The sequence below is a fragment of the Danio rerio genome, chromosome 15, assembly GCF_049306965.1.
Source record: "Danio rerio strain Tuebingen ecotype United States chromosome 15, GRCz12tu, whole genome shotgun sequence".
Taxonomy (NCBI): Eukaryota; Metazoa; Chordata; class Actinopteri; order Cypriniformes; family Danionidae; genus Danio; species Danio rerio.
In genome coordinates this window covers 13,902,667-13,974,755 of record NC_133190.1, presented here as the reverse complement: position 1 = coordinate 13,974,755, position 72,089 = coordinate 13,902,667, and the positions used below count along the sequence as shown (strand labels likewise).

General features: G+C 37.1%; 1 protein-coding gene and 1 long non-coding RNA gene across 4 annotated transcripts; both read right to left on the bottom strand.

The window, feature by feature from the left end:
* Positions 1-14,309: 14,309 nt before the first annotated feature.
* LOC141377784 (uncharacterized) lies at positions 14,310-19,320 on the bottom strand. 2 transcript variants are annotated; one of them, XR_012390653.1, is made up of 6 exons: positions 17,382-19,320; positions 16,993-17,136; positions 16,156-16,272; positions 16,023-16,064; positions 15,616-15,702; positions 14,310-15,230 (listed from the first exon to the last, which is right to left on the bottom strand). It is a non-coding gene; the product is annotated as an uncharacterized lncRNA (long non-coding RNA). The 2 variants fall into 2 exon arrangements; XR_012390654.1 differs by lacking the exon at positions 17,382-19,320 and having other exon boundaries at positions 15,572-15,702; positions 16,993-17,041.
* Positions 19,321-32,291: 12,971 nt separating this feature from the next.
* gpr184 (G protein-coupled receptor 184) lies at positions 32,292-60,782 on the bottom strand. 2 transcript variants are annotated; one of them, NM_001309853.1, is given in 3 exon segments: positions 34,940-35,110; positions 35,146-36,404; positions 60,099-60,351. In NM_001309853.1, a coding segment is annotated over 1 exon segment (1,005 nt). In that variant the 5' UTR covers positions 60,099-60,351; the 3' UTR covers positions 34,940-35,110; positions 35,146-35,399.
* Positions 60,783-72,089: the final 11,307 nt, after the last annotated feature.

Genomic DNA, 72,089 nt, shown 5'->3' with positions numbered 1-72,089 from the left:
AAGGTACAAAGGTGTATCTTTTGAAAAGGTACCACACCAGTGACAGGTAAGGATGGATACCAAAACTCGGTGCTTTATTGGGATAGGTGCTAAAATATAAAAGACAGAAACATTGATAAACTCTGACGTTAATGGTTCTGCTATTAGTATTGGGTAATTCATTCATTAATTTTCGGCTTAGTCCCTTAATTAATTTGGGGTCACCACAGCGGAATGAACCGACAAATTATCCAGCACATTTTTACGCAGGGGGTGCCCTTTCAGCCGTACCCCATCTCTGGGAAACATCCACACACACTCATTCACACTCATACACTATGGACAATTTAGCCTACCCAATTCACCTGTACCTGCACCTGTTGGGGAATTATTGTGGAATAAACATTTCTTACAGTAGCATAATTTAACTGACCAACCTTTTATAATTTGCAATATTTGATATTCGTCTGTACAGTTGGCAATCTCACATGAGAAACTCTTGTGTTTTCCGCCAAAGAGTTTAACGGTAAGTGCGTCAAGTATAAAAGCTTTCACAGTTCTCGGCTATGCAGAGGCTCGCAATACACTACACGCATAGTTCGCGCCACAGACTCACATACACACAGTACATCATCCACATCCTTATGCTAGGGATCAATCACAAGGTCTCTCTAAATTACACATTTGGTTACTTTGAAAACAGTATTTTTTCTGCAGTAGTCTAAATACATCTTAAACATTACAAATGCTTTTACATTAAAGTATTTACAAGTATAACGTAGTATATATAGACTATTAATAAACTGTGCTTAAGAATATATATATATATATATATATATATATATATATATATATATATATATATATATATATTTTTTTTTTTTTTTTTTTTTTTTTTATTATCGCTGTCAAAATTAACGCGTAAAAAAAAATTAACGCAATTAACGCAGTTCAGGTTTTTTTTACTTCCTGTTGTGGTAGACGTGTGTTCAACATGCAATAAATATGGATAAGACCAAGGAAGCACTTTTTGAAGGCAAGTTCCAGTATAAAACAATTAGTTGCATCACAAGTTATCCAGAGTTTCATGCAATTTCGGGTGTTTCATTTTTAACTTTCGACATCTGTTGTAAGTTGATACCGCATGGCGAACAGAAAGATAATCCTCCGCATTTCGTAACTCGGTGTTCCTTTAAGGTAAGGTTGCTTTTAAGGCTACACGGTAGAATTTTAATAAGAGTATTATCTTAATCATATTAAAATCGGAGTATTGGTGTCTTATGTAAATGTACTCAGAACGTCTGGTGAAGTCGCAAGCTGTCAAAGAAAGGGCATTACTCTGCCTTTCAGCATGAGCCCTAGCTCCAAGTTTAGCATGTTTCCTCATTAAACGCAACGAAAGCGTATGCTTCGCGTTGTTGTGTCAGAATCCTTGTGAAATACAGTAATACTTTAGGACGCTTAGTTTAGGACACTTAGCAAATTTGATGAACGTGATCATGCGTGTTGAATCTGAGGGGAGTCGCTCCAGTATGGAAGGCCGTTGGGGCCAAAATGTCTGCAGTGCGTTGAGTGTGTGTCTGTCTGTGTGTGTGTCTGTGTCAGGTCCATTGAGGGGTGTCAGGGGTGGAGTGAGCGACGTATCTGAGTAGGGGCGAGAGTGGTGTGCAATGTATTTAACGACCGGTTTGCAAGAAATTATCATTCATTTGCAGGCATTTGGGAGTCTCTGTGCACTTGCGGGATACTCCTAGTCTTAGCAACTGGATAAATGTAAAGGAGGATTAAGCAAAATTGTTTCTACTCTACAACTAATGTTCACAACTCACAGCAATAAAACTACAATGAGTGCAACAGTTTGTATTCTATAGTTTATTATTATAATTTTTCATTTTCCATATCTGCAATTCCTGTATTTTGGCATTTTTTTTTGCAGTCCACTTAGAATCCGACATGGAAATCAGTGTTCCCCTTCGGTTGGGGAACTTCAGTGCCATAGAGTGGATTGATTAAAATCCACGAATGGGAGGATTCGGATTAGAAGCCGCTTGTCTGGAGAGTATTGAACGGGCCAATGAATAAATGAATTGGCAGCGTAAGCTTGCGCAGGTGTGCTGCATCGCCAATTATCCCAGCATATAAGCACACCTGAAGTGAGCAAACGCCATCCTTTTTGCTTCAAATCCTTTCTGAATGAGTCGATGAGGGTTCCTCTTGCTGTTTAGCACTTCAGAGCGAACGAGTGTCTCCCGGTCCAGAGTGGGTTTTCGTGGCGGCAGACGGTCGAGCTGGGTTTCCGACAAACTGTACTTTGCGTTTCTGGATGCGGGGGTTTCCTGGCTCCGGATTATGGACACGATCACTGCATTGCATGTTTGGGGGTCCAGCATGTTAATGCGGTGCCCGCGGGCGGTTCATGTCGTCATTGCGATGCCATGACCGTTGCACCGCTAAGATCACGGCTAACTTTCGTGAGAGAGCGAGCCACCCCAGTTGCCTCCTGTTCTAAAAAGCAGCGGGCGCTCGGGCAGATCTGAGGGTTCCAGTGGGAGATAATCTGCCGCCCACGGGTAGTGGGAGTAATCTGTCTAACCAGATGGTAGCTCTCACGCTCGCTGTCACCGGAGATCAGATGTCCTCTGCGGCATCGGAGGGTGGGCTTTCACTGTCCGACGAAGATCCGGACCCGCTCGCCCCCTCCGGGCAGGTGAGCGCCGTCAAATCGGATCCTGAAGCGGACATGTTAGCTGTGCTTTCCCGGGCACCCATCTAGTCGGTCCGGCTGCGGAGCTGGGGGATAAACCAGCTCCAACCCCACGGCCAAACCGACTAGATGGGTGCTACGTAGAGGACCAGAAGGCGAAGCCTTCGAAGCCTCTTGTCCTCTTCTTCCCGGAAGTGCACAGTAGGCTCACGCAGTCTTGGAGGGCACCTTTCTCTGCCCATGCTGCGTGTCGCTCTGCCCTCACCGCCCTTGAAGGCAGAGCTGCCAGGGGGTATGAGGCAATCCCGTCAGTGGATCAATCTTTGGTCAATCTTTGTCCGCGCGGCGCCTCTACGTGGCGGGGTTTGCCTCGCCTCCCGTCCAAAGCCTGTAGGTTGTCTGCCTCCCTCGGAGCCAGAGCTTATAAGGCTGTGGGACCAGGCTGCTTCTGCTTTGCATGCGATGGCCACCTACCAGCGCTACCAAGCGCAGGCGCTGGCCGAGCTGCATGAGGGCGGGGCTAACCCAAGCTTATTACATGAGCTGCGCACCATGACCGACTATGCTCTTAGGACTACTAAGTCCGCCGCATGTGCGCTGGGGAGGACGATGTCCACACTTGTGGTTCAGGAATGCCACCTCTGGCTAAACCTGGCCGATATGCGCGATGTTGACAAAGTTCGCTTTCTTGACTCGCCCATATCCCAGGCTGGCCTGTTCGGCGACACCGTCGGTGAATTCACCCAGGAATTCAAGGCGGTAAAAGAGCTGACGGATGTGATGGGCAATGCCGCTTCGCCCGCCGAGCCATCCACCTCCGCTGCTCCTCGCCGAAGGCGCCCGCCAACGAGTGCTGCCCCGCCTGCGCCTCCGGCCAAGCGGGCGCGGCATACACCTCGAAAGCAGGCTGCCCCCCCTGCCCAGGGCGCCGTTAAGTCTGGCAAACAGACCGCGAAGCGTCCCTGAGACAGGCCATCCGGAGAAGAGGAAACTTGCTCTTTCCCCGCTGGAGGGCGGGGCCCCGATTACAACGGTACTTTTCAGTGCCACCAAATTATCAATCAAAGAGCACTTTTCCCCTTCCCCGGATGTGACAGCACGAATTCTGCCAGTCCGGGACGCGCTGCCTTCCGGCTCGCAGATTCTACGTGCTTCGCCAGTGGCTCACGGACAGTCTCCCTTCCCTCAGCCCTCCAGCCCCCTCTCCGAAGTCAGGGTGCGGAGCCAGAGCGAATCGCTCTCCTCCAGCTCTTCCGCGGGACCCTCGTGCTTCCCGGATCAGCACACCCACTCCGCGCTAACCCACCGCTGGTATGTCAGCGATTGTAGCGATGACTCCATTAGCGAGGGCTCTGCCTGCCTGCCACAATCAGACTCGGTTATGCGATTCAGTTCGCGAAACGGCCCCCCAAGTTCACGGGCGTGTATTTCTCCAGGGTTAACACCCTGTCCGCCCCTGTCTTGCAAGAGGAGATTGCTGCCCTCCTGACGAAGGGTGCAATCGAGCCAGTTCCTCCAGCCGAGATGGAGAGTGGGTTTTACAGCCCATACTTCATCGTACCCAAAAAGAGCGGTGGGTCACGACCAATCCTAGATCTTCGTCCTCGGGATTGGTTTGCAGCCATAGACCTGAAGGACGCGTATTTCCATGTCTCCATTCTTCCACGCCACCGCCAATTTCTGCGGTTTGCGTTCGAGGGTCGAGTGTGGCAGTACAAGGTCCTCCCCTTCGGGCTCTCTCTGTCTCCGCGGGTCTTCACCAAACTCATGGAGGGTGCCTTAGCGCCCCTTCGGCTTGCGGGCATCCGCATACTCGATTATCTCGATGACTGGCTGATTTTAGCCCACTCGCGGGAGCAATTGATTGTGTACAGGGACAAGGTGCTTCGGCATCTCCGCCTACTGGGGCTTCAGGTCAATCGAGAAAAGAGCAAACTCGCCACCGTGCAGAGGATCTCTTTTCTCGGGATGGAGCTGGACTCGATCACCAAGGTAGCGCACCTCTCCGAGGAACGTGCTCGCCTGTTGCTGAACTGTCTGAGGGAGCTCGACAGCAGTCTAGTGGTCCCACTGAAGTTCTTTCAGAGGCTCCTGGGGCATATGGCATCCGCAGCCGCCGTCACGCCGCTTGGATTGCTCCTTATGAGACCACTTCAGCACTGGCTTCACGATCGGATCCCAAGATGGGCATGGCACGCGGGCAAACACCGGGTCTCTGTTACTGCGCTGTGTCGCCGCGCCATCAGCCCTTGGAACGACCCCTCGTTCCTACAGGCCGGTGTGCCTCTAGGACAGGCGTCCAGCCATGTTGTTGTTTCAACAGATGCTTCCAACACGGGTTGGGGGGCCGTGTGTCGCGAGCATGCGGCTGCGGGCCTGTGGAAAGGTGCCCAGTTGCATTGGCATATCAATCGCCTGGAGCTGTTGGCAGTGTTCCTCGCTCTCCACCGCTTTTTACCGGTGCTGGAGCGGCACCACGTGCTGGTCAGGACGGACAGTACGGCGGCGGCGGCGTATATCAACCGCATGGGGGGTATGCGCTCTCGCCGCATGTCTCAGCTCGCCCACCGTCTGCTCCTCTGGAGTCACCCACGGCTAAAATCGCTGCGCGCCATTCACGTTCCCGGCACGCTAAATCGTGCAGCCGATGCGCTCTCACGACAGCTGTTACGCCCTGGAGAATGGAGACTCCACCTCGAGTCTGTTCAGCTGATATGGGCGCGATTCGGGGAGGCCCAGATCGATCTGTTTGCTTCCCCCGAGAACGCTCATTGCCAGTTTATTTTTTCCCTGACCGAGGGCTCTCTCGGCACGGATGCAATGGCCCACAGCTGGCCTCGGGGCATGCGCAAGTATGCGTTTCCCCCAGTGAGCCTGCTCGTGCAGTTACTGTGCAAGGTCAGGGAGGACGAGGAGCAGGTTCAGCTAGTTGCGCCCCTTTGGCCCAACCGGACCTGGATATCAGATTTCTCACTCCTCGCGACGGCCCTCTCCTGGCGGATCCCTTTGGGAGAGGACCTACTCTCTCAGGGACAGGGCACCATCTGGCACCCTCGCCCCGATCTTTGGAACCTCCACGTGTGGTCCTTAGACGCGAGGAAGACTTAGGTAACCTACCGACTGCGGTGATTAATACCATCACTCAGGCTAGAGCCCCCTCCACGAGGCGTGCCTACGCCCTGAAGTGGAGTCTATTCACTGAATGGTGCGTCTCTCGCAGAGAAGACCCCCGAAACTGCCAGATTAGTGTTGTGCTCTTTCCTTGAAGAGAAGTTGGACAGCAGGCTGTCGCCCTCCACTCTCAAGGTTTACGTGGCCGCCATCTCCGCTTATCATAACGTGGTAGCTGGCGGCACCGTGGAAAAGCATAACCTCAACATCCGGTTCCTTAGGTGTGCTAGGCGAATTAATCCATCTCGCCCCCTCTCATGCCCTCTTGGGATCTCTCCCTCGTTCTCATGAGTTTGCATGCAGATGCCTTTGAGCCACTCGAATCAGTATCTCTTAGATTTCTGTCCCTTAAGACAGCTCTGCTGGTTGCGTTGGTCTCCATCAAGAGGGTCAGGGACCTGGAGGCATTTTCGGTCAGTGACTCGTGCCTGGAATTCGGGCTGGATTACTCTCACGTCATCCTGAGACCCAGCCCGGGTTATGTGCCCAAGGTTTCTACCACCCCCTTTAGAGATCAGGTAGTGAACCTGCAAGCGCTGCCCGTGGAGGAGGCAGACCCAGCCCTTTCTTTACTTTGTCCAGTTCGCGCTCTGCACATTTATGTGGACCGTACTCAGAATTTTAGATCATCCGAGCAGCTCTTTGTCTGTTATGGCAGTCGGCAGCAGGGAAGTGCCATATCGAAACAAAGATTATCCCACTGGATTGTGGATGCCATTTCACTCGCTTATTCGAGTCGAGGTCAGCCGTGTCCAATGGGAGTGCGTGCACACTCCACTCGGAGCGTTGCATCCTCTTGGGCGCATGCACGCGGCGCCTCTCTAACAGACATCTGTAGAGCTGCGGGCTTGGCGACACCCAACACATTTGCAAGGTTTTACCTTGGAGCCGGTTTTCTCAAGGGTATTAGGTAACCCTTTGGTTATTGAGGAAACAACTCGGTAGGGTGTTGAGACACGCTTGCTGCACCATTTTCCCTAACACAGAGATACGTGCGCTCTTTTATCTGTCAGTAAAGTTCCCCGTCAGGTGAGCCTTGCAGATTCCTCCGTGGCCCCCAGCACTGACCCAGCGGAGGAGTCACTTGCTGGCCCACTACGTTGTAGGTCTGCCCGCTGGTCAGCCCGCGTTTTGGGTATTGGTGCCTGCTATGCATGATCCCCACTAGGCGATCCCATATGCTTAATCCGCCACGGTTAAGTCGGTTTAGCTTACGCTACCATATCATTCATTCATTGGCCCGTTCAATACTCTCTAGACAAGCGGCTTCTGATCCGAATCCTCCCATTCGTGGATTTCATCAATCCACTCTATGGCACTTCCGTTCCCCTCCCCTCCTCCTACTTCTGTAACCTCGAACGTTTTCTTTATTGGCATTGATTGTTTTGAAATTTAAATGTCATTAACATGCCTGTGTTTTAATTTCTGTAATAAATATGGCTGTCAAGCCAGGATCTTGATGGTTTATTGTGGTTATGTTGTTTACATGAAGAAATCTGTCTTACAAGTTAAACAAAAATTCTATTAAACAATAATATTTTGAATTTAAATGTTTTTTCTTGCGTTTACGTTAATTTTACATTTAAATAGGCAAAATTACAAGTTTCAGTATTTTAAATGTGATTAATCGCGATTAATCGTGATTATTTTTTTAAAAAAATTGTGCGATTAATTAGTTAATTTTTTTAATCGATTGACAGCACAAATATATATATATATATATATATATATATATATATATATATATATATATATATATATATATATATATATATATATATATATATAAAGCTGTTTTTACATTGAAAGATGCTCCAAAACCTTATTAAAAACACTGTTAACTACCAAACCTCTTTTAAGTCCCAAACACAGTGACTGTATGTGAATGTGTTAATAATTACTCATAAATATTAGCCAGGGATGCTCATTTTGGTTAATTTTCCCAACAACTGTTCTTTAACTGAATATTAACCGGTCAGATTAATATTAAATTATTATTTAATAATAACAAAATCAATTGATGTGTCTATTTTGTGTATGACACAATAAATATTGCATTTTAAAATGCCATTTATTTTTAACATTTTAACAACAGCATACAGAACATTTTAACAACTGTTTATTGTTTTTTTATAAATATATAAAAAAACTCAAAAAAGTACTGATAAGAGAAACGTTAAAATACTGAACCGAAAAGTTGTATCGATAAAAGTAATTGTAGTAATACCGTTAAAACCAATCCTTAGTGACAGATTTTGCACCTATATTTCTGAGAGTGTGAGGATCCCTTAAAATAGTTACCCTAATTTAACACACAACTCAGTGTCTTCATTGTCAATAGAAACATCAGTCTGTGTCAGAATGAGCAGTCCAAGATCTGTTCATTTAATCAAATATGACTCCAAAACATGTCACCCTTCCTGGACCAAGAGTGGGCACTCCTGTTTGGAAATCATATCATAAATTGGACACTATATGGTTTCATAATGTTGGGGGCGGATATAGATTCTTCTCTGTGGTAACTGGTGATGTCACAGACCAGAAATAAATTAGGTTTGTGAAACTCATTAGAAACTTGCTAGAAGCAACAGCCCTGCGGAGACCACCATCCTCCAGAATGTAGCTCGGGCTTTTATCAAACACACCTGTTTGTAATTTTCATGCAATCCTGAAGCCATATGCTGCATCCCAAATTGCCTACTTATGATATGTCCTAAAAGTATGTAATTATTATTTTTTTTTGGGGGGGGGGAAGACTTGAGTGTATGACAGAAGAGAGTATGCAAGCATTGGGACATACATCCTAATAGAATGTTCTGTTGCTTAGTTGTGTGCTGTCAATCATCTTGTTACATCATTCACATTTCCTTCAAATATTGTTTCCTACCATATTGGAAATGCAGAATCATGTTTATCTGCCATTCGCTGGTATTTCCAGCAGAGAAATATCTGTTTGCATAATCATGCATGCAGAAGTTAAAGACCAACTGTATCTTTATGAAAGGTCACATTGCCATTGCAGAGGAAATATAATTCAGAAAACATTAAATACATATTTTCCACTTGGCTATTTTTTAAATTAACAGTCATTCAAATCACTTTACCAAAGCCTCTCCACTTAATCATCCCTTTCACTCATCTGCCATGTTTGTAGTTAGTTAACAATTTTTACTTGTGTTTAATCTTAATCAATCAATAATTTTGGGCAATATTAGCTGTTAGAGTAAGCATGGATCTGCACTTCAAAATTATACCAGTAAAATCATTAGAACAGTAACATGTAGCATGAATAGAACTGTGAGGTCGTCCTAGTTCTATCTGGGTAGCATTGCACCTACTGTTAATCGAGTTCAGAGATACTCAGCTCAAATACTGTCTTAACATTCTACACTGTAAAAATGTCGATAAATTGTAGATTTTCTGTATTTTGTGATTCATATTTTAATTTTTAAAAAAATTCCACCATTTTTTTATTGCTTTTGAGCTGCATTATGGGACCTTGATCTTTCCTCCAACAACTTTTAACATTACATTTTTTATTATATTTTTTTAAAGTGACGTTTATTAACTAATTTAATAGTTTAAACTTTAAAGTGATATTTTGTCCGAGTTGGTGTTGTATAATATGGTACAAAAACCTGGTAATAAACTGCAAGATGAAGGTCCCATAAAGCAATACACTACTTAACAGTAAATAAACAAAAAACACTTGTGATTCATAAAATATGTAAACTGTTAAATATTTTGTACAGTGTATACAGTGAAATTTTAGATGCACTGGCTTTTTGAATACTTTAAAGATGAATTATATGCAAATTGAAACACAAGAATATGCTTTTCATTTGTGTTTGATTTGGGATGGAGCTTAGCGGCCCTCAGTGGGACTATAGATGATTGAGTGAAAGTTGGTATTATATTCACACATTTGTACAATTTAAATAAAAAAAAAAGTATTCTTTGGAAATTCTAAATAGTGAAATCAAATTAGCGGGCAGTGGCACAGGTAGCGCTGTTGCCTAACAGCAAGAAGATCTCTGGTCAAAAATGAACAAATGTATGAATATAGAACCAACTTTACCCCATCCTAAAGATGCCCACCCCAGGTTTATTGAGCTAAAGTTGTTTTTATTTTTGAACATTCAGACTTTCCTTAATATTATATTTTTTAGAAAAGTATTATGTGCTATTTTTAACAGCAAAATCGTATTAGCAGGCAAGACTATGAAAGTACATTGTTCAGTCCATTAAATAGTGCTACTGTTGTTTTGAAGTCTAACTTGCATACTATTTCTGGCAGAATATTAAAAGTAGCATGGTAAATAATATAGGGACCTTGTCACAAGTTGTCAGTGAACGAACGTGTGAATATAAAACCAACTTTACCTTAATCCCTGGTTTAGCCTCAAACATGTTTGGTGCACCTTCTCCGGTTAATCAACCCTTCCATAAAACCCTGGATAATTATTTGTTAGTTTACACAAAAATGTCAAATCTGTTAATTACTCAGACTCATGTCTTCTCATTCAGTGCCTTGAGGCAATGCCTGAGGGTCCTATCATTCTCTATAGTCATTTTAAAAAATCTACAAATAAACTAAAACACACTGGTTTATCACTGTTAGACACATCCCAAGTGACTTTAGGGTTCAGCTGCAATCATACAAACTCTAAGAACTCTTTTGTGTGCCAAAAAATGTAAATGTTTTGTTAATATGAGCCCTGATCTTATCTGATCTCCAAACTATGCTTACAACTTTAACAAACTTTAAACTCACCATTGTGTCAATGTTTTGTTCAAGTAATCCCTTAGACTTTTATCAGAATGTTCTCTGTTGTCAGGCACCAAATATGACAAACAATTGACCTCCATTTTTTTCCAAACGCATTTCTTTGGCCTCTACACTGGATTCCAAAACAGCTTTCTGTGCGCTAGTGCCACCTGTCTCACTTATTGTTGCAACTACAGCACCTTCATGGTCTAGCTCCAATAATAGGTGACCCATTTAATCACAGAGTAATGGAAAATAAATCAACATACTGGACAATGGGGGAAAGTAGCTTTGTTGTGCTATTATTGATCTTAACTGGCATGAATAGCTATATGGAAATAGTCATCATATTACGTGAACCAAATAATTTGGACACTGTGTGAAATTGCCTTAAAGGGATAGTTCACCAAAAAACACCACAACACTAATTACTTGCACTGTGTGGTTTCCAGCATCTATTCATTTTATTTTCCTGTAGAATACAAAAGAAGATGTAATCTGTTTGACGTTCTGTCTTCTGTTGAACACAAAAGAAGATATTTTGAAGAAAGTTGAAAGCCTATAACCATTAATTGATCCATATAGCAATGAAAACATGTTCTATGGAAGTCAATGGTCACAGATTCCAGCTTTCTTCAACATATCTTCTTTTGTGTTCAACAAAATACAGAAAGTCAAACAGATTATGCACAAGTGTAAATAATGACAGAATTGAAATTGCTGGGTGAACTATCTCTTAAGGTTTTTATAAAGGAACTGTGGTTGTAACCTTTAAATTAGTTCATAAATTCATTCATTCATAAATTCCTTCTCATTAAGAGCAAAAAGAAAATCATACTTAAATTTACTCTACGTTAAAAAAAAAAAAAAACCCACTCCAGACTCGGCACTGACAACATGTTTGGAACAGCTGAAGTGTAAATGAGCATTGCAGGAGTGAAATGGTGCTTCAGGGAAACCATAGCAACCATTTTTAAGTTGCCACTCAAGTAATATTCATTTGGATTGTTCCCATTTGGCAGCATACAGCTTCTTCCTTTATTCCTCTGGGGGACTGCGCAAAGTACAAATCTTAAATAGCAGCCGCTGTAACAACAGCGATAACAACAACAACGTCAAACAGAAATCTAACAGCAATGACTCTCAAAAACAAGACAGAAGTGTCTTCACATTTAAAAAACCCACAGTGCCCTAAACATTTGAGATTGTTTTCATGGCCATATCACTTCTATCTGTTTCTCTTGCGCTGTCAGCCGTCTTATCTTTAATACGAACAACAATCAAGGTAGTCAGCTAGTCACAGATGCACTTATTTTACAGAATCTTCAAGTTTTGTCCTGCATTTTTCAAGGTAAACCATTCTGGGAATTTGCATAAATTAGCATAGACTATTCAAAAGAGGAATCAACAATGAATGAGGCAAATAACCAAATGTGCTGCGCACCGGGATACACGCAGCTTTACAAAAACTGCACAGTCTAGAATGACATTCACAGCTATCAGCTGCTAATCCATATGCATTTTGCTTATGAAAATTATAGCTTTGAACAGCTGTATACATGTGCGCCACTTTCAATTTCCTGCTGTGTGATATGAAATTGCATTATTATCAAGTAATTATCCCAGAGATGATTATGCAGCTTTGCTGTCAGGACATTTTTTTTTCTTCTTCTTTTTTTTTTTGTTTTTTTTTTTTTGCAACGATCAGAAGCTATTAGCACTCTGCATGCTCAATATAAAAATGAGGGGAGAAAAAAAAACTTAATCAATACTTCTCTGAGGAGGAAAGATGAATAGAGGTCTCGCTTATAAATAAGCTCATCTGTCTTGGTATCTCATTTCGATCAAATTCAAACACACTGTGAATAAAGGCAGATCCGTTACGCACAAGATTTTTGAATTAAGTGGGGTTTTTTATGTCTTGTAGAATTTTTCAACTATTTTTCAGCATACTTTAAAAATGCTGGGATCATAAACCCCACTATACACTCAGCGGTCACTTTATTAGGTACACCTTGCTGGTACCGGGTTGGACCCCCTTTTGCCTTCAGAACTGCTTTAATACTTTAAGGCATACATTCAAATAGGTGCTGAAAATATTCCTGAGATTTTGTTCCATATTGACTGGATTGCATCACGCATGCTGCAGATTTGTCAGCTGCACATCTATGATGCAATTTTTCTGCTCCACCACATCCTAAATGTGCTTTATTAGATTTAGAACTGGTGACTGTGGAGGCCATTTGAGTACAGTAAACTCATTGTCATGTCCAAGAAACCAGTCCGAGATAATTTGCGCATGTTATCCTGCTGGTAGTAGTCATCAGAAGATGGGTACACTGTGATCATAAAGGGATAGACATGCACCACCACCACCAACCTAAACCGTGATACAAGGCAGGATGAATCCATGCTTTCATTGACACCAAATTCTGACCATATTATCTGAATGTAGCAGCAAAAATCGAGACTCATTAAACCAGGCAACGGTTCCTGTTCTTAGCAGACTGGAGTGGCACTCGGAGTAGTCTTCTGCTGCTGTAACCCTCAAGGTTCCACACGTTGTGCATTCAGAGATGCTCTTTTGCATACCTCTATTGTAACAAGTGGTTTTTTTAAGTTACAGTTGCCTTTCTATGAGCTCGAACCAGACTGGCCATTCTCCTCTGACCTCTGGCATTAGCAAGGCATTTGCACCCACAGAACTGCCACTCACTAAATATTTTCTCTTTTTCCGACCATTTTCTTTAAACACTACAGATGGTTGAGCATGAAAATTCCAGTAGATCAGCAGTTTCTGAAATACTCTCACCAGCCCGTCTGGCACCAACAACCATGCCACGTTCAAAGTCACTTAAATCGCCTTTCTTCCCCATTCTGATGCTCAGTTTGAACTACGGGAGATTGTCTTGACCAAGTCTGCATGCCTAAATGCATCGAGTTACTGCTATGTGATTTCAAATTCATATAATACAATAAAAAAGATAAATAATGAATAAAAGTATCAATGCTTATCAATGCTTATTTATTTAAAATAAATTTTAATGAATATGAAAATAAATGTAAAAAAAATAAGCCACTAGGTTACTTCAAACATGCTCAATGACGAAAATTATCTCATCTCCTGCAAGCATTTCTACATCCAAGCAACACAGAAGCTGTAGCAAGCAATCAAATCTTTGCCTAAACATGCATAAGTTGACGTGATCATCAAACATTCATGCTGCTTAAAAAAACAGGCATTCATTTGTGCCAATCTGAGGTGCATTGATAAAGTCGATTCATTAATTACCTTTGTAGCATAAGAGAGTTCTTAAAGGACCTCTGTCGGACTGCTTAAGTTACACTGTTAGACATTTCAAAGGGTTTTTACAGTAACTTACTGGCAACACTGTTGCCAGTAAGTTACTGTATTTTAGATTTACAGTATACAACTGTAAATCCGTTTACAGCATGTTACCGTAGTGTCTGAAAATGGTTAACTACTGTAAAAACCTAAGTTAACAGTTAGCTACTGTAAACCTTTTAATTTTGTCCTAAATATTTTATAATATAATTTTATTAATATTATTTTAATACTATAGACCTAAAAAAGACACAATTACAAAATATTAACAAAATAAACACTCTTTATTTAAAACATTGGAGATGCTTAAAACAAGCTTAAAAATGTGTAAAAACATTACATTTCAATCATTCAAAATATTTTATTTTAAGAAAAAAAAAACATTGAAAATGACAAAGCACATTAACATACATGTACAAAACTAATTTAAGTGTCTGACCTGCATATTGTTGAGAAAAAAAAAACAATTGTACTAAGTACTCCTGACATTAAACCAGACACAATTACAAAATATTCCATTCTTTAAAACATTAATAATGCTTAAAGCATTTAAGGAAAATGTGTGAAAATTACATTAAGCAATAAAATCAACACATTAAAAATAAATAAATCACACAAAGCACTAGAACATACATGTACAATAAAAATTTAAACTTCTGAATTGCATATTGTTGGAAAAATAAATATTTGTAACTATTAGCCGACTCAGAAACAACCAAACTTTAAAATATTACTAGTTCTGGTGTCAAATGCTCAACAAGGTCTGAATTCACATGTTCAAATGCAATTCATCTTTATTTCTATTGCACTTTTACAATGTAGATCAATGATGTCAAAGCAGCTTAACATAGAAGTTCTTGTAAATTGAAGCTGCTTCAGTCCAGTTTTCAGAATTGAAGCAGTAAATGTCACTGCTGAAAGTCCAAACACTGAAGAGCAAATCCACCGATCCACCAATCGTAGCCAAGTGATCCAGTGGCAACAGTGGCATGGAACAAACTTCACCAACTGACGAAAGTGTAGAATAAAATCCCTTGAGAGATACCAGGCTCAGTTGGGCACGACCAGTTCTCCTCTAGCCAAACTTGTGCAAGGCCGCAGTCTAGGCACCAGAGGCTTGAAAGTTCACCAGCGGGTGGTCAGGCTGGCCCATTGGATCAATGCGGAAACTCATTGATCACGTGTGTCTTTTAGGATTCACTCCTCCATGACCACCACAGCATCTGGTCAGGATTTGGCCCAGTCCAGGATTATGAAGAACTCTGGATAAGGACAAACAGACTAACATAAGCATAGAAGAAGCTTGTTTAAAAAAAAATAAATCATATACTGGTTAATTATTTTGAAGCATGGCAGGTAGGTTGGGGTAGTTTTCAGCTGGTACTGAGCAACTGGCTCCTGCTCATAACCTGCTCACTACCATGTTTAAAAGATAACTAACCAGAATGTCCTGTTTATTTTTTTCCCTAACAAGGTTTTACAAAAACATTGTAGCATTTGTGATGGGTTGATTCACTGCAGGACAGATTAGACTATTTGTTTTATGTATTCCTAATAAACTAAAACTGACTGAATACTGATAAAACTATTGAGAGTGTCTCACCTAATCCAAGTTCTCAGTTAGCTGGTGAAAGAAGGATAACTCACTGTTGTTCATGGTTGTCATTCTCTTCACTACTTCTCCTGCTATCTTCTGGCTCACTCTGGTTGTTGCTATGCATTTTGTTTCATCCTCTGGAATTATTTATACAAAAAAATTGTATTATTTTATTTATTACAAAATATTTAGGCAACATGAAATGGGGAAAAAGACATTTAATACATAGACAAATGCATGTATCCCAATACTAATTATTGTATTTTGAAATGTCTGACCCATGACAGACCTCAATCTGCTCAAAAATATTATAAACAAAGATGAAAAAACCCTACTAAATGGTTTAATAAAAAAGGGAAAACGATTTTTTTATTTAGCTAGCAACTAAACATGTGACACATTTTGTATTAAAAGTAACGTTACTATATTGAGAAACAAATAGATGTACAGTACTTACTGTTGTATGAGGTCCAGTTTGCACAGGCAGGCTCCCAGTATTCTATATTGAGACCATAAAAAAGCCAAAAATACAGATAAGAATACCATGCTACAATCCACAACCTCCACACAACTTTTTTTTATTTGTTTACCTTGGTTGCTTACTGGTCTTGCTTATTTTTTAAGCATAAGGCTGTGCTGATCAAGATGTTCCTCTGAAATGCTGTTTGTTTCTTCAGACAAAACCTGCTGCTGTGCCAGTGCCATATCTAAACAGAAAAAAATATAATGGTAACAATTATGTTAAACCAAATGTCAAGAGTTGTGATAAAAAAAAAACAATTAGCAAACAATAAATAGCAAAAAGGTGGTTATTAGCATAATGCATAGAGGTAAAATTGGTTTTATATTAGCAGATTCAGACTTCCCCCTTAATAATTTAATTTCATAAAAGTATTATTTGCAAACTCTAAATAGCGAAATCATTTTAGCAGCTAATGCCAATCAAAGTACAACATGCTCACGGTCAAATAAACAGTGTTAATGTTGATTTCAAGTCATACTGGCATGCTAATTCTGATCGAATATTCAAAGTAACATGGTAAACAGTATAGAGTCTTCTAAATGAACGAATGTGCGAATATAAAACCAACTTTACCTCTATGCATATTGTAACGTTATAGATTTACGTTAACGTTCTTATAGGTTACGTCGCGATGTTATTTTCTCAAGCTAACGTTATAAGTTACTCTAAACCAGAGAAAAATAAGTTCACAACATCTAATATATATAGTATAAATCAATATAAGTTAAACGTTGCACGTTAAAATGAGTTTGAGTCCAATTCAGTATAAACTTAGCTCAGTTTAGCTAACAGTTAACATTACCATTTTAAGATCGCTTCAGCCAATGTTGCCGAGCAAACAAATGCTAATAGAGGTGCTCAAATCAATGTCGAGTGTTTTCAGCACAGACAGACGCGCTTTTACCTGGATTATTTGATGGTCTTTCATTCATATTCTTCTGGGGGAAAACGCTCTCTGCCGGACCGTTGTCTCGTGCTAAGTGTCCTCCAAAACTGTCTGCATACCTCTGGTTCCCTCCTAAACCAAAACCCGCTGCAACACCGGTTCCTATGTAAATAAATAAAAAGATATGACGAGAACAATGGCTAATAGTCATAAACAGTCTTATTTAAAGTAATAGTAGTGTTAATGTAATAAATTAAATAAAGGTAACATCTTAATAGATGATATATTTCTCAAATGGGCGAAATAACGCCAAGCCAGAGAAAATAATAATAGCCAACTTTATACTTTACTTTGTTCTATTCTCGTCCACAAAACATTCTGTAAAATGAAACACTGCCTCAGCTTACCAGAGTAAAGTTTGTTAAATCCAGTATGTTCTTCAGGCACACTAATAAATTGTCCTCCAGAATTGCTCCAGGGTCCTCAGGCAAAAAGTGGTGCAGAGTAGTCGAATCGCCGCAAGGTGGCGTTGAAGCAGTTGTGGAAAATACAGTATAATACACGAATTTTTACAAATACAGTACATCGCTGTATATGTTGTTCGACGTCACACTAAATTCCCATAATGCAACGGTAAATACAGTTATTTACCGTAAAAGGAATTTGCAGTATTACACTGGGTGAAATACAGTAAATAACTGTGTAATTTACAGAAATGTCTAACAGTGTACACATATGGTTAAAAGGGAATATTTTAGCATTAATTGAGAACAAAACCAAAATCATATGAAGAACCAAATGCATTCCTTTTGGCCAATTAATTTACTACCCTTCACCATGTGCTAAAATCTTGGTTTTATTTTGTATTTCAGTCTGTTATCTGTCCTAGTCTAGAACAATATACCTGCCTTTATTAATGATTTGCTTTATTTACCAGTATTTGAATCTCTTGTTTAAAAAAAAGAAAATCTTTTGTCGATAGCTTTTATCTCTTTAGACATGTCAATTATATTGTTTACCATATTTGACGACTTGAGATCTCTTGTGTTTTGATGTTTTGTGGTTTCTTCTCTGATTGTACAGCACTTTGAATCAACTGGTAGTTTTGTGAAAGTGCTTTATGAAGAAAGAAAAGAAAAAAATTATAAAGACAGATCCTGTCAATCGTAGTTGTAATCGGCATTCTGAATGCTGTCTAGACCTAATCTTCGTTGATGAATAACTAATTTCTTAACTTTTGGTTATGTTCTTTTCTTCATTGTTTTAATCAAAGATAAAAAGAATAAAGAATGAATGTGTTGATGAAATGAACAACATTTCGTTCAGTTATTTATTTATTTATAGATTGGAAAAAATGTGATGGAAAAAACACGAATATATAAACCGCTAATTGTTTTTTTTTTTTTTTCAAAGTAAGAGAAGTAAAAAAAAAAAAAAAAATAGTTGACTATGTATAATTATTTTACAACCCCAAATCAGAAAAGTTGGTACAGTATGGAAAATGCAAATAAAAGAAAGTAATGATTTCTAAATTTACTCTTGACTTGTATTTCATTGCAGACAATATGAACACAAAATATTTCATGTTTTGTCTGGTCGACTTCATTTAATTAGTAAATATACATCCTTTCCTGTCATTCAGACCTGCAACACATTCCAAAAAAGTTGGGACAGGAGCAGTTTTGGGCTAGTAATCAGGCAAATTGGTTAAATAATGATGTGAATTAAAACAGGTGATATTAACATGTTATTGCAGTTATGATTTGGTACAAAAGCAGCATCCAAGAAGGGTCTAGTCCTTTAGGAGCAAGGACAGGCAGAGGATCACCAGTATACAAATATGTGAGAAAATTATTAAAGTGTTAAAAAAAAAATCCTAAAAAAACAACAACTGGAAAACATTTGGATATGTCACCTTCAACAATGCATAACATGAATAAAAGATTCAAGGAATCTGGAGAAATTTTAGTACATAAAGGACAAGAGCACAAGCCTAAGCTGAAGCAATATGACCACTTGGGCCCATGACTACTTTGGCAAACCTTTGAAAAGTACCAAAATATGTTGTTACATCTACAATTGTCAGTTAAAATGGTACTGTGCCAAAAGGAAGCCCTATGTTAACAGTGTCCAGAAGCACTGTCAAATTTTGTAAGGCTTCTGGGATGGACCATCACAGAGTAGAAACATTCACTGTAGTCAGATAAATCAGTATTCAGGTATCTTTGGGATAAATGGATGGCATGTACTCCTGACCAAAGACGAAAAGGATCATCCAGACTGTTACCAGCAACAAGTCCAAAAGACAGGGTCTGTCATGGTAAAGGATTGTGTCACATGCTGTCCCAACTTTTCTGATTTAGGGTTGTACAGGTAACAATACAGTCCAGTTTAGTAATCTTTCAAATTGTCCACATTTGGAAGGTCAGGTGGTTCGAAAGCAATAGCCAAACAAAGAAACAAAAATATGTTTTGTTTCATGTCAAAAAAATAAAAAATATGCACATTTCTGAAAAGACAGGAAAGTGACAGAATGTTTTACTTTGGGTGAATGATCTCTTTCATAGTGTGAAGGCTTTCAAATCTTCATTTTTTTACTGTCACAAGACTGGAAAATCATACGACGTTGATTTGTTTGATTGGAACAGTTTGCTTCCTCTTACCAAGAGCTCAAGCTGTGTGTCTTCAAGATAGATTGCATATGCATCACATTATGTGTCCATTTTTCTTCATTCCTGTAGAAATAGGTGTCACTGAGTCAACTATTACCAAAAGCAGAAAAATCCTTCTGGAAAAAGATGGAATGTGATGAAAAAGCTCCAGTGACAGAGAGTCAATTGAAGCTATAAATTGGTTTGCACATTTCGTGTGGTGCTTTTTAGTAGGGTAAATAGTCTTCCTTAACTAGAATCTATTTGCAAATGGAATGTTTTCTGAAAAGTACCTGACAAGCTACATCCTCAGTGATTCTAATGCTAAAACCAATGATGCTTGATGGCACAATATTTTTGATGGTGAGGTTTTGAATTATTTTTCAGTAAACAATAATTTTAAGATCTTTTTTTTTTTTTTTAAACAAAAGCCCTCGTTCGATTTCATTAAGTAGAAAAGAGCAGGACATTCTGCCTCACATTTCCTTTTATGTTCTGTACTTGCAAGAAAAAAAAATCAAAGACATTTGGTGTGTGAAAATGAGTGCAACCCCCATCTTTTGTGCTCTTTAATAGAGCATTACGGGGACAAAAGAATCCGTCAAATACTTATTTGCAATTATCAGATTTTTACTATAAATGTTATTTATTTATTTTTTTTATTATGACTACATAGATTCCTCAGACTTGAACTCTTGTTTCATCTAAAGAATTGTTTTAATAAAAAAACATCATATATCACAGAAATAAGTGCCTCTGAAAATCCCATTTGCCTTCAGAACATCTTGTTCGGAGGTCAAGTGTTATTAATTCTGGAACGTTTCCACAGAAAAGCAAGGCAGAAAGCTAAATATATCAGCATAGCTTTACTCATTTATATAAAAGGTCTGCAATATTTAGTCTGCAAAATGGAAAAGCCACATTCCGTGTGTCTTCAGTAGTTGTAAATTGTAATCATGTATAGCTCCAACACTTTTGTGTGCCAAAAATGAACTGTTAAAATGGCTTTGTTTGTCTACATATCACACCCTGGTGCACATTTACCTTTGCTGATTATAATGGTAATACATTAGCTGCATCTGAAATCGCATACTTCCTTACTACATAGTAGGCTAAAAACTGTATGCAAGCCAAGCAGTAGGTCTGAATTTTTAGAATTCAAACATCAGCATGTGAGAAGAAACCGGATGACCTACTAGATTCTGAAGCACACCGGATGGATGCTACACTATCCCATGATGCACCGTGAAAGAATTCATGAATAGGAGTGAAGCAACGCAAAGGACATAGGTAGGTGACGTGATGATTACAAAATGGCAGATGTAATGCGTCCGAGTTTCATTCATACTAATGGCATTCATGCTTTATACAACATACTTTTTTAATGGCAGAGTAGTACCTTTAAATTCAAATGAGTAGAAGGCGATTTCGGATGCAGCCATTGTTTTGCCTAAAGAAACTAACAAGGAAGTGAATACACGAGTGAACAAATACATTGTTACAGTTTTTTATGCCACCCAAAAGTGTTCTTGGAGCTTCAAATGATTCCAGTTAAACCACTGAAATCACATAAAAAGTTTTGACTGTTTTACAGTCTTACATGTCAAGACACTTCTACGAAGAATGATAAAGCTCTCAGATTTCATCTAAAATGTCTCCATTTGTGTCCAGAAGATGAACAAAGGGAGCTACAATGACATAAGGGTGGAGATTAATAACAGACTTTGCATTTATTTGGTGAACTAATCCTTTAATAAGACCAAATGTTTGTTGATACATTAAACTTACTCAAGCATTGTATCTTTGTTGCTCAATACTAATACATTGTTAATCCTATTTCCAAGACCCATTCTTGTTTAATATGGCCATGAGCAGCTTTTAAAAGACCAGCTAAGAGACATCTTAAAGTCGGCATGAAATTGAAGCTCAGATTGTCCTTTTTTCTTTCATCATGATATACATCAATAGGGCGGTGCATGATTTTATCCTTTGGAAACCAATGGGCTATATGCACTACTATTGTTTTTTAGCCAACGATAAATTTGCGCTGAAAGTTTAACATAACTTTTTTTAATTTCATTAGTTTGCTTTTATAGGATCAGTTAACAGCATCATTATAGTATCAGTTAAATAGATTTAAGCATTCTTTTAGTTGTTCAAGCATAAAACAAAATGATAGACCATGTAGATGTTAATGCCATCAGTAGCAGCTGGCCAGCGCAGAAACTCAATTGAAAATAAACTAAACTTCCATACCTTAAAAACATGATGGGAAAAAATGGAGTTTAATTCAGTGCTTCTCGTCCAGTCTGAGACCCACTTTATATTGTTTATCTATTAGGCAGTGAAGATCACTGATTTTTAAATAAATCAGATCTTAAACATGGAGATTTTGTAATGCAATAACAGTTCACCAGACGCGCTTGGTGCTGGCTGACTGAAAATTAAAAGTCTGTGAGCATATATTCCATTGGATCCTTGGAATGCTTCAAAACATTCCTAACAAGCTGTTTATTCATTCATTTATTTATTTATTTCAACACACATGGGCCTGCATGGAGGAAAAGTTGGATTACTGTGTAGACCAAAATTTTATATCCTGGTCTCTCATTTAGAGTCACTAATGGATTCCAAAATCCCTTTGTCTCACCAGAAGCTGAAATGACAGAGGGCCGACCCGTTGAGAGAATAATAATGAGGAGTATGATCCCAACTGCAACAACCCTGACAACCTCTTCTCTTATTTTGATTCTACAAATTTCTTTTGGTGTGGTTTGAGATGTCCCTGTGAGCTTCTCGGTCCAAAAGGTCAATCTAAGCTCTGCTGCTGATGCTGCGTGAATAATAGTAAGTGACAGACTGACAGGATGTCATTCAAAGCAGTGAATACATTCTAAAAGGCTTATTCGATTAGACCAAGAAATGTTTATTTTTGTATGACCTATTTACATCAGGGGTTAGATATTAAAATAGTTAAGACCATTCCAGGATCACCGTGCTGCCCCAAAAGTATTAATTATTTAATTTACATTTTAAACCTAAATACTGTTCTTCAAATCATTAAGTTTGACCCATTTGTCAGGAAACTGTCTAATAATATAATGAAATACAGAATGATAAATGATTATTTGATGAGCACTCAAGGAGTACCGATCAGATTAAGTAGGTACTGGGGATGGTAGTAACACTTAATATGACCATCTGTAACTCAGTGGTCGTTCATGCTAGAGCTCTCAAACTTTGATACACAGTAGTATAAGATTTGTTGCCTACATGTACTGTACCTTACATTTACATTTATTCATTTAGCAGATATTTATCTAAAGCAACTTCAAAGTTAGGTTTAAATGAAACACTAAAAAAAAAAGAGAGCAGCAGTATATAGATATCATGACAAGCTTAATTAGTTCAGCAGTTGTTCTTATTGTTGTTATTATTATGATTATTATTATTATTATTATTATTGGAGGTTGTGCCATTTTGTACCTTTGATTGGCTGTAGCAATTTAAATGACAACTATCCATATCTTGAGCAGCCATAACATTGTTAACTATTTAAACCTTGTGCACAGTTCAAATTGACTAAGATGTCTCTTACCCTTAAAAAAATCAGATGCATTTTACAGCAATTTAATTTAGTGGATGTTTTCACCCCCCTCCCCCCCCCACCCCCCCCCAAACAAAAGGTCAAAAGGTCCAGAATTGGTCCATTTAATTATTTTATTTATATCAAAAATATATAATATATTTATTATAGAATTAATATAATATGTGTATATTCAAAATATATCTTCATGAAATTGCCGTGGCCAGTAATTCAACTCCCATAGAGCCTCATAGCCACAATAATGTGACGCAAGTCACGACATATCCACTGAGTAATAACATTTGAATTTTTGATGCGACATCCATAGGCTAGCCCTACTGTTGTAACGACCGGGGAGGGAATGACAGATACAACTGAGGTAAGATCCAATATGCAGGTTTATTCAGCGTCAGGGAATCAGTGGTTATACAGGTGCAAACGGGTATATTAAGGCAGTCCAGAATCATAAACGGTAAACAGGCAAAAGGTCGAGAGGCTGGCAGTTAAACAGGATAACTAGGGTAAACAAGGCTAGGATCGAGACACGGAGAAACAAGACAAGGAGGAAACACGTTGTAATGTCACTTTGAGCGAACAAGACTCAACAAACTGGATGGGTCCATGAGTGGCTTATAAGTGGTGTAATATCAGTCTGTGACAAGGTTCAGGTGGTGAATGTAATCAAGCAGATGTGTGAGCAGGCGTGAGTGTCTGGGAGAAGTGCATGTATGAAAATGTAGTCCTGAAAAATGCGGAAGTGTAGTCCTGGTATAGTGGAAACCAGCGATCTCCGGAGAGCGAGAGTGGAGCTGCGGAGGGCTTGGAGCGTGGAGCTGCGGAGGACCCGGAAAGTGGAGCTGCAGTGGTCCTGGATCGTGTGACAATGGAGGACCTGGAGCTGCAGTGGACCTGGATCGTGAGACAGCGGAGGACCTGGAGTACTGCGAGGAGCCGGCAGGGCTGGAGGCTTGTAGGGAGCCGGCAGGGCGAGCCGTCTGAGTGGCGCCGGCAGAGTGAGGAGTCTTGATGGCGCCGGCAGGGCGAGGAGTCTGGGTGGCGCCGGCAGGGCGAGGAGCCGGGCTGGGACTGTCAAGGCAAGGAACCGGGCTGGGATCAAGCAGATGTGTGAGCAGGCGTGAGTTTCTGGGAGAAGTGCATGTATGAAAATGTAGTCCTGGGAAAAGCGGAAGTGTAGTCCTGGTATAGTGGAAATCAGCGATCTCCGGAGAGCGATCGCTGGTTATCGTAACAACCGAGTAGCCCAACGATGTGGGTTAAAAGGAGCAAATAGGCAGAAAAGGCAGGCAGCGGCATCATTATTGCAAAATATTGAACATATGTTCAAAAAGACTGCAAAACAGGGGTAAGGCAAAAGTTACTTATTTTCTAACAGATGAAAATCTGCCCCTGTATAATTGTATGTCCTGTATAATTATTGACTTGTCGAGTACATGACCTTCCTTTTCCTAATTTTGACCTATTTTTTATATAATTGTCCGACGAAGGCTTTAAAGGCAATCGAAGTCCTTAGCTGTCAGATGTCACTTCAAAGCTAATTCCGTCACGTCTGTGTTTTCGAGGCAGTTTAAAGCCAAAACTCTATTAAAAACATGTTTACTATGAGCATAAAACATGTGCTCCAACTTTTCAGGCCTGTAGCCAGGGAGGGGTTCGGGTGGTTCGGAAGACCTACCCCTCACTGACAAAAGTCCAAAATTTGTCCCATATATGAGCTCATTTATCCTGTTTTTCACTGCTATGCCATCATTAATAATGAAAATAATCCATCGAAGAAGGCTTAAAAGATCAAATGGAATCATTGGTCTGCTGTTGCTTCGGTGAGACTGTAATCTGATGTAAGAGAAGTTTTCTTTCACTACAGTATTGTTTTTAAACAGAGAAAACATTAGGTAACTTTATTACAAATCTTGCATCTTATTTTTTGAAATAAAAATGAGCAATAAAAAGGTGTGAAGCACCAGAAGCTGACCATATTTAATTGATTTGAATACATTTTGGCTATTGTTGATATCCAGGAATTTTCAAATGTACTCTTTTTTTACCAAAAAGGCTAGAATTTTTTTGAAGAATTCATTATTATTATTATTATTATTATTATTATTATTATTATTATTATTATTATATTTTATTTTTATTTATTTATTTATTTATTTATTTTTCATTATAATTTTTTATTGAAATGGCCAAATTGTGACTGAGGACAGTTCAATGTGCTGGCCAGTCTTTTTTTTTTTTTTTTTTTTGTCTAAAAAATGAAAGTAGGCTACAAATTTTTTAACTTGAAAACTTTAACAGATTACTAATTTTTCCAGATGATTTATGATGTAATAAATTTGTATTTTAAAAATTAGTCTTGTTTTAATTTTATTGCAATTTTTTTAGGAAAAATTTTATTACATCAAAATGTTTGGTTATGATGACATCTGACTAGCTAATCCAGCAAAAAAAAGTGCAGCATTTGCAGTATTTAATGCTCATAGTTAAATAGAAACTGAGGCGTATAACAGCAAAAATGTCCACTTTTAGAGAAAAAAAGAACCACCCCTTTCTCTAGGCTGGCAATGTGCCAGCACAAATACAGAGTCTTTGTTTTTGTTTACTCCATGTAGTTCTAAGAGCTGAGATGCATATTTTGATTTTCTTAGACCAACAAGATAAGTGCACAAAGGTCTCTCTTAAACTCTCACACATCCACAGACACACATGCACACACTTTAATTTGCTGTTATACTCCACATAAATCCACAAACTGTGTTTTTTTTAAGGGTTAATGTTACCAGAAACTATGTTTGCTATGCTGCCAACTGATAATTAACAGTAAAAATTACAAATGTTACTTCTTCCCAACAAGGAAAACCAACAACACTCTAAAATGCATGATTATATGGTGTCATGGTTTTGTAATGGAAATTAATGGGGCAAAAACAGCCACCAACAGTATATTAGAAAAAAAATTACTATAACAAATATAACAAAAAAAATATTAAAAAATACTATAAAAATATAACAAAAACTATAACAAAGGCAATGTTGTTTGCATGTTCAAGACTTTGATTTAAGGTTTTTTTCACCAAATCAGTGACATCATATAATAATTTGGCAATTAAAGAGTTGAAATCCTGTATTTTCTAAACAATTTAGCAGTTTTGATCAGTAATGAAAAAATGTATTGTTGATCAATAATGAAAAAAAAAAATATTGAAATGTATTGTTGAGGGTTTTCACTTTATTTAAAGCATTTTCCCAAAATATGTGCCAAAAAAAAAAAAAGATTTGTCACCAAAGATCATTCCGCTAGCTGAAACACAGAGAACGTTATGGCCAAATTAAGACTTAAAATCACCCCAGAGTGGATGAAAACATTGCCAACAGCACTTAGGGGGTTAAAAAATATTTTTTGGGGGTCATACAATCCGCATAGAAACAAAGTTCCTGGAGGGCTGCAGATCTGCACAGGTTACAACTTTAATTAGACAAACCTGACCTGATCATACTAATTGAGTCCTTCAGGCTTATTTGAAACCCACAGGCAAGCAGGGTTGGAACTAAGCTGCGGCCCTTGCACATTGTTGTTTAAGGCACCAACTGTATGCCACATGTCCTGTCAAACCTAAAAATGAACTGGGATTACAAGAAATCCACACCACCTTTTTTCTTATTTGTCAAACTGACATTGCTACAACTATCCCCATAATATTACAACCCCTGTGCTTGTGTAGTTTATTTTTACAAAAGTACTGTATAACTGTAACACAGACAGATTTCACTCTTATTTTGACACTTTATTTTCAAAAGTTGAGACTTGCTTTATAATGGTTTCTGTTTCTTTATGGAGTTCTATGAATTTTTTAGAGTGTACTTTTACAGAGGATCAAGCCCGCTTTGAGTTACAGAATGTAATTTTCTGTGTTTATAAATGTAAAAATGCAACTGTGTGAGTTATTTATTTGAACATGTGTTTCAATATGTATGGTGATGAGAGCTCCCAGGCATTGTGTAATGCTCAATAAATATTTAAATCAAAATATTTGATTATTATTGATTGATGGCAATAAATGAATCATGAAGAATTTGTGTGTGGGTTAGTTAGGGTGACTAACTTGTATTTGCAGCATTTCATAGGACTATACTACATAAACATTATATAATCAGAAAGATTGCTTTCCACAGCAGATATAATAGAAAATTATTAGCCTCCTTAGGACATTTGAATAAGTTTTCAAAAATTTGCAAGTGCTGTTTAACAGAAAAATAAAATTAAATTAAAAAATAAGTCTAAAAAAATAAAATGTAAATACTTATTACTAAATTCTTCATTTTTGTCTTTGACATGATTGCAGCACATGCAGTACTGTTTTATAGTTATTTTAAAGGATATTAGTATTCAGTTTAAATTGCAGTTGGTAACTAGGTTAATAAAGTTAACCAGGCAAGTTAAGTTAATTAGGTAAGTCATTAGACTTTAATGAATGTTTTGTAGCCAATAAAAAATTGTAGCCGATCTTAATGGGGCTAATAATATTGACCTTACCAGAATATACTACCCCAAATCAGAAATGGTTGGGACAGTATGGAAAACACAAATAAAAAAAGAAAAGTGGTGATTTCTAAATTTACTTTGTTTATTTACTTTTTATTTGACTTGTATTTCACTGCAGACAATAAAACAAACGTTATTTAATATGTTAATCGTGATTTTCATTTATTTATTTATTTTATTTTTATTATTTTCAGTACAAACACGCATTCCAATTTTTGCCTCTTGCAACACATTCCAAAAAAAGTTGGGTCAAAAGCAATTTAGGGCTAGCAATCAGGTAAATTATTAAAATAATGATGTGATTTCAAACATGTGATGTCAACAGGTGACACAGAGGATCACCATTTTGCCAAAAAATATGTGAGAAAAATATTGAAACATTTAAAACAATGTTCCTCAAATAAGGACAGGAAGACATCAGGATATTTTACCTTTAACAGTGTATAACATAATCAAAGGATTCAAGGAATCTGGAGAATTTCAGTGAGTAAAGGACAAGGGTGAAAGCCTAAGCTAAACTACTATGCTCTCTCTATATATACATCTAAAAGTGATTTCACCACATGGGTTATGTACTTTGCCAAACCTTTTTCAAGTGCCACAATACGAATATACATCAACAAATGCCAGGTAAAACTGTACTATTCCAGGAAGCTCTATGGTAACAGTGTCCAGAAGCACTGTCAACTTGCTCTTGGCTCAGAGGCATCTAGGGTTGACCATCACACAGTCGAAACGTGTACTGTGGTCACATGAATCACTATTTTAAATATTTTTGAGAGAAATGGATGCAGGGCCAGATTTAGTGATTTTGGGGCGCTAAGCAATTCATGGGGCCTAAAAGTTATAAAATGCACCTTGTGTACTTTTTATAATTTATTTATTGTTAGTATTTGTTTTTATTATTATTTATTATTAGTATTCTTATATCATTTTATCTCTTTTTCTGCATTTTATAATATTACGAAATAATAATTACATGTAAAGCACCTTGTAAAACTTTTAAAATGATTTATTTTCTTAAGATGAATTCACAACTAAAAATAATAAATGAATAATCTCGTTTTATAAGTCTTTACTAATTTGACTGCTGGACTGGTCTATGACTGAAGGTAGAGGACCATCACCATACAAAATATGATAGAAAACAATGCCATATATAATTTATATGTATCATTTATACTTTTAAATATTTTTTTTGGGGGGGGGGGGGGGGGGGGGGATGGGCTTCAGATTTCCAGGGGCCCTAAGTGGCCACTTACCTTGCTTATTGGTTAATTCCACCCCTGAATGGATGACGTGTGGTCCAAACCAAAAAAAGAAAAGGATCATCCAGACTCTTATCAGCAACAAGTCCAAAAGCCAGAGTCTGCCATGGTCAAGTGCCCCTTTCAAAGGTAGCTTGCACTTCTGTGATGGCACCATTAATGCTGAAAAAAACAGAGAGATTTTGGGCACAATATTTTGCCCTCATGAAGACATCTTTTTTTCAGGAACACCCATGCAAATTTCAACAAAATGCTAAATCATATTCTGCACAAATTCTGGCTGCAAGGGAAGGAAGAGGATACAGATACTTGACTGGCCTGCATGCAGTCCTGACCTGTCTCCAATAGAGAATGTGTGGTGCATTTTGAAGCGAAAAATGCGAGAACGAAAACCTTGCGTACTTTAAGCTTTGTTTGCAGGAAGAATGGGACAAAATTACACCTAAAACATCTCATCACTTGGTGTTTTCAGTCCCTAAACGTATTTTAAGTGTAGTAAAAAGGAATGGCAACATTACAAAATGGTAAATGCCCAATTGTTCCAACTTTTTTGAAATGAGGAACACATTAAATAATGTTTCTTATATTGTCTGCAGCTTAGTTGCATTTTCCATACTGTCCCAAACTTTTCTCATTTGGGATTGTAGTTAGATAGATAGATAGATAGATAGATAGATAGATAGATAGATAGATAGATAGATAGATAGATAGATAGATAGATAGATAGATAGATAGATAGATAGATAGATAGATAGACTCTTCAGAGGTATTTGTGGGTCGAAGTGTTATGCAGACACGTTTTCTCATGTTTTCATGAGATTTAAATTCACAAATTCAATTGTCTGCATTTTAATGCATTGCCAGGTCGAGCCTTCTACATGAATGTGCTCTCTCACCTCCATCTGTTGTTCGTGTTCAGTAAGGTGCAAATCAATTGCTGGAGTGGAGGGAAGCAGACACGGTGTTCTGTGATGTTCTCGTCTAAGTCCCTCCAGACTTCCTGCTGTGGTGAGACCTCAGCAGCAGCTTTATTGTGTAATGCAGAATAGCCCGCATTATTTCATTTGTGATGCAATACGGTGATTATGATGAAAGAATGTCGCTTTCTCTTCTCAAGTGAACCCCACAAAGAGAAATGTTCTGTCTTGTGCAGGTGAACGACAGTACAAACAAGTCCGTTCTGACACTATATGGCATCCCATTTCCATCTTCCCTGAATGGAATGGCGGCGTCTGCTGAAATAGGTGAAAGCGAGCAGTCATTTAAACCATTCAGACTGCAGATCAGCTACTCAAAGCTGCAATTCACCGCTACGCTCTCACTTCAAAATCACTCTATTCAGTTGGTCCGTGGCATTTTACAGTAGAGCACAAGGCCATTCTCCCACTCTCTCTCTCCCAGACATACAGAAGACTACAGTCACACCATCGAGAGCCACTTATCCATAGAGGCAATCATGCCAGCGGAAGGTGGAGGTACAAAACTGTACAAAGTGTATTGTAGGCGAAACCGGTTAGAGATGCTACGCAAACTCTCCTCCTCATCAGCACTCAAGATCACTTGCTGATGTTGCAAGGGTCGCTCGCTCTTCAGAAAGCAGCATGATTACACAGACGGTACATGTTCCCAGCCATTGAATGAAACACTAATCATTTTACCTTCATTTAAACAGCTTTAACAAAAGAATCAGTTGACTAAATGTGGCACAAGATTCAGAATCAGTGCCTTTCTTTTATTTCATGATCTACTCTTTCTTTGCAGTAATGGTAAATTACAGATTAGAAAATGTGAGGTTTGTCAAGCATAACATGTAAAGGTAATAGCGACATGCTGAGCTTTGAAAAGTGCTTACATTGCTTTTTTTGTTGTTGTTAACATCTATCTAAAGGAGGACCATCCAAATAAAGTATTACCATTATTTTACAGCTAAATCTTATTATTTACAGTCATCTTTGAATTAAATGGAACAGACAGCCGAGGCTTTATCCTACAATAACAACACTTGAGTTGAGTCAGTCTCTCACAATGAAAGTTCAAGTGATTCAAGGGTCCTTCAAAGACAGAGATGCAGGTCCTTTTTAACTGCAAATCCGCAATTTGTAAACATCCTCTTGATGTTACTAAGTTGGACACAGATATATACTCCCTTTCAGGCAATCCATGAAGTAATAATTCCTCTCTTTTTTGCATATCTATGAAGTAAATAAAAGTGCAGCTTAATTCAGTTCAACTTAGGACTGAGGGTTGAAAACAGGGTCAAGTCAAAGTCAAGACAGTCTATGTGAGTCCATGACAAGACCAAGACCAAGGAAATAAGTTGTTTCATATTTCAGTTTTCAGATGCGACGGTTAAAATGATGTAAGATATAGTCTTGAAATTTGATTTAAAGGCCAAGAAGAAGAAGACATGCTACATGCTAATTTAATCTTAGTGGGCGACACCGTGGTGCAGTGGGTAGCGCTGTCACCTTACCGTAAGAAGGTCGCTGATTCGAGACCCGACTGGATTAGTTGGCATTTCAGTGTGGCATTTGTATGTTCTCCCCATGTTCGTGTGGGTTTCCCCACATGCCCAAAGACATGCACTATAGGTGAATTGGGTAAGCTATTGTCCATAGTGTACGTGTTTATGTCCTGGTCCTCTAGGTTGGGGGGTCATGCATTTGGCTAACAACCCACCTCGTAAAAATCAGATGATATGAAACACCAACATGGTGCGGCTAAATATCAACATCTATATAAACGGCCCCGGGAGTAAGTAGATAATATAATCTAAAGGTCAATTCAAATTAAAGGGGCGGTCCAGAATGTAATTTTAAGGCTTGGTTGTGTTTATAAGATGCAAAGCAATGTGTGCTTGTGGTTCACTTGAAGGAAATTGCGTAATTTTTTCATATATCTCACTCTGATTATACACAGCAACTCAGCTAACATGAAAACGACTGTCATATTTCCTAGTTCCTCTAAAAGGCCCGTCCTTAAGTGACTCTGATTGGTCATCGTCATAATGTGCTGCTATTGGCGGATCGGCTCCACGTCACTCCCGTAAAAGCACGCGCTTTTCTGCTGTGTAAACATGCAGTCAACCTCGCGCCCGCTCTCTAAAATAACTAAGGAGTGGAAATGGGGTGCGGCTCCTTTAACAGCGTCTGTGTGTGCGTCTATGTGTGTGTGAATGTGTTAACTTTCTTTAGCAAGCGCATGTGCGCGGGACTTTCTTTTTATCTGATGCTCGGATTAAGTTATTTTCTGTAATATATCGTGACAGAAGAATAAAGCACAAGATGTGAGATGCTACCTGTTGAGCCTTGATTTATTATTCTGCTGCAACCACTAGTCAGGTAAGCTAATCTGTATTTTTTTCACTCTATGCGTTATGACGTCTTTCACGAGTATCCGGAATATGCAGGTGTACGTAATATGAATCATCCACATATCTTTTGCGACTTCATTATCTGAGATGTGAAACACGTGGAGCTGCTTGAAGACTATCAGTGCAGTCCCGTGCGCACACACATGAGACACAAACGTGCTGGTGGAGTGAGTGTGGGTTACAGCAGTTTGGCTGATAGATATGAATTTGTAGCTAAATCGTTAGCCCGCAAAGCAGTATTTCGCACTGTTTACATCATTGCTACAGCATACCGTTAACGCTAGACACTGTACATGTCATGATCAATTTTAACAAACAAAAACACTTACTTGTAGCTTACAACTTCTGCTTTGAGGAGATTTTAACCGAATCCAGCACTGAACTGGGAGAGATTCTGGAGCTGTTTTGTCAAATCATGCTTGCTGAGTATTTTATAATTCTCTGGAAGATAATTAATATTGAACTCAAGGCACTTCTGTCTTTGTGTCGTGTCCTTTAGAAGCCCAAATACAGAAACAGATGAAGCTCTGTGGAAACAGCAGCGTTTAGACGCATTTTTAAGCTTCATCTCTGCTATAACGTTACAGTGCTTCTGGCCACGGCCCTTACCTGAATGCTCAATGTGGGATGCGCAGTAAACAAACTTATGATGTCACAGGGGGCGGAAGTATTTTTTTGTAGTCCCCAAAATTCGTTCATTGTAGGCTTTGCTAAGCTAACTCTGTAAAAACCAAGGTCTTCCTTTGCATTGAACTTAGAACTTTTTACATTCAGAGATTTTGTTTATGTTCACACAGCTACATTACACATTAACTAAAGTTTAAAATATGAGATCGTAGTCTCCCCTTTAAGCACGCTAATTATAAAGATAAAGATAAGGACGTAGTTTCAAAAATTGTTCTGAATATTAAACCACTTTCAGAATGATTTTTTTCAACTTATAAATGATAAAACACTGACAAGCCAGTCAGAATCCATTGAAACATAAAGGGTTTATGCAATTTAAATTTGCTTTCTATTAAGCCCTCTTTGAAAAAAATATTTAAAGACGATTATTTATCATCTCTTATCATTACTTATCATGACTTATAACTGTTAAAAACATTATAAAAATTTTACATCTGGTATCCAGTACTAGTTTTGCCGTCTTTGTGTTGGCTTCTAGAAAATGCTCGGGGGAGGATAGTTTGTGTTGTTTTATTCCAATACTGCGATTGCTAAATTCAACTTTTGACTCAATAGATTTTACAAGCTGGATTTACTGGTTGAATGCACTAGAAATCTAGCACACTAAGGATATCTGTTGGCTACAGGGGGATAATGCAGAAAGAAAGGCTCTTATGCTTTGACTCAAGGGATAGTATCCAACGAAACAAAAAAAAAAGGCATTAAATTAACTTAGACTCAAGGAAAAAGAGCAAAGCATTCAAATAAAATTAAAAAAAAATGGTACCACTTTATAATAACTACACACTATGAATCATTTACTAAGCATTGGCATCTGGTGAATTCAATATTTGATAAGCATTAACTCTAAATTAGTGTAGGTGTTAATAAGCAGTTTATAACTGCAGCTACAAATGTTGTATTTTTAACTTTCAAGCACATTTATAACGTGCTTAATAGTTGTATTTCCATACTTTGTTAATGATTATTTTTTTAATACTAAATTAAGCATTATGTTATTCACAAACCATTTTTATTTAAAAGAAAAATGTGATTATTAAGATCATTCAGAATGAGTTAGTAAATGATTAATAAACTATTCAAAATAACATGTATGATGTTTTTTTGTTAAGGCATATATTAATGGTTATTATGTATGTTAATAAATGCTTTATTAGCTCAACTTCATGCAGTTTTGTGACCTAATCTAAAGTGAGGACTATTCATGCTTTATGAAACCCTTATAAATGACAATTAAGGCTTTTTATCAGCTAAACAATAATCTTTGCAATCTTATCTAAAAAGTAAAATTACTGTAAAGTTTAAATACTGCAAAATAACAAAAGTTTCAAAATTTAACATATATATACAAAATAATTTAACGGTCACACTTTACAATAAGGTTCATAATGTTAATTAATGCATTTACTAACAAGAACAAATAAATGAACAATACATTTACTACTGTTTTTGTTCATGTTAGTTAACGTTAGTTAATGAAAATACAGTAGTTCATTGTTAGTTCATGTTAACTCATGTTGTAATAACTAATGTTAAAAAGCATGGACTTGGATATTAATAATGCATTAGTAAATGTTCCATTATGATTAATAAATGCTGTACATTTGTTGTTCATGATTAGTTCATGTTAGTAAATGCATTAACTAATGAACCTTATTGTTAAGTGTTACCGTATAAAGTGTTAACAAAAAATCTTTTGGGTCAGGTTTGTTTTGACTTGGATTCAACCATTTTCTGGTATCAGAACACTGTTGTACATTGGCTAAACCGCTAAACAAGCATTTTTTGTGCAGTATTTTGATATAAAAACAGCTTATTCACAAATCAGACACAATACAGTTTAACCAGGCATTAATATGTAATGTTACAATGTCAGTATTTTCAGAACAAGTAATTAGCATTGACATAAATTAGGCTTATTTATAAATGTTTTAAAAAAAGAAGACTTTTTTTCCCTATTGACACCTGCACTATGGAGTCTTTTGCAGTCATGGTGTCAAGAGTTCATCATAAATAATAATAATAATAACTAATAATAAAATAATAATAATAATAAAATCACTATGATCCAGATATATACAGTTGGCTACTTTTAAAAAGTCAATTCAGTTATTTAGATCAAAGAGATTGAAACAATGTTTGTCAGATTGTTGGTTCAACTGGTTGCCACTTAGATCCCTTCTACAAAATTATTTTCAAGTTCATATAAACCCACTCCTGAATGGATATGTACAGCAATTACAAATAAGTAGCATTACTAGGCTCCAATCTTCTTTCTAAGTCCTAAGAATTCTAAGTCCTAACAGCAGTTGGTCATTCTTGTCGTCCGTTTAGAATCAACTAGTTGGCTTCTTGTGGCGTTCCTTGTCTTGTTTTTCCAGCAGAAAAACTTCATGTCTTCTCTCACTCCGTTACTGGCCAAAACATAGAGCACTGGGTCCACCACACTGTTCAGGCTAGACAGCGCAAGGGAGCAAGTGAAGGGTATATACATCTTTTGTTCAATGATGCAGCTTTGTTTATCTCCCACAGTAAAGAAGGCAATGGATCGTACCATCAGGAGTATGTGGTATGGTGCAAAACAGAAGGAGAAAATACCAATGACTCCCATAGACAGAAGCTTCACTTTGCGCTTGCCTTGATCGTCAACCCCTCTGCTTTGCTGTACCTTGGTAGGGATCAAGCAGTAGCAGACCGTTATAACAATAAGCGGCAAGAAAAATCCAATTCCGACTCGTATCAGGTTAAACATTGCAATGCGTTCCGTCATTGGGAAGGTCTCATAGCACCTCTGTTCACTGTCATCTAGTGGATCGGACAGCTTGTCCAGATAAAGAACCAAAGAGTGCAATGTCATGACAAAAATGTAGACCAGTCCACAAATGATCCAGGCATAACGCTGCCGGCGGAAGGCTTGGACTCGCAGTGGGAAGGTGATGGCCAGGCAGCGATCGATGGAGATCCAACAAAGCAGAAAGATGCTGATGTAAAGGTTGGAGTAGTAAAAGAAACCTGCCAGGCTACAGAGCTCCTGGCCAAATGTCCATCTGTGGTTGTTGTTGAAATAATAAATCCACAGAGGCATAGTGAGGATGTACAGTAGATCAGAGATGGACAGGCTAAATAGGTAAATCCCAAGAACATTCTTTCTGTAGATCTGCTGAATTATGGGACCAATGGTGACCAGGTTAAACAGCAGCCCCAGGATGAAGGCGACAATGTACATGGACATCAGCAGGTGACCTGATAATGAGTTCATGATCACACATGAGTTGTTTGAGTTGGATGTTGCGTTCATGGTCATCTGTGAACAAAAAAATAAATGCAATTCAGGTAATGATGAATTTGTTACAGTTATTGAGGTGGCATGGCAGGCAAAATGACAAGGGCTAAAGACCTTGAACAGTCAAAGTGAGGGTTTGAGGTTTATTCAAACAGCTGCATTAGATCAAGGCACAGATTTGAATCAACATTTATATTATATGAAGTGAATGCACATTCCTTACTTTATGTATTTTTAATAGAGGCTCATTCTAAAAAATGTAGCCCTATATGTGGAGTTCAAATGCAAAACCCTCTAAATTCATCAGACCTTTTTTCTTGTAAATGAGAATTTTCTATCAGGCTCCTATAATTAGGTGTGGAAGTTTATTTTTATAAGTAATGATGAGGTTATTAGCTAGTAAATAAAATACCTTGTCACTTTAGAAAATTCTTTGTTTTTTAACAAGGTAAATTTTCTTTTGCATCAAAACTAGCTAAATCCATCATTGTTCTTATGCAAAAACATCTAAATCCAACTATTGGAACAAGACAGTGTATTTGATTTAAAAAAATCACTATATATGCAAATAGAAATTATTTTACCAAACATAAAACGCATTACACAAACCCCCTAAACCTTAAAATATATAAATCTGTCAAGTAAGTGGCGGTTCATTCTGCTGTAATAAACCAGGGACAAAGCAGAAGGAAAATTAATAAATGAAATCTGTCAAGTAAGTGCGTAAATCAATAACATTAAAAATGACATTAATTAAATCTTAACAATCTGTTGTTATATCTGATATTTGGGATTTAGATTTAATGTAAGTAGAGCAATGTAAACATTGTAAGCTAAGCTTGTTAGATTCAAATGTGTAAAACATTGTGAAACATCAATATCTGTGCATTGTCTTTTAATATAAAAAGCTTATCAGATGTATAAAAATTATGAAGTAGGAGAAATAATATTTAGTTTTATACATTATACATTTTTTTAAATAATTAAATTAGCTAATAAAACAGAAGATCTACTGGACAAAAAGGGGATGTCCCTCAGACAATTTAGAAGCTGTCATTCATTCATTCATTCATTCATTCATTCTCACCATATTTAAGTTCTTAGACCCTTTTTCGTCTCTTGTTTATCTTTATAGCATCCACATGGAATAAAAGAACGGCATCTTAACTCTGTCTTTTGTGAAATGAAGTTGCCATTTAATGTAAAGTATATCCAATTCATTCAACATGACAAGGATGATCGAGTCCGGTGAAAAACGGTTCCAGAAAGCAGGTAAGACAAAAACAAAAGCTAAGAATTAAAATAAACAAGTAAATAACAAGGTGAGAATGTGGTCAAATCTAAAAACATTATTTTTCTGGATTGCTTTTTTAAACTAAATTTAGAGAAGAGGGTGGGCTGTGTTTTTTAAAACACTATTGCTTCAATTTAGAGAAGGGGGAGGGTGAGCAAAATTAGTCGGTTGGTCAGTCAATCAGTCGGCAGCGACCTCTGGTAGATTTCAGTAAGAACAGCAGGCATGAATGGCACTCGCAAGAGAAATTTGAGATGCGAAAAAGTGTACATTGGTCTCTAGTGGATTCGCAAAAAAAAAAAAAAAAAACTGCCCCAACTAGGGATGATTTTATGGGGCACTGTCAATGCTCAAAACCATTAGATTAGAGCACTGTCAATTTCGCATTGCTCAATGCCTTTGGATTAGAGTGTCAATGCTCGACAGCACTGTTTTAGAGTTCTGTCAATCTTACAATGCTCAACAGCATTGGATTAAAGCGCTGTTAATGATGATTGCCATTGGATTAAAGTGCTGTCAGTTTTAAAGCTAAAATCTAGGAGAAGCACGCTTTCACAAGATGCAGACTACTTCTTTTTGCTCATTGTAAGTAAGGAATTATAATTACAGGCCTAAAAATATTGAAATACTTTAATGCATATTGAAAGCTCCAGGGCGACATGGTCGCACAGTGGTTAGCACAGTCGCCTCACAGCAAGAAGGTCGCTGGTTTGAGTTCCGGCTGTGTCAGTTGGCATTTCTGTGTGGAGTTGGCATGTTCACCCCATGTTTGTGTGAGTTTCCTCTGGGTGCTCCAGTTTCCCCGCAGTCCAAAGACATGAGGTATAGGTGAATTGAATAAACTTAATTGGCCGTGTGTGTGTGAATGAGTGTGTATGGATGTTTCCCAGTACTGGATTGCAGGTGAAAGGACATGTTGTGTATAAAACATATGCTACAGGAGTTGGTGGTTTATTCCTCTGTGGTGACTTCTGATGAATAAAGGGACTAAGCCAAAGGAAAATACGAATGTATGAACGAATGAATGAATGAATGAATAATTAAACGAACGAATGAACGAACGAACGAACGAACGAGCGAGCGAGCGAGCGAGCGTATGAATGAATGAATGCATGAATGAATGAATGCTCCAGTATGTGCTAAAAGTAATTCAGCTGTGATGCAGCAGGACCTCTTAAAATAGAAGTTGTTGTTTATAAGATTAAATTGTTTTTATTTTGTTTATAAGATGAATAGCATGCCATGCCAAATAGTCTCTAGTAATTTGGTAAAGGTAAACTGTGCAATGTGGTGCTTTAATAATGTTATCATTCAGACACTTTTAACATGCGGAATAGTTAATGTATTGAAAAATCAAACATTTTTGCATGGTAGTCTTATATATTGTATTGTTTTAATTTGCAATATCCATGAAAAGCTTGATTAGATTAAAATATGCCTATTATGTCTTAAAATTTAAATACTTTTAGCATGGGCACCCCTTGACTGGTTCTTGTGCCACCCAAATGTTAAAAATCCAAGAATCGCCCCCGACTCCTACCCTGAACCAGCAAATTAAGATCTTCAGAAGCCCTTGATAATTACAAACATTTGTGTTTGATTGGAGTTTGAGCTTAACTCTGCAGGCAGCTAGATCTCCATTAACAGTTTTGGACTCTCCATCCTATTAGTTATTATTTTTAGTATTTTTACAGCAGTAGGAATTTTGAATACTGCTCCTTGAGGGCCAGATTTTACTTCACACTCACCTGAATTATCATACTACCTTACTATACACTATGAGAAAAACGGTATGTGACCCAAAAACTTCCTTCAATTCACAGTATCTGAAAAACAGTGAAGTATCCTGAAAAAACCCAGTGTGTATCCAATGGCCATTTTACTGTCCCATGGGGCCTCAGAAGAGAATTTAGATGAAAGTAAAGTGATGCAACTGATGCAGACATGTCATGCTAATGACAACCTGGCAGATCTATTACATTTAAATTCCATTTAAACTACTTGTATTTAGACTATATACATTAATAATGTGTATTTTTGTTCAGTTGCATATATACTAACTGACCCTGAGATGTAATGAACTAAAACACCTGATAAAAAGTTCCTGTAACCTTACAATAATTTGTTTGTAGCTGGTATAAAGTACTGTCTTAAAGACAGATCTTTAGGTGAACATTCTAGTAATCCCAGTTATGAGTCATGACAGGATTCAGGTGTGTGTTTGTAATCACGGGGGACCTTGAACTGGTGTGTAAATGCAGTACATGATGGGATATGTCGTTTATGTGAATGACGGAGCGTTCTCCAGCAATCAGTTAAGGCTACATCGCTAATGATCACAACATTATGAAGCTGCAGGCCCGGAGACCAGGCTGTGAATACTGATGCCCAAATAAAGTAAAGTGAATTGGACACCATATTGTCAGAGGGCACTGTCTTTCGGATTAGACATCAAACCGAGTTCCTGACTCTGTGGTCATTAAAAATCTCATGGTACTTCTTATAAAGAGTAGGCCAGATTCCCTTCTTTGGCCCTTACCCATCATGATCTCCCAATCATCTCCATCCACTGAATTGGCCTTATGTGGTGAGCGCACAGTCACCATTGTCCTGTGGCTGCTGTTGCAACATCCAAGTGAAAGCTGCACACTGGTGGTGGTGTGGAGAGACCCCTCTCATGATTGTTAAGCTCTTTGGGTGTATGGCCATACACAATAAATGCACTATGTACTGTTCAAGTATGTAATGCAATGTGTCTTCATGATTTCAGATCATGAGAGCCAGATTAGAAGGTTCAGTTGTGTTTAATTGGGAATTTCATCATGCTAGAGTAAAACTATGATACACTGATGGTGTTAAAACCGTATCCTGGCAACTTCTGCATCAACAACAATCAACAGTAACGATGTCTAGCCAAGTTTAACCGCAAAACAGTGAAATGAGAGCTCAAAATGTAAAAAAAAATAGGTCAGTGGTTTACCTCTACTGTATGTCACATGTTAATGTAGTATGGTATATGGCACCTGCAGTGTTTAGCCCCAACTTGCACCTGTTTTAGGCTTTGGTCATACTGTTCTTAATTTCAATGTAATAAACACCTAAAATTCTGCCTATTAATAGTTGTTAAGTTAGCAGTTAGGTCTAGGTGTAAGGTGGGATTAGGGATGTAGAATAAGATCATGCAGAAAAGTATTAATAAACAGCATTAATAAACAGCAAAAACTAAAGTGTTTTTGAGGGCTAACTAGTACACCTACAGTAAGACCTTGGTTCAGTATTTTGAGTAGGAAAAAAAAGCCATGCCATATTCATGAGTGAAGTAGAGATAACCCATTAAACTTTGTGTTAAGCTTTGAACTTTCATTTAGTTACATTGTGCTTAAATTGTCTAGACGTAGTTGCTGTTGTTTGTTACTGATGCAGATGTTGCCATGATGCACAATACTGATGTTTTTCGTCTTTTACGTATCCTGGAGCATTTCATGCGCTCATTTTAAATGTCTTGTTGTAATGGCATATGTGAAAATTAATCATTTGAAAGTGTGGCTCCGACCACATGCTGATTAACTACTCTATACTTACAAGTGAAAGTATGCATATTGCACATCAGGCAGGATACCAAAACTGCTCTTGCTTACGTACCTAACTAAAAACATTTCCGGGCTCTGCAAGGTGCAGAATATTTGTGGTTACAATGAGAACAAAACAACACGTCAAAGAATGACTTCATTTTGGTAAAAGTGTATCAAACAACCAAGCAAAGACAAACAGCACTTAATTGTGAAAGTATCTCACATTTGTTGCATTATTACATTATGAATCACGCTGAGTATTGTATTATATAACCAAACACATAAATAGCTTTATTACAATGCATGAAAAGAAAATTGTATACACCTTTTCACTCTACTAAAATGGAAGTTCTCAAGGTTAAAAAGTCATACTTATCAAAATAAAAGCTTTTTAGAAGCTTGCCAATTAATACAAAACAAAATGTGTAACAAAATGTCAGCTTCATGATTATATGAGAAAATAAGCATATAAAAGCATATATACATGCATCTAAAGAGTATAGCCCAGGCATCAGATCAAAGGTATGAAGATAATCCGTTAAACTTTGCACGCAGGACTCTTTCCTTTGCTATATATTATTACATGATATGTTGTTGATGTTAAAGGCAAAATGTCACACTTGGAGTTAAACTTAATTTCACGGTCGAGCAAACATGTTTTTTTTTTTTTTTTTAACCAGCTGGGAAAGAAACCTTTTGTGTAATGTGCTTGGACTAAGTGGGTTTATAAAGGATTTGTCCCTCGACTTACTTTTATTTTATTATCATTTTTTGTGTTTTTTTTTTCCCAACTGCTTCTGCCTGGACTGATCTTGTAGTCGTCAAGATATGTAGACAGGGCCTTTACATGTGTTCATATGCTGCACGTTTATTATATCTGTTCACATGTGAGTGATAAGACATGCACTGTCTGAAAGATGCTATTGATAAAGCCGCACAATTTCCAAAAATAAATAAAAAGAAGATATTATGTAAGGTTCATGTCTGCAGTTTCACAGCCAGACACTGCAGCTCCTTTATCACTGCCTGCACTTATTCCCTCGAGTCTCCTTTACTCCCTGGAGTCCATCCTAAATGCTATTGCTCATCTTGTTTTTAACCTTTGAAAAGTCTTTTTTTGCTTGCTGCCAGTCTCTGCTCGAATTCAATTCAATATAGAGTTGCCGTCTTAGACAGCTGCCTGTCTGCACATGAAGGGTTCGGAGAGCCTCGATTCTTGCTCTTCAGTGCAAGACCTGTGTGGAAAGTAAACAGCTAAACCACAGTCCAGTAAAGAGCTTCACATATCTTCAGGACCGTATTGCTAACATATGACTAATAATATTTTTATGTTGTTTTCAACCCAAGTTCATTCTGATTATGTACCCCTATATACATTTTTGGAGAGAGCAAAAAATGTCCCAGGAGCGACGTTTTTTTTTTTTCCTACAGTTTTTGTATGCTTTTCCAAATTTCTCTCGCGAGTGCAATTCACGACAATCTCACAAGACTGTTTTCATGTAAATCCACCAGAGGCGCTGTTGACTATCACATTGCTGACTGACTCACCGACAGATCCCTGCACTATCCCCCTTTCCTAAACCCATCCAATAGTATTTTGAAAAGCACCTATTGACCCACCCACCCCCTTCCCTAAACCCAACCGCAGTGTTTTGAAAAGCAATTCAGAAAAAGTAAATCCCTCACCTGATTTTTACCATGTTTTTAGATTTTTTCACACCATATTATTTACTTGTTTATTTTATTTTTTGGCTTCTCTTTTACACCGGACTTAAACCTTGTCATTGCGGTCAACTTTGTTCTCAAATTCGCCAACGTACATGTCGAGCTAACCGGACAAAATGGTAACATCGTAAAGCTGTCCCCATACAGGTAAGTGGTCAGTTGGTAAGTGAGAAAAGGAATGGTGTACTGCCCTATAGTTTTGTATGAAAAACAGAATGCAGCCATATGTAGCTCAGACTACATCATTCGCTGGCTAAATAATATTGGTTGTTTTTGAGGCTACTTTCACACATCGAAAACGTTGGACAGCTTTAAAACAAACCTACCATATTTTACTTCATTTTAGTGTCTGTGAACTAATATTGAAGTTGACCGGCATCAACTTCTGGATTGCTTACATACAACATTAAATAGTTAATCGTTAATATTCAGTGACAATACAATAATATAATAAGTCCCATAACAGAGCCTTGTGGAACCCCTCTGCTAAGTTAATTTATTCATTCATTCATTCATTCATTCATTCTTTCTTTCTTTTCGGCTTATTCCCTTTAATAATCTGGGGTCGCCATAGTGGAATGAACTGCCAACTTGTCCATCATTTGTTTTGTGCAGCGGATCTCCTTCCAGCTGCAACCCATCATTGGGAAACACCCATACACTCATAAATTCACATACAGTATGAACAATTTAGCTTACCCAAATCACCTATAACGCATGTCTTTGGACTGAAACTGGAGCACCCAGAGGAAACCCACACGAACACGGGGAGAAAATGCAAACTCCACACAGAAATGCCAACTGACCCAGCTGAGGCTCGAGTCAGCGACCTTCTTGCTGTGAGATGATAGCGCTACCCACTGCGCCACCGCACCACCCTGCCAAGTTCCTGCAAAACCTCAAATAACTTATTAATAAAGTCATCTGGAATGGTTAAGAAAGAGTTCTTGCAGGACTCCCAGAGTTTATCAAGATTCTTTGGATTCATCTTCAATGTCTCCTCCTCCATCTTTATCCAGACATGCTCAATAATGTTCATGTTTGATGACTGGGCTGGCCAATCCTGGAGCACCTTGACCTTCTTTGCGTTCAGGCCCCCTTGATGTACAGGTTGAAGTATGAGGAGCGCTATCCTGCTGAAGAGTTTCCTTCTCCTGTGGGTTGTAATGTAATGGGCAGCACAAATGTCTCAAGCTGTTGATGATGCCATCTACTCTGCAGATGTCTTACATGCTCCCATACTGAATGTAAACCCAAACCATGATTTTTCCTTCACCAAACTTGACTGATTTTTATGGGAACCCTGGGTCCATACAGGTTTCAATATGTCTTCTGCAGTATTTGTGATGATTGGGATGCAGTTCAAACTTCTGCCACTTTTCCAAATTGTCAACTAGAAGTCAATTGATTATTTGTTGCTCTTACAGCTGAGATTAACGACAAGACCTTTCAGGTAGTGTAGTGTGTTTATGATTATGGTAATGAATTAAAATAAAACCTGTTTGCAACATCAGGCGGCATAATGGACTGAATTACGTACTGCTAAATTAACTGAAAGTGGCTGACAGCAAAGTCTTCACATTTAGCCATGCATTAGTGTGGCCACTCTTACATGAAATAAAAAATACAATATTTACATCTGTTTACATCCAGTTTGAATAATCTCTAACGATACAGAAATAGTTTGATGGCACTATCAAATAAATAAATAAATAAATAAATAAATACTTAACTAGTCTTTGGTATTTCCAAAATATCAAATAAAATATAAAAAAATAAATGTACTTGAACGTTTCATGTTTGGAATTAAGCAACATTTGCTTAACTAGCATAATACGTAAGTTTATTTGTTGATTACTTTTTACAATGTCATTTTACTTGGTGTAGCATGGAATTAACCAACTCTGTATGGTTTACGTATAGTTTACTTATATACACATAACAACAGAGTTAGTGATGAACTTGAACAGAAGGAACATTACACTATTATTCATAAATGGGGACGTTGTGGTGATAGTCACAGATTTTCGATTCCTAGGTGTCCACATTATGGAAGATCTGGCTTTGAGCAAAACGTAAAAGAGCTGGTAAAGAAGGCACAGCTGAGACTATACTCTCTGAGGGTCCTTGAAAAGAATGTCATCCCCCAGAAACAACTGGTATCCATGTTGTAGCACTGTATAGAGTGCATTGTGACATGCTGTATGTTTGTATTCTAGCTGCACAGAAAAAAGAGCTCCAGAGGATAATTAACTGTGCACAGAATGGAGGAACTTTACAATTCTCACTGTCACAATGAAGCCAGTATCATCCTAAACGATCTGTCCCTTCACTCTAATTTTGAGATGTTACCATAAGGCAGACAGTATAGAAGAATCAAAAAACATGAACAAATAGAAGTTTTTATAGAGCAGTACAAGCACTAAACGCACGATCAGATTCTCTGGGAGAATTAATTATGTTTTGCAATGTATTGCGTAAAATATTGTGCAATATCTGTATATTTATGTGCAATATATGTATAACTTGTGCAATAACTTTTATTTCCCATAAAGCTTATGTTTTCTTTTTTATTTACTGTTTGTGCATTTTGTGTAACATGCAAAGCACTATTTTTGTTGGACTTCCCACATACTCAAAAAGCAATAAAAATGTTCTATTCTATTCTATTCTATTCTATTCTATTCTATTCTATTCTATTCTATTCTATTCTATTCTATTCTATTCGCACATAGATCTCAACACACAATGGTAACACTCAATATTATTTAATTGCATTTTTTGAAGGTTTATTTAGCATAGTAATACCCTAGTTTTGCTTAAAATATTGCAATGCACACAATATGGGTGACATATCAAAAGAGAACAAATTGTTGGTCTTAATAGTGCATCTGAGTAATAGAGCAAGTTTTGTGATGTATCAAGAGCCACAGTATCCGTGGTAATGTCAGCATTCCACCACAAAGGACAAACCACATCCAACAGGAGTAACTGTGGACGCAAGAGTAGGCTGTCTGAAAGGGATGTCCGGGTGCTAACGTGGATTGTATCCAAAAAAAAAAACATTAAACCACAGCTGCCCAACTCACCCAGCTGCAGAATGTGCAACCCAATACCCCTGGTTTCCACCTGTTGATGATCCACAGGGTTAATATACGTACATGGCCCGGCTCCCATGTATATTGAAAAACATAGCCAAACATTTGGTCACTCGTGCCTATACTTAACATTGGTTTCAATCGTGCCAGTAGTGAAAGTTACAGTTAGTAGTAGAGTTACAGTGTGGAGAAACCCCAAAGAAGCATACCAGCCGGACTGTTACATGCTCAGAGTGAAGCATGAGGGGGGGATCAGTAATGGTTTGGGCTGCAATATCATGGCATTCCCTAGGGCCAATACTTGTGCTAAATGGGAGTGCCTCTGCCAAGGACTACCAAACTCTTCTGGAGGACCATGTGCCCCCAATAGTATAAACAGTGTATCCTGAAGGCGGCGTCATTTATCAGGATGATAAGACACCAACACACACAGCAAGACTGATGACAAGGTGGTTGATCAAAGTTAAGTTGAACATCTCCTTTGGCCTGTACAGTGACCAGAACTAAATATTATTGAGCCACTTTGGGCTGTTTTGGAGAAGTGATTCGGCAAAGTTTTCTTCCACCAGCATCATAGTAATCTGGCCACTATTTTGTAAGAGGAATGGCTTAAAATACCTCTGGCCACTGTGCAGAACTTGTATCTTTGATTGCCAATATGAATTGATGCTGTATTGGCCACAAAAGGAGGCTCTACACAACACAAATCAATTACTGTAGTCTAAAACAAGCTTTTCAGTTTCATTGTGCGTTCGAACTGAATTGTATTTCACTGAAAGTAGATTATCTAACAGTACTGCTTCTTACAAATACACTAAAGTACACTACAAGTGCACGTTCAATAATACAAAGAGGCCACACAATGTTTTTGTGGACTAAAAATCAAGAAATGACAAAAACAATACAGTCCTGTAAATAAAAAAACATCTAAGTTTATCTAAGTAGCATCACCAGCCTTTTTTAATGCAGTGTATTCACAGACCTTGAAATCTTAATGGCCTGCTCCTCAATCCGCTAACAATATCAAACACAGGCTCACTAACAGCATTAGCTGCTATAGCAATTTGCCGACCAGCAGCACGTCACGCTTAAATCCAATTCAGCTCTAACTGACCGACACTTTTCAAGCGATGTGCGCAATTCACCCTGCCCGTGCAAAACAGAGGAAAAATCAATAGCTGGGTAACATGAGCACACACTCACAAAGCTTCAAAGAAGACTTACAATTAGATTGAGCTAGAAAATACACAACAGTCCCACATACAAGGCAACACAGCCTCCCCCTCAGCACTGCTGTGAATGACGATTGAATAACAAAGAATAAATGGATATTCTTCAGTTCCTCTCAAGGGTTATTTGGGTAAGTGATGATAAAGATGTGTTGTGATTCACTCACTGTGAACTCTATGCAAATCATACTGGCATTTCGCAATGTGCCAGGCTGTTCCGCTTTGGTTATTTTTATTTAATTTACGTCATAAACCAAGGCGAGAAGATGTGGTGTGGTCTGCCCTTTGGAGATTAGACAAAAATGCAGAAATGTGCATCACGTTACCAAAGAGAAACTATGTTAGACTGAATGCTATTTAAAATGTTTAAATGGATAATATATGTATAAATAATATTTATGATTGTCACATTCATTTTTTCCATGCACCTTTCATACAACAACGTAACTCGCAGCTGAATTACCATAGTATGATGCATCATTTGGGAAAAGAACTATGTAGTGACGAGTGTTTCTCAAAACCTGTAGTTTCTCTGTCGCAGATCTATCGCTTGAACCATGTTAGTTATAATGTAAAGTGCCCATAATGATGCTCTTAACTGGGTGGAGTTACTACTTCTTTAGGGAAAAACCCATAATTTCTTTGTACAAATGATATTGTTTTACACACACATGCATTTAAAATAAAATCCAATATTAGATTTGGTAAAAGCATGCACTCGCTTTCCATATTAACTGAAATATATGTAAATGGCACATAGGGTGTATGTTTTTGTTTTACTAATATTATTGAGAAGTTAAACATTACGTAATCTATTCTAATACATGTCACTTACATAAGCTAACACCATTCTAATATCATGTATAAATCATAAAACATAAATGAATAATGAGGCTATTTATTATAAAATGAAATGTATTATTCATTATTTATATATGTATAATACTCTAATAATAATATTAATGGTAATAATATTAATAATAATAAAAAAATAATAATAATGATAATGATAATTGATAAAAATATTATTTATCATTCATTCATTTTCTTTTCAGCTTAGTCCCTTTATTAATCCGGGGTCCCCACAGCGAAATGAACTGCCAACTTATCCAGCATGTTTTTGTGCAGCGGATGACCTTCCAGCCGCAACCCATCTCTGGGAAACATCCACAGACTCATTCACACACACCCATACACAACATACAATTTAGCCTACCCAATTCACCTGTACCTCATGTCTTTGGACTGTGGAGGAAACCGAAGCACCCAGAAACCCACGCGAATGCAGGGAGAACATGCTAACATGCTAAGCCAAGGCTCGAACCTGCGACCCAGTGACCTTTTTGCTGTGAGGTGACAGCACTCAAATAAAATATAATAAATAAAACTAAATGCAAAAGTTTCCATTAAAATATTGCCATAAATAGAATCATCCACTGTCAAATAAATGTTTATAAATAAACAAGCGTTAGCAGCAACTTAACCCAAATTATTGCACTTAAGTAGAATATTTTAGTCATAGAAATTCTTAAATGTATTTACATACACCTATATAAATAAACTTGCCTGGCCTGGCCTTGCAAATGTTCAAAATATTACAGCACTTCTTCAAGTTCCAGTTGTCAGATTTGGGGGGTTTCAGTCACATAGCAGAGATTAAAAATACAAACAGAAACCAAAAAAATTAATACAAACTAAAACCACATGATTCAAACCACAACAGGGACTCTACCTTCATAGGAAAATCATAGGTACTTTAATATAAAATCTTCCAGCTCAGAAAGTTTGACATCAAAATCCCAAAAATTGGATCTTGTGAGCAATGAATCATAGTTTCTGCTCACTTCCTAAAGTATGTTTTACTTTGTAGTATTTATTTGTACTGAAATAACACGCTTTACTTAACTGCAATTGATTAACAAACGAAAGTTGAAATTAAAGGCAAATACTTTACATGTGCTTGAATATTTAAATCAGTGCATTACAATATTTTTTTTTCTTTGAAAGATATGGTTTTTTATATATATATATACATATATATATATATATATATATATATATATATATATATATATATATATATATATATATATATATATATATATATATAGGGCTGTTGTACACTGCACTGGTTTTGTTTGAGATTTTTTGATTGGGAATGTGTGAGGAGAATAAATAAAATAGCCTGCTCTATAGACCAGCTAAGAGGAGGTCTAAAGTTCAGCGCAGAATGCGTCAATCATGTGCATCCTTAAACATTGCTTCATACACACAGGATGTACAGCAATATGCAAATATCTTTACAAGTGAAAAAATAATTCAAGTAATGAAATATTACAAAAATTATGATTTTCTACTAAAAATATAAAAACCACTACCTTTATGCCCTCTTCATCTCTGGGGGCTTTTTCAGTTTATTCATGACAATTTGCTTTGTGCATTGTTATTTTTATCATTATTATTACTTAATATGTGCATATTTATATTTTTTCATTGAAAACAAGCTTAGATTAGTCCACTTGTCACGTTATTGGCTCTAAATAAAACAAATCTTTGTGCTTAACAAATGAAATTAGTTATGTTAGCTAATTAATGTCTTTGCGTACAACATGTTTCTTTATCCACGAAAGATAATAAAAGTGAAAGTAAAAAATGAGGAGGCTCATTCTTGCGTTACAGATATTCTGTTTAACTGTTTTCTTGCTAGTGAAGTGCTCAGTTTTTCCACTTACAAAGTCCTGTTAGGTCATGTAAATAGCAAATGTGCTATGGCACGACGCAACTGACTCTTGAAGGGAACGGGAGATAAGACACTGATTGGTTTATTCTTAAAACACACCGATAACCAGGGCTTGACATTAACTTTTTTGATCACCAGCCACTGTGGCTAGTAGATTACCAACATTACTAGCCACTCGCCATTTTCATTAACCACAATTTTGTTGTTTGGAAAATATATTTTATATGAATAAATGTGACTTTGACATGCTAAAATCACTTGATTAAGATGTTGTGTTATGTCCACACGCCTACTCTTTCATTTCACTTTTTGTGTGTATTGGGTATGAGCTTGCTCACTGTGCATGAGCAAATGGGTTTTGTCGCATTACAATAAGTTTTTATTTCACATGACTTTTTAGGTCTCAAAATTAAGAATTTACAAAATTTATCTCTTACCACACGAAAAATAAATATTTCTTTGCCACAAATTTTAAATGTATCAAAACAAGCAAAAGTATAGCTGCACATGTACTTTTTCTTCAACAAAATTTGGCTTTATTTAAAAAAATATTACGTTTAAAAAGATCTATTGTTATGTATCTAAAATATGCACAGTAGTCTGTCCTTACTAAAGGTCCCAGATCATCAGTTAACTACACATAAATGGGGAGTTAATCTCCTATAAAAACAATGTTATTGTAAAGGATGATAATTAAACTATATTAACAAAAATAACTGTAAGCAAAAGAAAGCAGGTAAAAACGTACCATAAGTGATAATGAAAGGATGATCACGTGCACATAGTTAATGTTGGGCCTGTTAATAATTTGTTCAAAGAATAATTAAAACGAAAGCAGTGATTGCTGCTGCTTATAAAAGGATGTATATTTTTTCCAATCTTGAACTCTTGAAAGCAGCAGGACTATGGGTGCCCGAGCATTTATTCTATTCTATGTCAAGGAGAACTGATCGCACCAGTTACGCTTCCTCCACACATAGTTGTTTCGTGCAAGTAAATGGGAGCGTGCGGTTTTTAACAGTTGCGCGCTGGTTCTCTATTCTAAGATCACATTTTGGGCCAGCCTTATTGTCGAACCCTGCTTTAAGAAAACTACAATGAAAATAATGTAAAAAAAAATTTCCAACCAGCTAAAGTGGCTAGTGGCAGCAGCTATCTTACCTGCAAGAGCTGAAATCTACCCGCATTTGGCAGGTTGGCTGGTGTTAATGTAAAGCCCTGCCTATAACTCATTCAGAGAATAAGCTCAACCCTGTTAGACCATGCACCGCGGCGCAAAGTGGATTTTTCCGTCGTTAAAGGGCCATGAAACCTCCTCGTTTCAGCAGGGTGTTTTCACACCTCTACTTTGGAAAAAGTCAGAAAAGTGGGCGTGTCCAGCTCTGTTTAGAGGGGAGTGTCGGAGGAACTAAAGTGGGATGGTGTGGGAGTGTCTATTTGGGCACGCGCGAGTTTCAGAGTCAAAATACACACAGGAGAAAGAGATGGTGTTTAACCTACATGGCCATCTGTAGTCGAATTATTTGCCAAATTATTAAATGTTGGACTTTAACTGCAGTTTGGCTCTTTCATTCAGGGAATTCATTCATGCCTCTTGCGACAAACGAGATATTTGATTGGAGGAACTGCTCTAAGCGTGTATTTTTCATGCAATGTTTGATACCGCACGGCGAATGAGAGAAAAAAAAACCTCCGCATTTCCCGGAAACTTAGATGCACACGGCAGGTAGTGTCAGAAAGCCGCGTGTGTTATTCCGGTCACAAAATGCGGTGCTAACATTTCTGCACTCAGTGCAATAGTTAACTTAATTCGATACGAACAAACTGAATAAACAAAGAGCACTGGTCGCTCACTTACCAAATCTGTAGAGACAGACAATCACCAGCAACTAGAGCCACGTCTATATGGAGAGAATACTACAAGCGAATCCAGATTTCAGCGTTTGCAGATGAGAACAGCTCTCAGGTAAACAATAATCCCCCTTAGACACGTAAGTTATTGTTGTCGAGCGTCGCGTACACTGTTAATCCACACATGATCCAGATAAGCTCTCACAGAGAGAAAATGAAAACGAAACTTAACGGCAGCAAACTATAAAAGCAACACTTCACGCTTGTTTTGCCAACACAACGTGGCGTCTTTGTGGTGTAAGCACAGTGACACAAATGAATATTAATGAAGTTGCACAATAGAGCGTGCTGATTGGTTTGAACCAAGCCTTACTCATGCATTAATGTATCACACTGTAAGACGTAATAAGACTCACTCTGGCACAGACGCCCAGTCTGCACGCTGGAATACACGCTATTATGTCATGACCGTGACGCAGCTTCAAAAATTCGTTTCAAACAGGAAGTACGAATTAGCTTAAAATAACGCAAAAACAACCAATTTACAATTTTTAGTGAAATATAGGTGTCCTAATAGTGTTTTTAGCAGTGTGGGACACATATACGACTGTCAACAGCTCAAAAAATGTGTTTTGGTGTTTCGTGACCCTTTAAAATAGCAAAAGTGGATTCGGACACACTCTTAATGTTTTTGCGCCCTGCGCTTTGGACTTTTATTCACAAAGCTAACTTTTCTCCATCTGTTCTTTTACGCAGCATTAAGCTTATAACTGAAAAAACAACAGGTTTTGTTGGATTAAATCGCAACGCTCACTTATATCCATCTGTTCTTTGTGCAGCACTCAATAAATAAAAAAAAAAAACTGTCTTTGTCAAATTGAATTGCGATTCTTACTTATCTCCATATATTCTGATGTGGAAAGTTTGCTTAACAGCTCGCCTTGTATGGTGTCATACTGGGGATGTAGAGCAGTGAAGGATGGTTCAAGCAATAAGTTTGGGTTTCGGGCAATATTATTTTATACGCCTTTGGTGGATTTGTCAAGATAAAAGGTAGCCATGAGTATTATATTTCATGCTATATTTCACATGTATTTCATGGTTTGCTAAAACATTGCACGTATTTCCAATGAGCCTGGGTTGAAAAATTTGAATGAAGCGAATTTATTTTGAACCATGATCAAAACGGACTGGAGCTACCTGTGCATTAAATTATTTTATTGCACACCTTCCAGCCAATCAGAATCAAGAATTTAAACAGATCATGAAATAAACAGTATACAAATTAAAGTAAACGACAGGGGTATATTTAGCACAATTAATCAGCTTGTCTTTTGCCATGCCTATCTGCAGCTGCTGAAAAACATTAAAAAACAGTTAACATTTGGTGCGCCCTCAGCTGAACAGATGTTGTTGATTTCACTATCAAATTGCCTGTTCTGGCTTCAATAATGGACCATGAGAGAGTGTGCACTACTGTATTACTTTTAAAACATTAGTGCTTGTAATACTCGAAACCCGAATACATTTTAGTCTTTGTTCAGACTGGAAATATATGGCACAACATGGGATTCTTCAGTCAGCAGTTACTGTACAGTGCTGATAAACAAATAATCAATTTTAATGGACAGTTCCTTTCCATTTCCTTGCCCTGAGCTTATGTAATGTGTTTACACTGCTTCGTTCTTGTTTTGCTATTGTAATTACAGGTTTAATGAGTGCCCCTGAGAGCTGCCGAGACACAGGCTGGTGGTCTGGAGAGAAGAACGGTGGTCCACTCCTCCTGTCAGCCCCTCTGAATGGCATAATCGCTCCCTAACCGACTCCCATCCTGAGGCAACAGCTCACTCAATCTGCAGGAGAATGATGTAAGTGCAGGACAAAACTGACTACCCGGGACACCAGTGTCTTCATCTTGCATCATTTTGGTTTCAGGGTTTTGTCAATTCAGTTATTACTTCCGTTAAATTAAGGAAGTCATATACAGTATAGTATGACCTAAAAAGCATCTGTTTGTGCATTGAGAATGTTGAATAATCATAAAAAGCAAATGAACTTGCATCTTTTTTTAACAAGTTAAGCACTTGTTCACACGTATCTAAAACACGGTGCACTTTAGAACAGGGTAATATGGTACAGTACATAAAGAATGACTTATTAATATGAAAACTAAACATCACTTTATTTTGAACTAATGAGGAGTTACTGCATGTGCTAATCATGAACTAACTACAACATGAGTTTATGTGTGAATAAAGGCTACCTTAATTACTTGTTAGTACATGATTGTTAATTATTGTATTAAGTTTAAGCTAAATGTCACCATCATGAACTCATGAGCTGTTGATGTAAAATTATGTGGTGACTTTACCTGGAAAGGCACATCACAATTAACTCATCCTTAACTACTCATAAATTCCTGTGTTTAAACTCTTCTGTTGATGTTGACAGAACACTTTTCGGTGAGAGTTATTTTGATGGTCGATTTGAGTATTAGTATTAATACTAGTATTAGTGATACAGGCATTCAACAGACATTTAACTGACTATAAGAAACTTTGCAAGTACAACAACTTACACTAACTAACTCTAACCCCAACCTAACAGTCTACTAACAATCTAATGAAAATTAGTTGCAATGTAACTTAAACTCAACAAACAGACCATCAAAATAAAGTGTGACCCACTTTTCTATGGTTATTTGGTGTAAACGCACTAGACAGATGTGCATAAAGAGTTCATGAGTCTTTATGAATGGGTTAATGGTAATGTGCCCCTCCAAGCAAAGTCATAAGTTCACAATGGTTAAATGAAGCATAAACTAATGTGGTAATTAATACATTAATTAACAAACAAGCATGAACTAACTAAGTATTAACTTATGTGACTCATGTTGTTAAAGTTAGTTCAGGATTAGCGCATGCATATTTATATATTAACACATCATTTTTCATGTACTGTTAATGAAAAGCATTACCAGTAATATCTGGTGTATATTTATCAAAATACAGATTAATTTATTGTATATTAAAATATGTATATTTAAACACATCAACAGTCAAGTCTTTAATTTCTTCAATTCACTCTACATACAAATTGGCATCATCAATCTCTTGTGAAGTTTTAATCCTTTTAAAAATATTTCACAAGTGCTTTTTAATAGAGAGATGTATATGTTTAAACATAATTGTTTTGATAACTCATTTCTAATAACTCTTTTTTTTGTATTTGCCCTGATGATGTTATATAATATATTACAAGTTATCTTCCAAGATACTAGTAAAATCATTGAGCAAATTAGGTTTCTTTATGTAAACTTGGCAAGCTAGGTTAATCAGACAAGTCATTGAATAACAGTAGTTTATTAGCCAACTGAAATTGTACAGACCAAAAATTTGGACACACTTTCTGAAATTTGAAAATTGCAGATTCACACTGAAGGCATCAAAACTATGAATTAACACATGTGGAATTATATACATAACAAAGTGTGAAACAACTGCAAATATATCAAATTCTAGGTTTTTCAAAGTAGCCACTTTTTGCTTTGATTACTGCTTTGTACACCCTTGGCATTCTCTTGATGAGCTATAAGAGGTAGTCACCTGACACACAGAGTTCTAGCAGCAGACACATCTCTTAAACAACTGTTAAGAGGAGAATGTGTGAATCAGGCCTTCATGGTAGAATATCGGCTAGGAAACCACTGCTAAGGACAGGCAACAAGCAGAACTTGTTTGGGCTAAAGAACACAAGGAATGTACATTACACCATTGGAAATCTGTGTTTTGGTCTCATGAGTCCAAATTTGAGATCTGTGGTTCCAACCACTGTGTCTTTGTGCGATGCAGAAAAGGTGAATGAATGGACTCTACATGCCTGGTTCCCATTGTGAAGCATAGAGGAGGAAGTGTGATGGTGTGGGGGTGCTTTACTGGTGATACTGTTGGGGATTTCTTCAAAATTGAAGGCATACTGAACCAGCATGGCTACCACAGCATCTTGCAGCGTCATGCTATTCCAACTGCGTTTAGTTCGACCATTATTTATTTTCCAACAGAACAATGATTTCTGAAGGATCATGTGACTCTGGGGACTGGAGTAATAAAGCTGAAAATTCATTTTTAAAATTACTGGAATAAATGATCAAATTTACTTATAAACTACTTTTGAACAGTTATTTTATAGGGCAACAACATTTTACAATTTTACAATTTGTACTGTATTTTTTAAATAAATCCAGCATTGGTCAGCAGGATAAGCTCATTTTAAAACATTTAAAAATCCTACTGACCCCAAACTTTTGACTGGTAGTGACATACAGTGGGTGACACATCAAAAGGATCATTGCCATCACGTGTGAGACTACCGCCGCACACAAATATAAGGAAGCAAATAATAACTCTAAAAACTGTTTTTATTTCTGCTAATCAGCAACGTAATGAGAATTAAAAAATCTAATCAGAAAAACTGTGAAAATAGCATTTGGCAAATACGTGAAATAGGTGAATAATTTTGCTTTCAGCTGTATAGTTAGCAGTGTATAGCTACAGTAATGTTAACAAATGAGTGCGTGCAACGTATAAGTAAAAAACAAACAAACAAAAAAACAAGTGACACTTATTGTATGTATGAACTTTGTATAAAGAAACAGTTTGGGGATATTTTTGTGCTACCAAGAGTATGTATTTTAAAGAATATCACCAATCAGAAAAAAACTTGATGTCCACTAATAAGAATATAGTGTAAATATAATATAATTTCTGTGGTGACCCCATATTAATAAAGGGTATAGGCCAAAAAGAAAATGAATAAACAAATTTAAATAGTCTGATAAATCTTACTAGATATGACAACTGATTTAATAGTGGTATCATGGCCTGGAGACCCAACTTCAAGAATATATATATATATATATATATATATATATATATATATATATATATATATATATATATATATATATATATATATATATATATATATATATATATATATATTTTTTTTTTTTTTTTTTTTTTTTTTTTTTTAATAATACATTATTCCAGGTTACATATATCAATCTGATTACCATCTTATTCCATCCTGTTTACTTTTATGTACTATTCTGTTAAATATTAATTATTAATAGCTCATAATTAAGTAAACATCCTTTTAAGGAGTGAACTCTTCAAATGTACATTTCCTGCACTTCACCATGTGATTTGTTTAGAATTCCAGTAAGAGAATTTAATCATGTTACAGCATCATTTTGCACAAGCATAAGCTCAATATTGAATATAGAAACATCAAATAATTTGATCAAAATGATGAACGTTGTAGATTAAATATATATTGTAGCCCTTTTTAAAATTTATTTTATAGTCCTGTTCAGCACTTACTATGTACTTATATATAGTCATTACATGAACTGGTTAATACCAAGGGACTTTTCCCTAAATCTACCCTTGAACATAACCTTTACTATTGTCGTCATCGTGTAGAACAAAGTTTTTTTCTTTGACACGTTAAAGTGTAACTAATATCATGATACACTGTAAAACCCAACAGTCAACTTTATAAAATGAAATGAGTGTAGTTAACTTAAAACTGACTGAAAGTTAATTTTACTCATTTGGAGAGAGTTTTGAACTCAGTGTTGAAGGTAATGAGTTAAATAAATACCTCGATACTTAAATGGAGCAAGTTCATAGTACTCATATAGATTAGTTTTTAAACTCAAATGGTTGTTTGTAGCAATCATTTCCTCAAATGGTTTGAGTTATCTTAAATCATTGGGTTTTACAGTACTCAGGTGGTTTGAGTTCTTTTCATTTATTGGATTTTACTTTGCTCAAATTGCTTAATTTACTCAAATGGATTAAGTTTACAGCACTTATTAGGATTAGTTTTTGAACTTAAATGGTTTGTTGTAATCGGTTTCCTCAAATGACTTGGGTTACCTTAACTCTTTGGGTTTTACAGTGAATCAAATAGCTCTCTCTACTCTGTTACTCTGTTACCAAAATCTATTGATTTAACCCAAAACATGGTATTTTAAATTTAAATTTGCCTACTCATTTGTCCTCCTCATGATTTTCAGTCAAGTTTTCCGCAGTTTTGACTGTTTAAGCTTAACCCAATTCAATCAACTTAATATAGATTATGTATGTTTAGGGAGCATGTTTAAAAGTCAACTTAAATTTGAAGAGAATGACTTTCAGTCATAAATCCGACTGTAAATCAGTAATTTGGGTCTTTATTATACATTCAAAAATGACTTTTGCTGATTGCTTAAACTACTTTTTTTTAATGAGTTGAAATAACACAATTCTTAAGGTTTTTTTACGAGACAACTTGCTTTATGTTCAATCCACTTAAAAATGATTAAGTTAAGGTGACACTGTGACTCAGTGGTTAGCACTGTCATTTCACAGCAAGAAGGTTGCTGGTTCAAGTCCCGGCTGGGCCAGTTGGCATTTCTCTGTTACCAAAATGTACTGATTTCAACCAAAATTTAGTTGTTGATTTATTTATTTATTTTTTTCAAAATACAACAAATTTATCAACTCTCATCCACCATCACGTTTTTCTGTCAAGTGGATATTTTAGAAGATACTAAAGTTTGTTTTGACTGTTTAAGCTTAAAACAATTTAACTAACTTGATAGAGACTATGTATGTTTAGGGAGCATCTGTAAAGTTCAGCTCAAATTTAAAGAGATTAACTTTCATTAAAAAATCTGACAGTAAATTGTTTATCTAGGTCAGGGGTCACCAATCTCAGTCATGGAGGGCCGGTGTCCCTGCAGGGTTTAGCTCCAACTTGCCTCAACACACCTGCCTGGATGTTTCAAGTATAGCAAGACCTTGATTAGCTTGTTCAGGTGTGTTTGATTAGGGTTGGAGCTAAAATGTGCAGGACACCGGCCATCCAGGAACAAGTTTGGTGACCACTGATCTAGGTCTTCATTCAACCCAGGCTCATTCTGATTATGGACATATACATTACCTACAGTACATATACAATCTAGATTTCTGAAGAGAGCAACATACACCCCAGGAGCTACGATTTTTGTTTACGCAAATCTGCCAGAGGCCGCTGTGTACGCTTTTTCAGATCTCAAATTTCTTTCTCGAGTGCCATTCATGTCTGCAATTCTCAATTAAATCCACCATCCTCCTTGCCTAAAACCAACCAATAGTGTTTTTTAAAGCACCGATTGACCCGCCCATCCCCTTCCCTAAACCCAGCTGCAGTGTTTTTAAAGCAATCCAGAAAAAAAAGCCCTTACGACATTCTGATTTTTACCACATTTTTATCCTGTTATTTCATTTTTTTTTTTTTTGGTTTCTGTTTTTTGTCTTACTCGCTTTCTGGATCAGTTCTTCTCTGGACTCGAACCCTGTTGTTGCAGTCAACTCCTCTCTGCATCTCAAGTCTTTTGACATATGTGTGGAGCTACAGGCCAAACTGATAACCGTGGAAAAGCTGTCCATATGGAGGCAAGCGGTCAGCTTGTAAGCAAGAAAAGGAACAGCATCATTCCACCCCATATCATTAATTTTACAGACGAAATGCCGCCAAATGTAGCTCTGGCAACAAATCTGCATTCTCCAGTAATGTATTCAGGGACTTTTACTGATTGTTTGAACTTCTTATTTAAAATGAGTTCATATTTTTTGGGGGGGGAAAACTATTGCTTCATGTTCATCCCATTTAAATTTGTAAACAATTATTAAGGGAATCAATTTGTGTTGGGATAACGTGATGGAATTGTGTGGGACCCGGCATTTTTTACAGTGCAGCTGACATTATGACTGTAGTCTCTTCACATTATATTGTGGTATATTATAACTTTAATTCTTGAAATGTCCATTAATTTTGAGATTGCTACTTAATGGTGCATAAGGACCCCGGCAGGATTGTCACAGTTACTAGTAATTTTGCGCCCACTCTACTGACACATTTTACTCTGAACACTTAAAATAGAGCAAAAACAACTTTTGAGTAAAAAAATATATAACTGTGTGTACGTGGTAATTGTATTACTGAATGCCCAAAATGCATTTTACTGCTATAAACATTTAAGCTTTAAGACTCAACAGCTGAGTTACTATCTATAGCACAGGAAACAAACAACCATGTCCATTCTCAGATCGGTCGCACACACCCATTCTTCATAAATTATAATAAACAGCTTCGAAAAAGCAAAAATAACTCTCACCTGCAAAAGAACAGAGTGAATAACGGAATCTTCTCCAACAAGCACAGGCTAGAGTCCACAAAACCCCAACCACTTCAGTTTCCCAGAAGCTGCTCAAGCCCAGTTCCAGTTACTTGTCCTCTGGGAAAAGTGGCACAGCTGAGATTTCCAGACTTGAAGAGGGTGTCATGCACTTCAATAATGCTTCATGCCCAGAGATGATCAAATGTGACCCTGTGAGAGCAGGTTCGGCCGCTGCACTTCGCACTGAGAGGATGGAGACGAGATGAATTGAGAGAGAGAGAGGAAGAAAGGGGTGGAGAGATAAAACCTCTCTCGCACATGTTTGTCTTCAGAAAGAGTCTAGACTAGAACTCTTTTTTTTTTTCTTAGCTGCATGTGATGGAGATAGAACACACCGCAATGAGTAAAATCTTCCCAGACGAGCAGAAGCTGACAACTTCCACTGATGTTACTGTCTCACATTTCAAATGCCACAACTTCCTGTTTAAATAAACAGAAAACACCGTCTCTCTTTAAAACACGCTTGCTGTGCTCACTGTGATGCCTGTAATGGAATTATATCAGAGTTTGCTTTATGAAAACACATCACAGTTATTTTGCCCCACTTTGAATGCAGATGATGGAAAAAAGTGAACATCAAAATGTTATCAAAAAACCAAACCACCCACTGTTTCTCTATCTGAGGTATTTATGGAAAATCTGATACTTCTGGGAAATGAGATTAATTTAATATATAAACATAATATTCTTACTTATTATCTCATTATTTAAAGGTTAGGAAATAATGATGGAGATCACCTGTATTTGATAAAATCGCACAATTCGAACATTTTCTGAAAGGTGATGTGACCTTTCAGTTAGTTTCAGATATTAATGGCTAAAACTGAGAAATGAGACTTGAATATAAACTGAGCTGTTATAAAAGTATGTTTAATGGAATACATAGTTTTGTATTCCAGGATTTGTTTTACAATAATTTCTCATGCACTTAATGTTTCAACTTCTTCAGAGTAAAAAGTGATTTGTTGACTTGTTTTTAATGCCATTAATTGAGTTTGCATAAAAAGGGGAAGTAAATCCATTGTTTTAAAAGGCAACAGGTCCCTTTTCTGAAGCAAAGTAAGTAATTGCTTTTTACATGTGGTTTTCAGTTTTGTTTATTTCACTGGCTGACTGGTTACTGGAGTACAGAGCAGTTTTTTGGAGAAATACGTCATATCTGTGTTTTTTCCCTAACTGTCAGAGCAAATATAAAACTTCTTCAATTTCTTGATGATTTCACTATGAAGAAACCAAGGCCCAATCCCAGTCCTACCCCTTAGCTCTTCCCCTTAACCCAACTAATCATTTTGAATGTTCACGTGAAGGGGTAGGGGTGTCCTAATTCTTTTTAGCCTAAAGGTGTAGAGCTAAGGGGAAGGGCTAGATAGTCCTTCAAACAAAAATCTTTCAGGACCACACTCGAAACCAAAGGGTACAAAAAAATTCTCAGAATACACCACCTACAACTGCAACATGGCTGCACACGGAGATAAGGAGATGTGTTTTTGTTGTTAGTGTTTTTTGTCATTATTATGAATTGTTACAACAAACAAGCACATGTTTTGATATATTTATAATGGCGTTCATGTGTTACAATAATGCTTTAAAAAACGCTAAAATAAAAAACGCTAATTTCTCTATCTCCTAATAATTACTCCTGTATAGTAGTCCCTTAACATACTTTCACATCTGACACTCAATGACACTCAAATACCCTGTCAGAAAAGCATAATGGCTGGTAATTACCATTTGATAATGTCTGCTATAATGTTAATGTTGTTTTTGTGTGGCGTACAAAAATATAATTGGGAATCAGCTTAAAGATTTTGCAGCTCTGAAACCATCTGTAAAATTAAATGTCAATGGCTTGAAACTTTTTATTTTTGAAAAATGGGTTTAGGGTGTCAAAGTGGTGCAGTGGATGGCATGATTGCTTCACTGAAAGAAGGTTGCTGGTTTGAGCACCGGTTGGGTCAGTTGGCATTTCTGTGTGGAGTTTGCATGTTCTCCCTGTGTTCATGTGGGCTTCCTTTTGGTGCTCCGGTTTCCCCCACAGTCCAAAGACAGTAAAAAGGAGGTGTAGTGAGTATTATGCTTTTAAAAGCTGATGCGTTTACTTGTAATTTGTGCATGTGTGTGTAAACGTAACATTCTGTATTGCATCGAGTTATTGCCCAGCAGGCACACAACATCATAAGACATAAACATTAGGTTAGATTGTCTAACCAGCGTCTAAGGACGTTATTTGTTCAATAACAACATCAAATGATGTTGATATTTGGTTGACTTTAAGTTGTGTTGGAAAGTGACCAAAATCCAATGTTGCAATGAGCAAACATCCAACGTCATTTTGGCATCATATGCTGACACTTCCTTGATTTTCATGGAAAAACAAAATGCAACATCCCCATGACACTGGGGTACAACTTCATTCTGACATCATGTTGACATCTTGTGCCTGCTGGATGTTTAAGTCCATTTCGATCATCATACAGTAAACATCCGTCATCTACTCATCAGTGACATGCATCTTAACAGTCTCTGGGTCAATGCATGTAAAGATTTTGGACATCTTGTACACTTTTAATGCTTCCAAACAGTTTGCTGCAATTATAAAGCGCACATGTTTTGAGGTAGAGTAGGGTATTGTTTGGGATTATTTCAATACCGGTGCTAAATTGATATTTTTAAAATGGTACTGGTGCCATAAAGGTGGCTGAACTGATACTTTTTAGCCACAAAATTATTTGACAAAAACAAAAATAAAAAAAAAACAAAAAAAAAAAAAAAAAAAATATATATATATATATATATATATATATATATATATATATATATATATATATATTTATATTTAACAATATAATTATATATTTTTAATACGTTTAAAGTGAACATCAATTCATATATCATATATTTGAACTGCATTATTATGTTTCTTTTGACCAACCCTATTTTAAGGTAGTTCATTATGCGATTGGGCGATTTACCTTCTATGTAAGATTATATTAGACAGGAATCAAAGGACTGATTTTTCTAATCCCCATAGACAAGAAAAAATAAAGTAGTGACTGAAGGTTGAAGAAAAGTAGTAAAGTAAAAGTACTAATTACTGCACTAAAAATGTACTCAAAGAAAAGTAGAAGTACACATTTATAAAACTACTTAATAAATTACAATTCCTGTGAAAAACTACTCAATTACAGAAATTTGAGTATTTGTAATTAGTTAATTTACACCACTGGTGCATGGGATGGTCAAACATCAAATCGTTGTCAAGCCGTGTGTTGTCCACAGCTCAATCATGATAGATCATGAAAAAGCTCATTTTAAGGAAGTCATTTTCAACAAAAAGTAAAAGTTATTTTAAGTGAATTCTGGTAGTTTCAGTGTAAAAGCTTGTGTAGTCATTAGCCGCGTTCATACTATTGACCCTAAAGTGAGCGAGCCAGGTCGAGCCAAGGCCAGTCATGTTTCCACTGTTTCTTCCAGGACCTGATCGGGCCAAGGGGTGGCTTTCTCAGGGCAAGCGGCCGTCCTTTTTTGGCTTGCCAAATACCTTGGGCCAAAGAGGGCCAGCTGGGGCTTCGGCGCTGCATGAAAGAAGAGGCAAACTTTGCCCGATGGCGTGATTACATTACACTATTTAAGATAGGCTATACCATGAAACACCTTAAAGACTAGGGGTCTTTTTGCTTTTGATCGCCCTTATGTTTCCCTTGTAAATGTAAGGCTGTTTTCTAGATTTTTCTTGATGTTTCAATTATGCATAATAATCTTTACACCATATAAAAGACACAACAGCCAGTAAAGGTTGTCGAGAGTTTTTGTCAAGTTTTAAAGGTCTGTTTGTGCTTGATACATGCATGTTAAATGCCTGTGAGTGTGTAAGAGGCCGGGTGAAAGAGCACTTGCTTGACAACTCTGATGCTCGAGCGGCTTCTTTAATTATTTATTTATTTTAAAGATAATACACAATATGAATAAATCCAATAGAAAGTCATAAACCTTTACAAACTACGTGTCCACTTTTGTAGGCTCAAAACGATAGAGTCATATCTCGATAGAATAGCCTAAGATATGTTTAAAATAAATTAAAGAATTAAAAATATAATAAAATAATAAGTATAATGAAATCACATTAAATAAATAAACCACTATAAAACAAACAAAAGCTAGCTATAACAATGTAGGTATATAGTACAATTATAAATTAAACCGCTTTTAAGCCATATATATCTTTCATTTTACATAGGCCTATCTGAAAAAAAAGATTTTAGATATTTTCTAAAAAAAACAATAAACACCAGAGGAGGTGTAAAATAGCATTTATTAAGTATTTGGATACGATGATAATAATTAAATCATGCAAATAGAGCATTTTTGGGGTGAGTGAAAGCAGAAATTACCTTTTTTCTGTCATCAGTCCTACACAACGCCATTTTACAAAAGCATTGGAAAAACTGCAAGTAAAAATGCCTTTTATGTCCTCAAACAAGTGCTTATGTTTTTATATGACTTAGTAAAATTTAAAAATGAAATCATAAATGTAGAGCCTTATTATTTTAGAGCGCAACGAAATATAGGCCATATTTTTTACTTGCTCTTATGTGCTGAAACACTTAACACTTTCCTTTACTTAAGATCACTGAATAATATGCAACATCTTTAAATAAAGGGGAATTACATGTGTCACATAACCTAGGGTAAAATTCAAATGTTTTCGGTCTCTTCGGAGCATTTGGGCTGAATGTTTGACGACTTCTATCAAAACAAGAACGTTATAAACTACATTTCATACTGAGCTACTACCGGAGATATTCTGTGGTTTTATATTATAGATGGGTATGCTCACTGCGCTGGGTTCCTCCATTAGTGGTGGGACCACTCCATGCACGATGCCGGTGAGTAAACATAAATGGAAACACACAGCATGAATTGCTGTACAGTAACACATACTTTGTTTGTTTTGGTTGTCAAAATATTAATCGTTCCATGATGATGTGAAGGTGTGCTTTATCTGAATGATTCCCGCTGAAGTGGGCGGGTTGTGTGACGTTTGATTTGGGGGACGTTCTGGGGGCGGGTTTGCGTGACGCGCTGCGAGCTACTAGCCCGACAGTGGAAACGCAACATGATTTCAGCCTCACTGCTCAACCTCTTGAGCGATTGACCCAGCCCGATAAAAGCCCTAGCTCGCATCTGGCTCATCATGGTAACTGTACACTATTACCAACAATGAGCCCAAGATCATCAAGATTGGACCATTGATGATTAGAATAGTATCAAGATTGCTGGGGCATCACATTTATGACAAAATGAAGACATGCAAATTCTAGTTCTGAATGCACTGTTGAGTGACAAAAGCTGATTGCGCCATGTGCTTCCGCCAATAATCATCCCAACAGCACAATCCTGACTGCTGTCACGTATCTGAACATCTTTGTGAATATACACTCTATCTCTTTATTTCTTATTATAAAACATGTCATCAAAGCAAGTCATATTAAATGAGATTATCTCTAGAGCAGGGGTGCCCAAACTTTTTCATATGAATGGTTTAAAACCAAATACTATTGAGAGCTGTGGGCCAAAAGTAAACATATTAAACTATATTACAGCAAAGTTGCCATGGGTAATTTCCTAATTTATTAAATAATATTTCAAAATAAATTGAAAACATTACTTATCATGGTATGAACTAATGCAGAGTTTTTAACTATAACTTATTATTACAATACAAAACATTAACAATCACATTTATAACACAGTGGAGTTCAGTGCTGAATAGTGAAACAGAATTCGCCTTTAACTTGATTTGCTCACCAAGGTCTCTGCATTGTTGGGTGACAGTATGTACATTTAAACAAAATCATATTAATTTACACCAGTTAATTGAAACATTTAATTTCAGTTGGTGTTTAACAATAAAACAAACTCGAAAAGTAAAGTTCACAGACAAACTTTATGGTGGCTTTAGAAAGCCTAGTCTGAAAGTTTGACGTAGTTTTAAAGTTTAAATAATTGCAATAGTTTAAGAAGTTTTAAACAGTAAAAATAAGTTGCATGTTTCTAGTATGGATTGGCATGTTGCTGGCATGTTTCTAACATAAATTTGCTAGCATATTTCTTGTATAAACTAGCATGTTATCATGAATTTAGTATGAATTAGCAAGTTGCTAGCATGTTTTTAGTATAAACTACCTTGTTAGTATGAATTAGGATGTTTCTGGTATGTTTATAATATAAATTAGTATATTGAGAGTATGAATAGTATGTTTGTTTGTATGTATCTAGTACAATTAGTATGTTAGTATGGATTTGTAAATTGTTAATATGAATTAGTATGTTGTTAGTATGTCCAATGTAAAGTCAGTGGCATTTTTTTTTTTAATGGAAGTCTATGGGGCAGTTGCTAGGGTGCTGTAAGTGGTTACTAGGGTGTGGCTAGTAAGTTGAAAGTTCATCAGTGATTGGCAGACTGGTAGTCTGAGTTAAATGAGCCCAATCTTAAGTCTGTATGACAGTCTGGTACAAAATTATGTTGATTATGTTAAGTTTGGTCCAATGTTAAGTCAATGGGACTCTTCTGAATTTTCTGGGTCAGTTTTCGGAAACCCATAAGTCGGATCAGTTGAAACTTATATACAGTAGCAACTTAATTCAGTATAGTTTGGAGGTTTGGAGTTAGCTTGGTGGTTGTAGTAAGAACGTTCGAGCAGAACATGCATTCTTAAAATAGTCTAAGAAGAAGAAGAAGAAGAAGACAGAAGAAAAATAAGTTTATGTACTATAACAGTATGTTGGCTTTCTCAAGCCACCATAACAAGCAATCAAAGAATTACATTAAATTTGAATAGACAATCTTAAAACCATCCCCAATTTTCTTCCTCTCTTCTTAGATGGGATGGTGGCAGGCCCGGATTGGCTAATCGGGAGGACCGGGAGAATTCCCGGTGGGCCGGTCCATTTTTTGGCCGCGAGGGCCGGTATCCCTAGCTCCAGAATCGGTTGCTCTCAGCAGTCACACTTTTTAAATTTATTTATCTATTTACTTGACCACAGCCTTTTTATTTATTATTTTACTGCAGCTCTACTCTTTTTATCTATTTTCTCGCAGCTCAGTGAGCAAGTTGCAGCCTGCAGGTTAATGCTGATATAACTTGGTCATATTTCACTGAACAGCTGTTGCGGTTCAGTGGATAGCGCGTTAGTTTTTGAACCCGCAGACTTCGATCCTCGTCTTTTTTTTTTTTTTTCATTTTTATTGTTAAGACATATAATACTGTTAGGGTTGTTGAACATTTGAATTTCCAAAGCAGTTGTTTTCTCAAAAAAAGACGTGAGAGTGTCATTAGAAACTGAATTGGAAATGACCTTATTTTAATATAGTCAGTCGTGAACTGAGGTGGGCCAGTCTGAGGCTTGAAACTCCAGGGCTGAAAAGGAGTCCCACTCCGGCCCTGGATGGTGGTCAAATCAAAGATTATCATGGGACAACTTTGGCCCGCGGGCCTTAGTTTGAGCATCTCTGCTCTAGATATTGTGCAGTGATCCAAGTCCTGGGAAGAGATAATGCCAACCGTAGAGGACTTCTAGGGGTCTCCATAACCCAGGACCAGGCCGTATCCTGAGCAGATGCTGTGGTGGTCGTGGAAGAGTGGAGAGCATGAGACTGATTCCTGAAAGACCCCAGTGACAGACAAGTCTCCTCACTGATCCCGTGGGCCAGCCTGAACACCCGCCGGTGATCTACCCACACCTGCAGCTTCACCACGATGGACATCCAGTGTTCTTCAGCCCCCGGTGCCTAGATTGCAGCTGAGCACAAGTTTGGCCAAAGTAGAAATGGTCTTGCCCAATTGAGCCTGGTTTCTCTCAGGTTTTTTCCTTCACTTTCGTCAATTGGTTAAGTTTGTTCCTCACCACTGTCACCACTGGCGTGCTTGGTTTGGGACTTGTGGAGCTACGCATCAATGGATTTGCTCTTCAGTGTTTGGACTTTCAGCAGTAAAAGTTAAACCTACTTTAAACCTAAATTTCAACTCTGAAAACTGGACTGACATGTTTTAACTACAATTTACTAAAAAATATATGTTAAGCTGCTTTGACACAGTCTACAATGTAAAAGCCCTATAAATCAAGGTGAATTGAACCGAATAAACCATGGAAGAAAATCACCATGCATTTGTATTTTTACCAATCATTCCTTATCTTTGCTAGATCCTGTATTTTTGTAAACTAGTCAGAAACTTGAAAGAATCAGAATTAGTAAACAGTTATTCATCACCATGTTTATTATACTGATGGAAATGCTCTGAGAGTCCCATCCAAAACTACATAATTTCTAAGGTTACATGTGTACAAAATAGTCCTTCATAGCAATAAGTTTCAAGCAAACCTAATTCTCAGTGACATGCAGCCTAATGCTCAGGTCTAGGGTCAGGAGTAAAATTACACATCCAGTGCGACTAGTACTAGCAGAGATCAGTTGAACTAACAACAGCTGATCAGAGAACAGTCTAGGTAGTCTTTGTGCACTCATTTTGTCCTTTTAGACAGTATGGGACGAAAAGGACTAGGAGACCATTTATCAGTCCTCTAAACAAGAAAATCATCCTTTCTCAGAAGCGAAGTCAGTTGCACCTTCAGGGAAAACAAATGACAAGATACAGGAAAACACCAATATGTGAGAGTTTCTTTCCAGTTGTATTGTTAAAAGCTGTTAAAAAGTATTCTCAGTAATATATAAAAAGTTGATCTGAAACTAAAGGTGATGGAGACTCCCAGCTTGATATCAGTCTTTTGCATATAACAAATTTGGGATGAGTCATAATTGTCAATTAATAATGAATTTGTGGGCAAAAAAATGTCCAAAGCAAGGCAATGGATAAATCAAAGCTCACTTAACATTCACTTTCACACAAACAGATTTCTCTGCTAGTCAATAGGCTGAATTCACATGAACTGCAGAAGCAACTGTAGCCGAATCTAATAGGGGAAGTTTTTCAACCTCACATCAAACAGATCTCACAGATTACTGTCGAAACTACTGGTTTCGAAACAAAAAAATGCAGAAGATATTCAGTAAATGTTGCAATATCTCATTAGCAGTTTGCACTAAAAGCATGGGAAAAATTGACCTTGATATTTTTTGGAGGCTTTTAATATTTTTTTGTTGTTGTTGAGTGTGCTTTTATAATGGTATCTCAGCTGGTTTAGGTCATTTTGGATTTAAAAATATGTGACACTAAATCACGAGTATTGTTAAATCACTAATTTAATCAACAAAGGCTCATTCTGAAAACATAGCCCTATGTACATTTCTGGAGAGAGCAAATTATGTAACCAAAGCTACGTATGGCTCCGTTTTATCTTTAAAACAAACGCTACAGGTAAAATGCTGTTCCTTTGTGTGCTTACCAGCTCATTGATTACCTCCATATGGATGAGTTTTCCGCTGTTACCAGTTTGTTCAGCCAGATCTCACGAGGAAACGCAAGTATTTTACGTTTTGTTCGTTTTGTGGCTAAACAAAATAAGTCCTATGAAAATGTACGATTTTAAAAAGGAGGCGTGGCACCCAACCCTACCTCTAACCCCAACCGTCATTGGGTGATGAGCAAATACGTAGTAAATTATAGGAATTAGATTGTGCTAATTCATACGAATTAGCCACTAAATCAAAAAATTACGAATTGGCGTGAGATTGCATTGGTTTTTCCCATAGTTCGATATGTACGTCGGCAGACTTGAGATGCAGAGCAGAGTTGACTCAACACTGGAGTTCGAGTCTGGTAAAGAATGGTTCCAGAAAGCAGATAAGACAAAAACAAAAGCTAAAAATAAAATAAACAAGTAAATAATAAGGTGAGAATGTGGTAAAATCTGAAAATGTGGTAAAAATCAGGGGGCTTTTCTTTTTCTGGATCTTTGGTTGGGTTTAGGAAAGTGGGTGGGCAGGTCAATTGGTGCTTTTTAAAACACTATTGATTGGGTTTACAGAACAGGGAGGGTGGGGTCATCTGTCAGTTGGTTAGTCAATAAGTTGAAAGTGGCCTTTGGTGGATTTACGCAAGAACAGCAGGGACAAATGGCACTCGCAAGAGAAACTTGAGATCACAAAGAGCGCACACATCTGCCTCTGGTGGATTTGCAAAAAAAAAAAAACTAAATCTGCAATAATAAATAAAATAAAATAATAATAATAAATAAAATAATAATAAATTGCAGCTCCTGAGAGCTATTTTGCTCTCTCCAGAAATGTATATAGCATTACATAATTAGAAAGAGGCCGAGTTGAAATCAATCGATTCGTTCAAAATGGCTGATTAATTTTTATTTGTTTTTAAATATGTGACTGCCTTTATGAATGGATTATTGAATCATTGGCGCACTTGATTTGCTCTAAGCTATACTAAAGTTATGCAAAGAAACTACATTCATCAGCGAAACAGAATTAACACAACACTGTGTTTAGAATGTACACTTGTCACCCAAATATTAATGTATACATCTCTCAGTCACTAATACTCAGGAAAACAACGCTTGTGTGGCATTACTGAATATCATATCTTATTCATACAAATATCAAACAGGAATGCAGGAATGCAGAGATATGCTTTGCCTTGAAAACATCAATTAAATAGCATTTTAACTGTATTCTAATGCATCTCACAGAGAATATCTGCCATATCTGCTCAAAAGATTTAAACAGTACTAACAATATTATAGTAGATGTATAACTTTAGACCATAAAAACAACCTCTACATTGTCACTTTTAAAATGCTATGCCAAGTTAAAAATATCCCAGCTTTTAAAAATGTGGTATTTTTTTCCGCAATGTTAAGGTCACATAAAATATTTATGGGTAAAACATTGTCATTGTCAATAGTACAGCACAGGTCACACTGTAGTCACTTTCAAACTGAGTACCGTTTTGTTGGTGAACAGTGATTCTAATAAAAATTTTATCCAGTAACAAGATCACTGTGCTTATTTTTAGTTTTTCCTTGGTTTTATAAGTTATTATCTGCATCTGTGAAATTATTGTATTGTGTCTTTATTGCTCCGCATTTGCTTTTTATGTTGCCCCTTGGCCAGTTTGTGATTGTAAATGAGAACTGGTTCTTAATTAAATTACCTGGTAAAATAAGGGTTATATAACAAGCTAAGGCTGCATTTACATGACAGTGACCTAGCCAATAATGGAAAAGTTTTCCACCTGCAAGTCATTTTCAAAATGATCTGCTTTTACACAAATTCACAAAAATGGCCAAAAACACTTACATATGCCAGGCTAGTATTTGGTGCTGTACCTGCAGTACCTGTAGAGAAGACGACGTGTTGATAGCAGCTTGGTGCTCATCTCTATGTATAATTTGCAGTGTGTGTCTCAACTTATAAGTGTGTATTTACGTCATACTGTGACGTAAATACACACTTTGCTGATCAAGCATTAGAAAACATTTTAGTAACAACACTACCACATAGTCTGCCACATGGTTGTCTCTCAATTTTTGCGCTTGCTTTTTAGCCCAATCACAATTCTACCCCTTAGCCCTTCCCTTTACACCTACCCCTTTTTTGCACGTTCACATCAAGGGATAGGGGTGTCCCGATTTCTTTTTAGCTTGAAGGCGTAAAGCTAAGGACAAGGGGTGAATATCTCTTCGAATTTTTTTATAGGACCACACTCAAAACCAAGGTATAAGAAAATTTCTCTGAATCCACCAGCCACAACGGCAAAATCACTGCAACCGAAAGTAAGGAGATCCACAAATTAGTATTTCTGTCAGTATTATGATTTTTTACAAAAAACAAGCACATGTTTTAATATATTCATAACCGCGTTCATGCTTTACCGTCATGCTTAAAAAAATTAAAAATTCGTAATTTTTTCCGATCTATAATCCATAATAATAACTCTTGTACTGCAGTTCCAC

Excerpts from the sequence above, each read along its gene's own strand:
- gpr184 (XM_073923285.1), bottom strand. The coding sequence starts at position 36,404 with ATGACCATGAACGCAACATCCAACTCAAACAACTCATGTGTGATCATG.